General features: G+C 36.7%; 7 protein-coding genes across 7 annotated transcripts; 3 read left to right on the top strand and 4 right to left on the bottom strand.

The window, feature by feature from the left end:
- Positions 1-3,565: 3,565 nt before the first annotated feature.
- On the top strand, positions 3,566-5,507 carry LOC141343904 (zona pellucida sperm-binding protein 4-like). Its single transcript, XM_073848571.1, has 8 exons — positions 3,566-4,075; positions 4,152-4,339; positions 4,406-4,503; positions 4,576-4,733; positions 4,802-4,994; positions 5,067-5,214; positions 5,284-5,356; positions 5,434-5,507. Exons 1-8 carry the CDS (start codon positions 3,718-3,720, stop codon positions 5,505-5,507), a joined length of 1,290 nt encoding a protein of 429 aa, XP_073704672.1. The 5' UTR covers positions 3,566-3,717.
- Positions 5,508-6,974: 1,467 nt separating this feature from the next.
- stk25b (serine/threonine kinase 25b) lies at positions 6,975-17,024 on the bottom strand. The gene is made up of 11 exons (XM_073848686.1): positions 16,656-17,024; positions 16,032-16,262; positions 13,544-13,600; positions 13,312-13,420; positions 13,029-13,186; positions 12,580-12,765; positions 8,143-8,288; positions 7,843-7,951; positions 7,680-7,751; positions 7,340-7,476; positions 6,975-7,263 (listed from the first exon to the last, which is right to left on the bottom strand). The coding sequence occupies exons 1-11, from the start codon at positions 16,683-16,685 to the stop codon at positions 7,224-7,226; spliced, it is 1,275 nt and encodes a 424-aa protein (XP_073704787.1). The 5' UTR covers positions 16,686-17,024; the 3' UTR covers positions 6,975-7,223.
- A 6,032-nt stretch (positions 17,025-23,056) lies between these two features.
- Positions 23,057-30,138, top strand: bokb (BCL2 family apoptosis regulator BOK b). The gene is made up of 4 exons (XM_073849080.1): positions 23,057-23,799; positions 24,537-24,665; positions 27,947-28,110; positions 29,442-30,138. Exons 1-4 carry the CDS (start codon positions 23,544-23,546, stop codon positions 29,559-29,561), a joined length of 669 nt encoding a protein of 222 aa, XP_073705181.1. The 5' UTR covers positions 23,057-23,543; the 3' UTR covers positions 29,562-30,138.
- Positions 30,139-30,952: 814 nt separating this feature from the next.
- Positions 30,953-33,489, bottom strand: thap4 (THAP domain containing 4). Its single transcript, XM_073849081.1, has 5 exons — positions 33,353-33,489; positions 32,982-33,135; positions 32,791-32,900; positions 31,437-31,540; positions 30,953-31,303 (listed from the first exon to the last, which is right to left on the bottom strand). The coding sequence occupies exons 1-5, from the start codon at positions 33,375-33,377 to the stop codon at positions 31,187-31,189; spliced, it is 510 nt and encodes a 169-aa protein (XP_073705182.1). The 5' UTR covers positions 33,378-33,489; the 3' UTR covers positions 30,953-31,186.
- Positions 33,490-34,227: 738 nt separating this feature from the next.
- LOC141344541 (F-box only protein 15) lies at positions 34,228-42,033 on the top strand. The gene is made up of 10 exons (XM_073849421.1): positions 34,228-34,343; positions 34,452-34,562; positions 34,642-34,746; positions 34,807-35,040; positions 37,545-37,742; positions 37,813-37,939; positions 38,607-38,689; positions 38,795-38,928; positions 39,561-39,682; positions 41,511-42,033. The coding sequence occupies exons 1-10, from the start codon at positions 34,228-34,230 to the stop codon at positions 41,775-41,777; spliced, it is 1,497 nt and encodes a 498-aa protein (XP_073705522.1). The 3' UTR covers positions 41,778-42,033.
- Positions 42,034-42,174: 141 nt separating this feature from the next.
- On the bottom strand, positions 42,175-47,246 carry agxtb (alanine--glyoxylate and serine--pyruvate aminotransferase b). Its single transcript, XM_073849050.1, has 11 exons — positions 46,953-47,246; positions 46,277-46,469; positions 46,093-46,157; positions 45,869-45,969; positions 45,664-45,734; positions 45,035-45,119; positions 44,833-44,931; positions 43,905-43,974; positions 42,852-42,947; positions 42,637-42,765; positions 42,175-42,560 (listed from the first exon to the last, which is right to left on the bottom strand). Exons 1-11 carry the CDS (start codon positions 47,205-47,207, stop codon positions 42,453-42,455), a joined length of 1,272 nt encoding a protein of 423 aa, XP_073705151.1. The 5' UTR covers positions 47,208-47,246; the 3' UTR covers positions 42,175-42,452.
- A 6,528-nt stretch (positions 47,247-53,774) lies between these two features.
- On the bottom strand, positions 53,775-55,725 carry LOC141343656 (zona pellucida sperm-binding protein 4-like). The gene is made up of 8 exons (XM_073848236.1): positions 55,216-55,725; positions 54,953-55,140; positions 54,782-54,879; positions 54,554-54,711; positions 54,293-54,485; positions 54,073-54,220; positions 53,924-53,996; positions 53,775-53,848 (listed from the first exon to the last, which is right to left on the bottom strand). The coding sequence occupies exons 1-8, from the start codon at positions 55,571-55,573 to the stop codon at positions 53,775-53,777; spliced, it is 1,290 nt and encodes a 429-aa protein (XP_073704337.1). The 5' UTR covers positions 55,574-55,725.
- Between the last annotated feature and the right edge of the window lie 4,878 nt (positions 55,726-60,603).

Raw genomic sequence — 60,603 nt, forward strand, 5'->3', positions numbered from 1 at the left:
ACACTGCAAAATTAAAAGTGAGATTAATGTTTTAAATACATTTATTGATTTATAAATATATTAATTAGAAATGTTGGGTGTGGAGGCATACTTTTAAACACACTAAACTAGCAGCAGGTAAGTCACTTCATGAGCGAGTTATTTCAACTGATTCGAGCAAAACGCTGAATCATAGCAGAACGTTGCTAGGAGAATACTTCTGCTGCGATCCTTGCTTGGAACTATTTTCGTTGGTGAAACAGAACAAAACAGTAAATATTTTGTCTAATATGTAAGTAACTACTTGACTAACTACTTGTTTATTGAGCTACAATTAATGTAACATTTGTAATTGTGAGAATATTCAGCAAAAAGCTCACTTGTTATATTACTGAACTATATCATGCTATAAATAAACTATACATTTAAAATTTTTACCTCAGTTTGTTTCTTTAGAGTGCTGTTACATTCATTTGTTTTAAAGTATGTCACAAATAGACCAGAAATACACTATCCATTATCAATTTCTGTTTACGTTGAATGTATTAAAATATGAATCTTTCTTGCCTTTCGATGCTTCGCTAGTTGTTTTTGTCACTTCAGTTTTAATCAGGCAGTTTGTTCGGTCGGGCAAGTAAAAAAAAAAAACATTTTAAAAGTATCTCCAAGGCTGGCGGTCAGCTAGCTCGACCTATATTTATTATTATTATTGAGAACATTATATATAGAAAAAGGTATTTTGACCTGTATTCTGCTACTGCGATTCTGTATGAAGACGCAGTAACTTCCGCAGGGGGAGAAAAAAAATCCTAGCCAAGCCCTATATTCAGTTTTTTCAAGCTAAGTATCGCTAAACTTGCACTTCCCCATAGCTAAAAAGTTAAATCCATTTTACTTCTGCGGTACAATCTGAGAGAGACTCGCGCCAATAACAGAAAGCTGATTGGGCTATAGACCTTTCTCACAACTTCCGTATTTTGCACCGGAAATACGCAATTGCTGTGTAAACCTATTTCCGACCCAGTATGCCGGTAACCAGTTAAACAACAAAGATGACGAAAACATCGAGCAAGATTGTTTGTAACATCAAGACCACGACTGTTATATTGCTTTAATAAAGTTGTACATGTCCTCTATACTATCCATACATAACCTTATAACCCTAGTCCTCGGTCTAAGTGGACACACTAGTAATTTGTTAGCCTGATTGCTCTCTAACGTTAGCTACGTTACTTACCTTGAAAGTTATGGATAAACGGGACGTTCTAAAACGCTTAAAGTTTCTGTCAAGCCTTACTTGGAACAAACACTAACTACTATCAAAAGAACGAGCCCTTATTCCACAGATAAAGTGAATAATATCACGTTAAGCGTTTTCTCCCCCAAATAAGCCCATTATAAGGAAACAGTTTAACGTGGTTTACGTATCTCAACAGCGACCAGGGAAAACCAAACTTCTGTTAAATTTTTACTTATAATAAATACTTGCTGCTGTCAAAAGAACGAGCTCTTATTCAGCATATAAATTTGATCGCCCCCCATAGAAGTCCATTATAACAAACCACGTTAAGCTTTTTCCTTAATGGAGTTCTATAGGGAGAAAAGCCCCTCGAAAAGCGTGATATTATTCACTTTATACGCTGAATAAGAGTTCATTCTTTTGACAGCAGGTTTATAAGTAAAATTTTAAGCCACGTTAAGCTTTTTTTGTATAATGGACTTCTATGGGGGGCGATCACTTTATATGCTGAATGAGAGCTCGTTCTTACTCTGAACAACTTAAGGTCCAGGTCCAGTAATGTAAATGAATGTGCTTAATGGTAAAATTACAAACTGCACAAGTGTGTATGGTGTTCACTAGTGTAATTTATTCTGAGTTCGGATTAATAGTCTGTGCTGTAATGGCTTTATTTTATCTTGTCAGACTGATTGTGTTTTAAGACCCAAACTTGCACCACAATATGGCAATACTCCACTTTTCAGAGGTTTAAAAGTGAGGCAAATGGATCATAAAGCACCTGTCAGTCATATTAGAGAAACAGCCAATGCAGGCACACACTGTTGACCCAATTATGCAGCATTGCCCATATGGAGGGCCACTAGAGGGGATGAACACAGAGGGTGGGCCGCAGGGGCGCCGCTCGCAATTTTGGGCCCTATGACAAAATATGAGGTTGGGCCCCCCTACCACACGAAAGCAGATCTCTGGGGGCCCCTAAAAGGCGTGGGCCCTTAGAATTGTCCTAACTTACCCCCCTTTAGCGGCGCCCCTGGTGGGCCGATTCACTGAACTAAGGCCAGTAACTTTGATCCCATTGCTGAAAAGGAAAAGTTCCTCTGTGATTCTTGACACCTGTAGCTTGTTTTAAGGAGTTGGATCATTCGTGCACTATTGTAACTTCATGGCTGTTCAGTGGTGATGAAGTAAAATGCAGTGTGCTCTGGAGCGCGTGCATGTGTGCAGTGGATGGACATAACGATCGCGGGGTGCGGGTGCGTGCGCAGCAGCTCCGGTTCGCTCTCCTCCTGCTCGACATGTTAAATTCAAGTACGTAAAAAAAAAAACACTACTCTTATTTAAAATTCTTTGTTTTATTGAATCCAGTCTTTCTGAACTCCTACATATTCATAGTTAACCCTTAAGAATATTAATGAGCATTTGACAATAATCATGTACATCTGCACCACCCCCCATGAGATGGCTATCTTTTAAAAAAGAAAAAAAAGGCTTATCTTAGTATCTTAGTATTTTTATCTTGTTTCTAGTCAAAATTTCTAAAAATTCTTAAATTAAGGCGAGACACTGCCAGTGAATAGGGTAAAAAAGACAACTAATAGTTATCGCCTTACTGACCCAGTTGATCGATTACATTGATAATATGAAATATGTGTTTATTTGCATACATTTCTAGTCCAGAAATCTAAACACTGGATGAAGTCAGTTTCAAAATTCTTGTTTAATTTTTTGACATAGTGTCAAATGCTTTTACAGAGGGAATTTGGGGTATATCATTTCATCACTCCATAATTCAGGAAAAAACTTTGAACAGACAAAAAACATGTATTTCTTACCATTTTGGGGAGAAAATGTTGTATAAAATCAAGCTAATATGAACAAATCCCTCTGTAAAAACCTTCAGGATATAGACAGAATACAAATGTAAAGTGTGGTGTGTGTAAGTGCTGCTGAAGTGGAGATTTATGGCTCAGTGTAGGAGAAAAAAACTCTTGGCCTTAAAAATATGTATTGTAATTGAAATCTATTGATACAAATAGATAAAGTGCTATAAAAGAAACACTTATCAGTGATGTTTGGCTGTTTTCTGAAAAAACACAAAGGCCTAAATCTCAAACTTCACAGCTGCATGAAAAAAACAGCGTTTTTGCCCATAAAATGTATTTAAGATATTTAATCTTGTTTTTTGCAAAATGCACTTAATTTAGTTTTTTCTCCCTGGAAACAGTTAAAATTATCTGGCAATGGGGTAAGTAAAATATTTTTAAATCAAGATGCATTTTAAATGCATCTTAACTTAGGAATTTGTAGAAATTTTCACTAGAATCAAGACAAAAATACTAAGTAAGATGCAGCCACTGTTGTTCAAGAACATCCAATCAAATGTGAAGTTAAAGTTAATTAGTCAGAGCAGCTGTAATGGTTCTTGATTAAAGGGGGTGTGGTTGATAACGACTATTCATTTGCAGAGTATAAATAGCAGTCCAAGGCCTCCTGAAACTATGCTCAGTTGTTTAGTAATGGCAGGAAAGTGGCATTTATGTTATTTCCAAACACTATGTGTTTTGGCTTGTTCTTTTTGCAGTGCTCTTCCTCAAATGGGTTTTCCAGCTCAGAATCCTCAAGCTCTGATGTTCCAGCCGTCTGACCATCGGTTTAAACAGTCAGCTCAACAACAATCTGCTCAGCAGGTTCCTCAGAAGTTTCAGCTTCAGCAGCCAGTAAAGGCCGAGCCTGCTGACAAATGTGCTGTAGCTGATTATGAGCAGATCCAATGTGGACAACCTGGTATCAGTGGTGCTGAGTGTGAGGCTATCAACTGCTGCTTTAACGGACAACAGTGTTACTATGGGAAAGCAGGTAAGAGTTTCGAATCTGATGAAATTTGGTTTAATGTTTGTTACCCACATTAATCTACTCTTGTATGTCATTCCAGTGACTGTCCAGTGTATTAGAGATGGTCAGTTTGTGGTAGTGGTGGCTAGAGATGTTACGCTGCCTCGACTGAGTCTGGATTCGGTCCGTCTAGTGGGTGGAAGTGAACCACCTTGCGCTCCTGTGGACTCTACACCTTTCTTTGCTATATACCAGTTCCCTGTCACCGCATGTGGCACGAGCATGATGGTGAGGAGATGCTTTATTCTGCATGGCTTATGATGGGCTGGATGCCAACAGTGTTCATATTTGCAGGAGGACAGTGGATATGTGGTGTATGAAAACAGAATGACCTCCTCGTATGAAGTAGGCGTTGGTCCGTTTGGTTCCATCACGAGAGACAGCCATTTTGAGTAGGTGACTCATACCCTTTATCTTAAGCACCATCTCTGACAAACTCTACAAGTTGACCGTTTGTTGTCCAGGCTTCTCTTCCAGTGTAGGTACTCTGGTACTGCTGTGGAAGCTCTGGTTGTGGAGGTCAACAGTGTTCCTGCACCTCCACCAGTAGCTGCTCCTGGACCTCTCAGAGTGGAGCTTAGACTGGCCAATGGCCAATGTGTCACCAAAGGTTGCGCAGAAGGTAAGACTTGTCTTCAGTCTTAAAGTCCAGGTTGCAGTGGACTGTGGTTAAACCCCAGTGTTCCTCAGGGGATGAGGCCTACACGTCCTACTACGGTGCTGCTGATTATCCCGTCACGAAAGTCCTGCGAGAGCCTGTGTATGTTGAGGTGCGCATTCTGGAGAGGACTGACCCCAACCTTGTCCTGATGCTGGGACGTTGTTGGGCGACATCAACCCCCAGTCCACTCAGTCTACCCCAGTGGGATCTTCTGATTGATGGGTGAGTCTACCGACAGTCTTTATCCAGCTAGTCTGCTGTGAGGAACTCTCTAACTGCCTCTTTCCTCTTCAGATGCCCTTACTATGATGACCGTTACCTGACCGCACTGGTTCCAATGACTAGAGCGTCTGGTCTTCAGTTCCCAACCCACTACAAGCGCTTCGTTGTCAAGATGTTCACGTTTGTTGATCCAGCATCACTGGCTCCTCTGCAGGAAACCGTATGCTCTTCCTGAACCCCTAATATTACTCTTTAATGGATTCTATGGCTTAACCCTTTTCTCTTTCAGATCTTCATCCATTGCAGTACAGCGGTGTGCCATCCCTCTTCTGGCTCCTGTGAGCAAAGCTGTGGCAGGAAGAGTAAGTGCACACAGTAACTATTTCCACTTGATTTGTGACTTCGTGGCCTTTCTCACTACTTTTTTTCTCCTTTTTAGGAAGAGATGTTGCTGTGAGGACCTCCACTATTGGACAAACTGTTTCCAGTGGAGAAGTGAGACTGGTTGTATGATTTGAGTTGTCTCTTAATAAACCATGCAGAACCTTACACTGTCTCAGTGTTTCATGCCAAGCTACCTAAAGTTGCTCGTTTATTTGCTATGTTAAGATCAATTGTGACTCAATCTACCTTCAGTCATTTGGTGCATCAACCATTGGGCCAGTTTTGGTTCACAAAATTTGTGTTCTCAAAAGGTCTTCTAGACACCCTTCCCTTAAGATCTCGTTCATATCCTTTATCCAATTTGTTCCTCTTTGTGATGGAGTTTTCCTCCACGACTCTTATCAGGTCGGCAAAAGTTATCTTTGGCAAACCAGTGAGGGAAGTTGTGTAGACTCTCTCCATTTTAAATTACCCGGCTTTCTGCTGTGTTGACATTACACAGGAAGTCTGCATACCCTGGCGATTGCGTGTTTCTGTGAAAAAGGTCTATTGCATGTTGGTCTCATTTGTAGTTTAAATACAGCAAATTATATTTGGAATAGTGAAATAAAGAACTATAACACCACAGAAACAACAAAAAGAGAATTTAAATGAGCTTTAGAGGTAGCGTTACATGGACATCGGAAAAATAACACTTGTGTGAACTTATTTAAGACCTAGAAGAGCGAATTTAAGGCCTAAAATTTTGACTTTTAAATTTTAGACTTAAGACCCCGCGGAAACCCTGTAAGTTATATCCTGCCAGGCAACATCAATGGACCATGAACTGACTTAAGTTTAATATAGTAAAATATACATAATAAAAGATGAGTGGTTCAGTCAGTGGTAGTTGTTCATGAGTCCCTTGTTTGTCCTGAACAGTTAAACTGCCCACTGTGTTTCAGAAAAATCCTTCAGGTCCCATAAACTTTTTTTTTCAGCATTTTTGTGTATTTGAACCCTTTCTAACAATGATTTGAGATCCATCTTTTCATACTGAGGACAACTGAGGGACTCAACAGAATGAAATGTATCTTCATTCGGTTCAAAAGTTTTCACCCCCAGCTCTAAATACATTGTTTCTCCTTGTAGAGCATCAGTTAGCATTTGAATCTTCTAAAAGTTGCATATGAGTCCCTCAGTTGTGAAAAGATAGATCTCAAAATTATAGTCATTGTTGGAAAGGGTTCAAATACACAAATGCTGAAAAACCAAATAATTTGTTGGAGCTGAAGAATTTTTCCTTTAGAACAGCGGACAGTTTTAACTGTTCAGGACAAACAACAGACTCGTGAACAACCATCACTAAACTAAAATAAAAAAAACACAGCTGTGGATCATTCAGGTAACAACACAGTATTAGGAAACAAGTGTATGTAAACTTTTGAGCAGTGTTATAAATTCAAGTATTATTTTCTCTTGTGGACTATTTGTAAATGTTTTTTATGTGAAATATCTTATTCAGGTCAGTTCTAAAAAAAGGGTGCATGTAAACTTCTGACCTCAACTTGATCTAAACATACCACAATTCACAACAATAACCACACAAACGCCACGTTTCCATAAACACTTTATAATAGGATTTTGATCTAACAGGTAAACACAGTTCGCTCAATGACATGGCTTTTTCTCTTAAATACTTTCCATTCTATAAAGAAAACTGTAAAAATATTTAATCATAACTAATTAAAAGATCTCTGGGGGTAAGAGAGGGTGAACGATGGGCAGTCGTAATGTGGTCCTGACGGGGCGATGATGACGATGACGATTTGGGGCGGGAGGAACAGCAGCAGCAGAGGCGGGGCTTCACCGTGATGATGGCGTGGTGTTACCATTCAGAGCAAACCTAAAACAAAAGATTTTTTTCATTCTAATGGCATTTTTACTTCTATAGTGGTATTTTTTTAATAAGATCAGCTTACCTGCACACTCTCTCCATCATGTGTGTGACCAGGAGGTCAGAGATGCCAGGGCAGGACTCTTCTGCCAGGTTGAAGGCATTCTCTAGCTCCTCTATGGCACCCATTCCTCCTCCACAAGCCCTCCTCTTCTCCTTCAGCTGGAGAGCAGACAGACTTACACTTAGCTCTACAACATATCGAGCTTATCACAGTTTATTACACTTTATTTCTTCCTTATCTGCTGCTACCGTGATAAAAGGTGATAGTGTTAAGAGATATTCAGGCCTGACAACTCCAGTCAGTGTGTTTGATTACATATATGAGGTGAGAGTTTAAGATAAAGAGTTTTATGCGTTTTCACCTCTCTGAAGATAGGAGAGACCAGCGCTGACAGACATTGTGACTTGGGCTGCCTCTTTACCGTCTCAGCTGCCTGTTAAACAAATTCAAAGCAAAATTTCACTCTTCATGTAGGGACTTCAGTACATTAAGCTTTATTTTCAGGTTTACTTTTGAAGTCTGACCTCTGAGTCTGTGTTTGTGTAGCCCTTCTGGAGCTTGTTCATGGAGCTGGGTCGGACTGTGGGGAACGTCCACATGGGACACTGGTCTCTGTCATCACTATCTCCATCCCTGATTGAGTAGAAGGAGAAACGGAGAAAATTAATCCGTTCAAGGCTATAAATCTTCGGGATCAATATGGCAGAGATCTAATTAAAAGGACAGAACTCAAGTAATAAGAAATGAATAATATATCATGATGAATTAGAACGAGTTTATTGATTGTACAGTACGTGCATCATAATGATGGATGGATGACATACATATCAGAATCATCAGAGCTAGACTCGTCTCCGTGGCCTTCAGATTTCCAGCGACGGTATCGGTCGATCAGCTCTGTCAGATAGGACGTTTTCTTGGTGTAGCGCGTGATGAATTTGTGCTTCAGTAACTCCTTGGCCGTGGGCCGCTGCACAAAACCAGAACAGTAATCCCATGCTTGGTGTTTTTACTGCCTTGTTTCAAAAAGCTTGAGATGTCTGACTACAGTTGGTGCTTGATGGGATACAAAATAATGCAATTTAAAGAGCAGGTCATATGGGTTTTTCGAAAGATATCTCTTTTGCAGTTTGTAACGTAGCTATCCTTCAATGTAAACAGTATGCAAAGTTGTTAATCAAAAAAGTGCATTATACATAAAGATATTGTCTCTCAAAAGAAAGTTGATTCAGAATTGCCTTTATATATCGATAACAGGCAAAAGATTCGGAAATATTCAGTCAAGCCCGAAATTATTCATACCCCTGGCAAATTCTGACTTGGTTACTTTTATTAAACCAGCAAGTTTTTTTTTTTTTTTTTTTTTACCAGAAATGACACAGGCTTCTTCCAAAAAATATGACATAAAATGACATAAAAATGTCATTATTTTAAGAACGGATTGGTGCACTTTATTATTGTTTTATGTAAAGGTGCTTAGGGTTGCCAGGTTTTCACAACAAAACCTGCCTAACTACTACTTAAAACTAGCCCAATTGCACTATGAGGGCGTTTCAGGGTGTAAAATACACACATTTTCAGGGGTTTCACTGGTAAATTTACATTCCAGGGGCTAAATATGACGTTATTGGGGTCACTTCAACCCGCAACATCAAAAACAAAAGCAGACTTGGCAACACAGATGGTAGCGCTCACTAACTTGCTCAAGAACTGCACTCCATGCCAAATCACAACAGGCTTGGCCAGCTGGCCAATCAGAGCAGAGTTGGCTTATGGAAGGGAGGAGTTTACAGACATTCGGTTCAAAGCTGGTTCAAAGGAACTGTTTCAAAATAATTGACAAATGACTTTATGTATAAATGTATATTCTGAGATGTTTTCTGACTTTAGATTAATTTAAAGGGGTCCTATTATGTTATTTTAAAGTCTTTATTTTGTTTTGGGGGTGCACTAGAACATGCTCTGATGGTTGGTGGTTCGAAAAAATTCATTATTTTACACATAATTTACACGATTACAATAGCTTTCTCCCCAGGCTGACACAAATGGCTCAATTAGTTCCAGGTTTGATGAAAAACCCGCCTTATGGAAAACAAAATCTGTTGTGATTGGTTAGCAGTCCCACTACATTGCAATTGGCGAACAGCTTAAATGGCATTTCAGTCCTGCCACGCCCCTTCCATGTTCCATGTACAACTGTAGATTAAAGTGATTCTTATGTTTTAAATATGGATATTTTTCTTACAAAAACGCATCAGATCGCTAAAGTAGGCTTTTACTAATCCCCCACCTCGTCCCTCCCCACCTGCCAACGGCAGGATACTGCGTTGTGACATTATAGCATCCGGAAAATAAATGCTGTAGTCCAAACAAGATGTTCGTTGAAGTTCTTGAAAAGGAATTTAAAAAAAATTAAAAATAAATATCTCCCTTTGGGCGGACTTTGAGATTTGTAACTTTGTAGATGTTTTTTTATGCCCAAACAAACACACCACACACTGGCTAAAATTCAAAAAGTGAAAAAGCATAATAGGACCCCTTTAAACATGTTGTAGGGGACTCCAACATAATATTAGGACACATCAAAAAAAAAAAACATATGACCTGCTCTTTCAACTTCTGTGTGCTATTATTAAAGGGATAGTTCACACAAAAATGAAAATTTGATATTTATCTGCTTACCCCCAGGGCATCAAAGATGTAGGTGACTTTATTTCTTCAGCAGAACACAAACAAAGATTTTTACGAAAACCGGTGCAGTCTGTCAGCCAAATTACGCCAGAGCGCATACACATGTAACGAGCCGGATGACAAGCTCGTGCTCAGGACAGATGGATGTGGATGTGTATCAAAGGTAGGGCTGGGTGATTCTTTCGATTTTTTCGATTAATTCGAATTTACGTTTTAAGACGATTTAATTTTTTATTAAATCGAGGTATCGCGGTTTTTTAATGAAAATATTAGATACATTGTAATTGCACCAATGGCAGAATAATTAAGAGGCAATATTGTCCGACCACATGATGGCGCGCCTAACTAACCGCTGTATTCAGAACGGAAAACAAATAACGCGTTCTGGTAAAATAACGCGAGTCACTAAGTGGACATGATTAGCTGCTTGCTAGCAAGTTAGCCTGTTATATTACATACAATTTCACTTATCACATAAACAGAGTAGAGAGATGATTGAAGACAATAGCGAATTATTTGCATATCGAGTGCGACCAGCATATTTGTATTTGCGCTGAGTGGAGCTTCAAAGGTTTCTATGTGTTTTGCATGTTGACTAATGTATCTCAAGTGTAGAGAGAGTGTAAATAAGAGACTGAATGGGCAGTAGCTTCGTTTATTATAATAGAGCTTTGTGATATTGCGAACTAAGATGAGTGACAGCTTTTACTCATTTTTAAGGGAGTTTGTAAACAAGATATTGATTTATTATAACAGTTAAATAAACAAGAAGTTATTATTAAGTGACTTACATTGTCTGACTATAACACTATTGCCTGATTTTGCTCTATTTTGTCGTCAAAAGTGGTCTGAAACAAGTCACAGCTGAGCCGCAGCGCATCTCCACTCAAACACAGCGGTGTTTCGTTTATGAATGAACGTGAGTTTTTAAACGAATCTAGTGAAATGATTCAATTTCCCATTCATAAAGAGTCACTTGCTTTATTACTGAATGAACCATCCGTTCAAACGAATCAAATGAATATGATTCAGTAATTAAATCAGTGTCTTGCCGCCACCTGCTGGAAGATCGTTTCAGTTATTTAAATCATTTAATATTTCTGTGTTCAAAATTGTATATTTTTGTATACGATATAAGTACAAGAGAAAAGCATGGAAATATATATTTTCCTCCCATCTCATATTTATTTGTCTTACAAACATTTACTGTGTCTGGTATGATAAGAATGGGGCCTGGTGGAAAGCGATCAGTGATGCAGTTGCAATGTATACTGCAAAATATATGGTGCCCATATATATTGTGGAAAAGCTAGAGTTTCTTTACATGCTAAAAGTAGTAGGGAGGAAAAAAATCGATTTAAATCGTAAATCGGATTTTTTGTGAAAAAAATAGGGGATTTTATTTTTAGGCCATATCGCCCAGCCCTAATCAAAGGTAAAAAAATATATAAATACTGTTCAGTTTTTCGCAAAAACCGATCGTTTCGTGTCTTAAGACATCAATGTATCGTCACGAGTCGCAGGGTGTAATTTGGATTTGTCTGTGCATGTTTTTGTTTACTTGTAAAGGTCTGGTGCCCATCCACTTCCATTATTTGTCTGACAGACTGCACCGGTTTTCGTTAAAAATCTTTGTTTGTATTCTACTGAAGAAACAAAGTCACCTACATCTTGGATAAGCAGTATATATATCTTGGATAATTTATCTGGTAAGCAGATAAATATCAAATTTTCATTTTTGGGTGAACTATCCCTTTAAAGCTACACTACCAGAAAGTCTAGTGTAGAAATAACCAAAAGTTTGGAATAATTAAGATATATTTGATGAAAACAGTGAAAACAGTAATATTGTGAAATATTACTAAAATTCAAATGAACTATAGTCTATTTTAATATATTTAAAAATGTAATTTATTCCTGTGAGGCAAAGATGATTTTTTTTAGCATTATTACCACAGTCTTTAGTGTCAAATGATACTTCAGAAATCATTCTTATATGCAGAATTGTTGCTGAAGAGACGATACTTATTTTTTTTAAATGTTGATAATATTATTATCAAACAGCTGTGCTGCTAAATATTTCTGTGGAAACTGTGATAGACTAACATTCAAAAGTTTGGGATTTTTTAAATGAATACTTTTATTCAACAACAAGTTTCCACAAATATTACCCAACAAAAACAAAAAAGTTTGACATTGATATTAAGAACAATTATTACCAATAAAAAAATAATAAAAACTGAGAACTAAATCAGCCTATTGGAATGATAGAAAACAGTTCTCAAACCATGTCAATAAGCTCTACAATTTTCAAATTGTGCGAAAGACGTGTTTTAGGCAAATGTCGCACATTCATGTCTTTTGCATTGCACGGTGCGAATGTATGTAACGTTGTATGTAATGTACTTATGAAACTAATTAAATTAGCTTCTGGTTTGCACAAACCAACAGAGATAAGAGACTTTCAAAAAACCAAAAAAATCTTAATTATTCCAAACCTTAGACTGTTGTAGACATTAGGGTTAACCTGAAACATTGTCATATAACAAGTTGCAGAGCCAAGTACTCACAAAGCGAGGGTCTTTATTGAGGCAAGCCTCCACAAACTCTTTGAAGGGTTTGCTGTAGGAGCCCTCCAGCGTTGGGGGAGTATTCTTGGGAATGAGAAACAACACTCGCATTGGATGCAGGTCGGAGTTTGGCGGTTCCCCCTTCGCCAGTTCAATAGCTGTAATTCCCAAGGACCAAATGTCTGCCTGCAGCCAAAAAGCAAACCTAAAAATCTCATTTCATATTTCAACTAGATATTATACAAACATTTGTGATAAAATACGTAAACTGTGCTAATGACTATTTTTTTTGCCTGAAAAAAAGCAAAAGACCAAGGGCTTGGAAACAGTTTTACCACCCCAGCCAGAACGTGCTGAAAGTGTTGTCACAGCTCTGCAGCCACATTTGCACATTAAAATTCAGATTGTTCTTTTGCATGCTGAGAAAAGTCCATTCTAGACCTCCGCACCTTAAAATCATACGCGGACTGTTTGATGACCTCTGGAGCCATCCAGAAAGGAGTTCCCACAAAAGTGTTTCTCTTGATCTGGGTGTCTGTGAGCTGTCCCGCCACCCCGAAGTCTGCCAGCTTCACATCTCCTTGCTCAGACAGCAGCACGTTGGCAGCTGCCACAAGATACAAACATGAATCATTAGCACGGGAACTCAAGATTTCACAGAAAGCAGATGATTAAATATGAAGCACTTCCTAGCCGGCCTAATTGAGTAGGCAGACGTGTAGGTTATCACACCTTTGATATCACGGTGAATCTTCCTCTCCGAATGCAAGTATTCCAGTCCCTTCAGAATCTCCCTCAGTATAGTGGCAATGTACGTCTCTTCTAGCGGTCCTGGTTTCAACTGAGACGTGTGGAGGAAAGCAGAAGATTAATTTAATTTCTAAAGCTGAAAGCTCTTAAAGAATTCATGAATACGCACATAAAAATATTCCCATAACTGAAGAGCCACTATTGTTCTACTTACAAGATCTAAAGCAGAGCCACCTCCTAAATACTCCATGATGATCCACAGCTTAGTTCCCTGTAGACAATGGTAAAAATAACTCTTTAAATGAGTAATAATAATTCTTTAAATGGCACTTGACATTTGATGTATTCAGCATTCATGTTTCAATATGACTCCAGTAGATATTTTATGATGTGGCTTAAAATAAATGTTTTTTTGTTCTACTGGAATCTGTGGTTCTATGAGGAACCTATCATCATCCATGCAACCTTTCAAATGCAAAACGTTGTCTATAGTACAAAAACTTTCTTTAAGTTTTGAAAATGTTCTTTAGATTATGAAAAAGGGATAGTTCACCCAAAAATGAAAATTCTGTCAAGATATTTTCGATGAAATCCCAGAGCTTTCTGACTTTGCATAGACAGCAACGCAACTAACACATTCAAGACCCAAAAGGGTAGAAAGAAACAAAAATAATGACTTTATTCAACAAGTTCTGTTCCATGTCAGTGTTTCACAAGAGTACCACCATCTGCTTGCAAACAAAGCAGAACAGTGGCAGAGAAGAAATTGTTTAATAAAGTCCGTATTTTTGTTTTCTTTGTGCACAAAAAGTTCTCGCAGCTTCATAACATTTAGGTTAAACCACTGATGTCACATGGACTATTTTAACAATGTTCTTACTACCTTTCTGGGCCTTGAACATGATTGCTGTGTTGCGTTGCTGTCTATCAGGGTCACAAAGCTTTAAGATTTCATCAAAAATATCTTAATTTGTGTTCTGAAGATGAACAAAGGTCTTACAGGTTTGTAACGACATGAGGGTGACAGAATAATTAGTGACAGAATTGTCATTTTTGGGTGAACTGTCCTTTTAAGAACATTTAAGTAAAAGGTTAACCCAAAATGGTACCCCCAAAAAACTCTTTTGCAATATTTATTTTAAAGAGCAGTAATTTAGTGTCTGGAAGAAATCATAACAGATCTGGTATTTTGCATGGATATTTAACAGGATATTTAATGATTGGAAATGGGTTTGCAATGGGTTGCCTTGTTAACCCCAACTTGCAGATACAGTAACTACACCATTCAGCTCCAAATAACATATTTTCTATTTTACAGCCATTCAAATAAGTTGAAAATATATTGACAAATTTTTCAAGCAACATTGTAACCGAAACATTTCATTATATTCTAGTAGACGTTTGTTTTTGTGACTCCAACAGCAAACCAGCATTGTCATGACATCATTAGTCACACGGCTAAAATTGATTGGCTAAAACAACCTGGCAGCAAAACTCAATATCCATAAGTAAATATGGCAGATTTCAAATCACGTATTTTCAGGAGGTCCAACACAAGTTAATCAAGGTTACTGAGGCTACTGAAATGAATGGGAATGCTAGCAGAGAACTAGAAGTCCCTGCAGATAGTAGAAACTTAAAAAGCGATTTGGCCATCTGTTAATATTATCTAATATGGTGCATGGCTTAGGAGATGAGTGGATGAAGCTGCTTCAGAAGAAGAAAATGGTATGCCATTTTTAATAAAGGGCTAGTTCACCCAAAAATGAAAATTAGCCCATGATTTACTCACCCTCAATGCATCCTAGGTGTGTATGACTTTCTTCTTTCAGACTAATCCAGTCAGAGTTATATTAAAAAATTGTCCTGGCTTATCCAAGCTTTATAATGGCAGTGGGCAGATGTTTCTGTTCAACAGTCCAAAAAAAGTCCATAATAAATAGTGCCTCACACGGCTCTGGGGCGTGAATAAAGGCCTCTTGTAGTGAATCGATGCGTTTTTGTAAGAAAGAGATCTGTTTTTAAAAACATTATAAACTATAAACAGACGCTAACTGCCATGCGCACAAGCCATTCCGGGCAGATGATGTAGGATGTGTGTGTAGCGTTGGAGAGAAGTGACGAGGAGAGAGCAAAACAAAACACTGGTCACTAATTAGAAGTACAATATGAGAATTTGTAATGAAATGTAAGATTTCAATATAAGCCAAGTAGACCGTCCTCTGCCTGGAATGGTCTGCGTGCATGACAGTAAGCAGAAATTAGAGAAAAGTGTTTCTAACATTTTAAACAAGGATATTTTTCCTACAAAAATGCATCGATTCGCCAAAGGAGACCTTTATTTACCCTTTTTATTATGGACAGATGCACTTTATTGGACTTCTTTTGGACTGTTGAACAAAAAACACCTGCCCACTGCTATTATAAAGCTTGGAAAAGTCAAGACATTTTTTAATATAACTCCGATTGGATTCGTCTGAAAGTAGAAAGTCATAAACACCTAGGATGCCTTGAGGGTGAGTAAATCATGAAATAATATTCATTTTTGGGTGAACTATCCCTTTAAAGATGTTTTTTATTTGAAATAATTCATTGACAAATCACTTACTCCGGCATTAAGATAGCAACTTGATGTTGATGTTCAAAACTCTTATTATTGTTTGTCTGTCACGCTTGAGAGCCCAAACAATGGGAGAATGTACCTTCAGATATGAGCCATAGTATTTGGTGACATAGGGGCTGTCACACTGGCTGAGCACCGTGATCTCCTGCTGAATGTCCTCGATCTCATCTTCCGCCTCCTCCAGGTCGATGATCTTGATGGCCACCACCTCTTTAGTGCGATTGTTGATGCCCTTGTAGACCTCACCGAAAGACCCTTTCCCAATGCGCTCCTGCTTCGTGAAATACTCCTCCGGGTCAAGCCGGGAATTCTGTGTGAGAGAGACGGTAGAGATATGATGTGAGATACAATGACAGATGTAGATGAAGATCAATAATCATTTACTATGGACCACATTACATCACATCCATTGGGATGCTCTGCTGTATATGTTTGAGCAGCATATTAACTATTTACATGTATATAAATACTGATATAGGCAATTCAAATTAAATAAAACAGACATAACATGAAATGGAAGAAAAAAACAGACATTCCTTTCCAATTATCTGCATTAAAACTGACACAATATAACATTAGGACAGCACTCAGTTACTCTAAATAGAGAAGTGTCATGACATGCCAGGCTTAATAAACATCAATTTGATTTAACTGATTAATACCCCTGGATGCAGAATGAACATCCGCTGGGCTGCGGATTTACCTGGTTCTGCATGTCGCGGAGGTGCGCCATCCTGACAGCAGGTCGGTGTGGATGAGAGCAGATGTAGCCCTTTCTGCCAAAGGAGGGGTGCTGGAAAACTCTTCAACGGTTTGCTCTTCCTCCTCCGATCCCCTGCTTAGCTAGCTAGCTTTTACATACAAAAACACCTCTGCATGTCCTGTTCGTCTGCCGTGTTTTCGGCCTCCAATCCCCTGATGGCGGACCCCGCAGCCTGGCGAGAATGACAGTTAGGTGTCGTGTGACTCCATGTATGAAAGCATCTGCGTACGAGCTAATCTCTTTCCGCCGCTAATTGTTTTATATTGATCCGCTCACGTTCGGGCGGCTCTTCATTTATTGCTTGCGGGAGAACAAAATAATAGGAGCAACTGCGCATGCGCAGCTTCTGATTCAAGGAATGGGGGATTGTGGGAGTTGTAGTTACACTGTCAGCAGGGAGCGAGATTAAAATCGACATGAAATGGAAGTTCATGCTTTATCTTTTCTAATGCATTATTGCGAACATTCAATCATTTAGTCTGTTTAAACCCTGCCCTTGCAAACTCCTTTGCTCCATATTAACACCTAAACCTTAAAATCCAATCAACAACCAAAACCAGAACCAATGCCGCGTTCCAGGCAACCCGTAACCCGTGTTTTTCCAACTTTTTACCAGTGAAAGTGCACTGGAACGGCAGTCAAAGCCTTGACTTCCCACTCGTGAACTCGTACTAGATCGATGTACTCCCAGTTACGAGTTCTGACGTAACATAGCCCGCGAAACAACAATGTCAGCCCTAATGGGTGCGGTCACGGTGTTTATGCAAGTAGTACACTGTGGAAAAATAGAGCTTAGGACAATATAACGTTGCAATCAAATTAATAATAATATAAAAATAATAATAATTCATAGATGTGCCCAGGCAATTTGACTTGCCTGGAACGCTACAAAGTCGTGAGTCGTGGTTTGAAGTGGTGATTTACCAGTTAAAAAACTTGCCTGCCTGGAACACAGCACAAGTATCACCTTACATTTATAATTTTTTCTATGCACCTTTTTTTCAACGCTTAAGACTCTTCCGATTTATTATCCGCTATAGGGAAATAATGATAAGAAAAACAATGTGCAGTAAATGGTAAAACTGTCTGCACTACAACCCAGTGTGTTCATAATTGTGACCCTGGACCACAAAACCAGTCATAAGGTTAAATTTGACAAAACTGAGATAAATAAGCTTTCTATTGATGTATGGTTTGTTAGGATCGGACAATATTTGACTGAGATACATCTATTTGAAATCAGAAATCTGAGGGTGCAAAAAAATCAAAAAGACTGAGAAAATCACCTTTAAAGTTGTCCAAATTAGGTTCTTAACAATGCATATTACAAATCAAAAATTACATTTTGATATATTTACAGTAGGAATTTTACAAAAAATCTTCATGGAACATGAACTTTACTTAATTTCTCAATGATTTTTGGCATAAAAGAAAAATCTAAAATTTTGACCCATGCAATGTATTTTTGGCTATTGCTACAAACAAACCCCAGCGACTTAAGACTGGTTTTGTGGTCCAGGGTCACAATTAAGATAATACATTAATATGGTAAGACACACCAATTTGCTATATCAAGCAGCAAAACAAGCTGTTTTGTACAGCTAAAAATAGCTGGACATGGATGAGACCAGAAGCCAGGCGCATAAAATTTACAAATGGCCTTATGGGAAGAAAAAGGTAGATAATTTGTATGTCACAGAAGAAAAGATTGGTCACAACTGTTATTACATCGCAAATGTAACCAACCCTGCCACTAAATATGCCTACTTCCCAACTATATAGTACGCAAAAAACACCATTTCACACAAATAAGTGCATCATCAGGCTATTTAAAGTGCACTTTTTCTTACTGGAATTTTCAATGTGAAAATATGGCAGTGTTTTATTGTCATAATATTTTTAGAATAATGTCAACATTTCAAGATTAGAGTTTATCAGTGTGAAAATTTCAACTACTTCAAGATAAATACATAAATAAATAACTTATTTATGAAAATAATAAAACAATGTTGGCAAAGTTATTTTGTTGGCGTTTCTGAGGTAAATGTTAGGCCTATGTTATGACTGTTATGACTATTTACGAGATGTTTTCTTGATGATCTTCGAAACATGATTGATCGATTACATGAGACATTATTTACGAGATGTTTTCTTGATGATCTTCGAAACATAATTGAACGATTACATGAGACATTCTTGAACTGAGGCGAATGCAGTAATCTCACGTCACACGTGGGGCTGATTTGCTATGCCACTGATTTTCATATCATTGAACATAGGCCTATTTCTGATCCACCCCAGTCCAGTCCTTGGAAGATTTGTTTTTGTATTCTGTATACCATTTCAAGTTCATGTAAACATGCACTGAAATCTTTGGATGCTGCATCACATCTTGCTGGATTTGAATCATGCATTTGAAGAGTTTAAATCAAGACAAGACAAGAATCATTCTGTTTCAGCTCTGAGTTTATTGCATTTCATTAATTATAATATATAATTTAATGTATTTTTAACTCTTTGGTCGTTTATTTTCCTCATTACTTTAAATATGTATTTGATTTCTATCTAAAATCATAAATATGGTTTATAGCAGGTGATAACAGTGATTAACAACCATTAATAATGAAGGGCGGGGTCGGGTGGGGTTTGCTATAAACCTTTAAAGCTCATTTGGTTAGAAAGAATAACCACCTCGCCCTCCTGTTGTCAATCTCCGTGTCACACCCCCCACCACACACAACACACTACACCACATCGGTCATTTACAACTCTACCCAGACCCCCCTGCACACCCACAGCATACCACAGGCCGGCAGGGGGGGCAACTATACAGACTTAACGTGCGCGTACATACCGCAGGGGGTCTGCACATGAAGCTGGGTGCAAATTCATGCCGGTCGCCAGATAGAGTACCACAGAGTTAGCTACTAGAGAAACATGCAAGTAATTCTGCGAGGAGAACAGGTAGATCAACCGCTGAACCTCAACTTTGAACTTACCAAAATTCTTTTAGAACGCTTCTTTCCAGATCGCTGTATGACGTCATATTAAGTCGTCTCGGAAGGCCGTTTTTAAAAACAAATACGTAACGTTAACGTCTTCAAGTAAAAAATCACACATACAGTTCGTTTTAATTCTCTTTTATCTAAATACAATCGAAAGTAGCCATTCTTTTCATTGAGAAAACACAAAGCCTTAAATTAAACACCAAGGACATTGTGGATACATTTTCCAAAAGAAAGGCCCAGAGAATTGAATTAGTTACAACTATAAATCTGAGTAGTTTTCTGTCTTTTTTGCATTTTTTAATACTTTGAATATTGAATACTATACTATTGAATACTTTGTTATGCTTATTTTATTTTTTCTCAACCATGGGAAAAACTTGTGGAAGCTGCTAAATCATATAGAGAAGGACTTCATAAGCAGGAAACAGGAAGCAGGGCACACTATTTTGGTATAGGTGGTAAAAATACGTACAAGCAGCATTAATTAAGATATTAGCCTAATATTTCACCTACCTGACTGGAAATGATAAAAAAAACATGAATGTTGTCAAGATTTTTGCCCTTGAAATCCTGGTTCAGTTTGGCCAACCACAAACACCTTTTGCTCTGAGACAGTTTTTACACTCTTCTCCTTGATTTGTTATAACTTTTGGCAATTTATAGTACTCCAAATGTTTTTCCCGGTCTGGCCAATTAGTACAACCTGAAACATGACAATATTTGATCATTTTTAGCAGCAATAATCAGCAAAAGTTCTGCATGTTTTGTTCAGTTCAGTGGCATTGTTCATGTTCAGTGTTGCTGATATGTCCAATTGATGACGTGTCGTAAAAACACTAGTAAATATGGCAGCGTTTTACTGCATAATATTTTTAGAATTAAAGTCAACATTACAAAAATAAACTTAATGTGAAAATTCCACCTACTCCAAACAAAGTAGTTAACTGATTGATTTATGAAAATAATAAACCAACATTAGCAAAATAAGTTTTATGTTATGACTGTTATGGCTATTTAACAATTGTTATCTTAACAATTTTCAAAACAATGATTGATAGATTAGGCTACATGAGATATTCGTTTTATGAAGTTGTTATGATTCTTTTCAACATGTCTTCTGATATTCATTCATGTTTATTTTGTGCTAGTAGAAAAGAGGAAATCATGTTCGATTTACATACTGTGTGAACTGAGGCAAATACAGTGATCTCACATCACATTAAAAAGCTGAAACACATTTGTTTGTGTTTTGTGATAAAATTGACAGAATTTAAAGGATAAGATTTGTGTTATATTCATGCGATTATAAGGTGGCTGGTGCACTACAAATAATGTAGTGCTATAACCATCAGTAAAACAGCTTTTAAATAGTCGCGTTATGTGATTTACCTCAAAAAAGACAACAATAAGAAGCATTGGAGCCATTTCAGATGCAGCTCAAGTCTTAGGGACAAAACACCACTGCTTGACCCAATTAGAGTAGATTTTAATGTGGTAAATGAGGAAAAAATTGACTTTATCCTCAAATGCACTGTAAAATGTCATCTATAGTACAGTGTTTGTGTGAAATGATTGTAAATTAGCCTGAAGCAGGAATTTTATGAGTGATGAAGTCAGCTTCCCTAATGATATAAATATATTGCAGGGGTTGATTTTCTGGATTTTCTGGAATGGATAGGATCATGGTCATTTACTAATTGCTGTGATTTCATGGGAATTACATGATACAGGAGGGGAGGGATTATTGTCCAGCACACATCATCAAAAAAAGAGATGTCGCTGGAGGAGAAGTTAATGATTTTTAAAGTATTTTTCAAATTATAATTTTAATAATATTTTTGTGCTGTGACCTCAGAGGTGGAAACATAACAGCCATGCACACTTAGACCATCTCATTTTAGCATTTAATGCTGAGCAGGACTCTAGACTTAAAGCTTCAGAAGAAAAATTTGAGTTGTGTTATATTGCATGAAAGTCTGGACTAGGAAGGATGCATCCTCACCAGGATATCCAGCCTTATATATGCAGCCTTTCATTTAAGAAGCATCCAATAAGGGCACATGAATATAAAAAAAAGAAAATGATATGCTTTGATCAATCATTTATAATAAAGACCAATGTTAGGGGTAACGCATTACAAGTAACGCAAGTTACGTAATCAGATTACTTTTTTCAAGTAACTAGTAAAGTAACGCATTACTTTTTAATTGACAAGAAAATATTTTGTCAAATAAGTAATGCCAGTTACTTTGTTTTCCCATTTATTGACTGACAAGTCTCCTTGTTACTGTAATTCTAAACTAAATGTGAACATACATTAAATCATCTCACTCGAAAAACAAAACAAAAGGGCTTTCTTAAAATAGAACCTTTTATATTAAAAAACAAGCAAGCCTTGCTTAAATTATTAAAATTAGTTACTTTTCTAAATGGTCAATTCTGTTTTCATGACAACTTTATCTGTAGCTATATAAAGACCTATTACCTTTATTATCTGTCCACTTAAATCTACACTAAATAGATTCATTAGGCTTAACAGCGTAATGCGATTGCATAAAAAAATAAGTGTTTGACAAACAAAGTACTGCATACAGTACTTGGTGCATGAGCATGATACACCAAATCAAGTCTATAAACTGATATTTGCAATAATTTCATATCATATATGATACAAAACATTTAGTTTTGTTAGTACAGTTTTGGTTAGGTTATATTCTTTTAATTATTTTAATGCAATGCATAGACTTACTGTGAATAAAGCATTCCTCTGTTATGGATATAATGAATGAAACTGGAATCTCTGTAAGAATCACAGTATCTCCAGAATTAAGTGTAATGCAAATACCCAATAATAAATATCCAATAATAAATCAATCACACTTTTCTAGGATTACCTGAGAGACCACCATATGAAATATGACCAGGAGAAAAAGACTTGTGTATGTGAGTATGTGTGACTGAGATCTATTCATGAGTCAAACACAGGACTTTAAACGCTTGTGTTGGTTTGTAGTGAGAGGATTAGCTCGCTAAACATAGACAGATAATAACTTACCCGGTCAACCACTAGACTCTAGAGTCTAGACTCTAGAGCAAAGCATGAATGAACTTCCACTGATCCTTGAGGAAGAATCATTATATGAAATGAACATTTTATGGCGCCTTCACACATACAGTAGGTCTGTTAGAAAAAAAAAAAAAACTTATCTTTTAACATCAGTGTGATTTTAAAAATTAAGAAATTAACATTAGGTAATGCTGCACAATATATAGACAATTATATAAATTTGTATGAATAACCTAGAATTAGAAAGAAATTATTCATTCAGCATTCAGTTATGACTACAAGCATGGTACGTTTTGCCAGGATTCCATAGACTGTTTATATTTGGACTAAGCCAAGCCACTTGGTTGATTAGTGGTTACCTAAGAGTTCCAGGTAGCGAGAAAAATCGCTTCCAAGTGTCTGAATCAGGGCACAGGCGAACAGCGACCTCATACAGCACGATGGAAACATGACAGAAACTCCATTTCAACATTGTGTGCTCTCATATGAAACAGAAGGCTAATGGAAGAGACACTGAAGATCTGAAGATGACAAATCATAAAATGTGACAGCGGAAGTTGGTCGATCGATCAGCGTAAATCAATTTGCTTGGAATTTATTGTGGGCTGTTCAAATCCCTAATTGGGTATTTACGTTTCGGCGAACCTGTTTCGGATTTAATTTATCTGGACTTCGTCGTAGAAATGCGCTTTGTAATTTCAGTAGCGTTTGTGGGGTGTTTATGCAGGCTGCTTCAACCAGTGAAGTTGCAGTATGTTTTGCTCGTGTCAAACAAACATGCGGCACATGAACGTGTTTGAGCGCTCCTCCGTGTTCGCCGCGGAGATGATGGAGGTGTTTGACCGGACTCCCACGGAAAAGGAATTCGTCTGTCAGTCTAAGGAACTTTGTAGAGACTTCATTCACTCCAGACTCATAAGGGAAGGACTGAGTTGGTCAAAAGTCGAGTCTGACCTGCCTGAGCCACACGGAGCTCTTGCGGATGTATCTATAGTGCTGCTAAAACTGGGTAAGAAAACTAGAAGTGAGTGTGAATTGATGCTCAAAACAGGTGTGATGCTATTTCAGTATTTCTTATTAAGATAAAGCAGGACTATTTCATAACATCACAACTCAAGTCAGCATTCAGATTTCTTTCTTTTTCTTTATGGAACTTGTTTTCTTTCTTTTGAATTCTTTCAGTGTCATAGCTGTGATTTATAGCAAGCGTGTATTAATGCTGTAACCACATATAATGTATTTGAGGGGACCAAATGTGACCCTAGACCACCAGTCATAAGGGATTTATGAATAAGCTTTCCATTGATGTATGGTTTGTTAGGATAGGACAATATTTGGCTGAGATACAACTATTTGAATATCTGCAAGCTGAAGGTGCAAAAAAATCAAAATATTGAGAAAATCGCCTTAAAGTTGTACAAATGATAACATGTATATTACCGATCAGAAATCAGTTTTGATATATTACCGGTAGGAAATTTACAAAATATCTTAATGGAACATGATCTTTACTCAATATCCTAATGATTTTTGGCATAAAAGAAAAAAATAATAATTTTGACCCAATATGTTGCTGGATAATAGCTACAAACATACCCATGCTACTTAAGACTGGTTTTGTGGTCCAGGGTCACAAATGTTGATTCAGCCATTGAAAACCCATTTTGTTTGACCACTATTCTGAATATTTTAATGTTGGTGGGATATATCCCTACAATGTTTTACAGATGTAGCTTTGTTTTACAGGTGATGAACTGGAGTGTATGCGTCCATATGTGTATCGTAATATCGCAAAGCAGCTGAACATCAGTGTAGCAGTGGAGGCTGTGGTGTCAGATGCATTTCTCTCTGTAGCAACAGAGATCATAGTCATGGGTAAGTGAGCTGGAAGACAATATTACAGGTGTTTTCAAGGGCAGTGTTATTGGGCGTGACCTCACTGCCCCAGTAAATTAAGTATTTTATTATTTTCATTTTCTCTGAGTATTGTTGTTGTTGCTAATTCTGTACATAATTGGCTATTTTGAGGGGAAAAACCCTGCAGCATTGGGGCACTGCTATAAATGGAGTGATTTTGGAGATGTGGGATTTGTTCCAAATGTAAATGAAGCGATGTTAGCCTGAGCAGGGTTTGAGGTTTTAAAAAATAACATTTCAGGACATTAATTTTATTATGTTTTTATTAAATTACAGTAAAGTTGTCTTTACTGGAAGAGCTATTGGCTTTAACCTATTATTGGGTTTCAGTGGTGTGTTTGAGAGGGGCACTTTGATCGTCAGTTTAATGAGAAGTTCTTCAGTGGTCTTTTTTCGGAACATGGAAAAAAACCTAAAAAGGACATACCCACATTCTTTCCTTTGTACATATTTGGTCACATATTTTATCTGGGTTCTGCTTCTATTGATGTACATGCTGGTTGACTGTAATGGAGTCTTAAACAATGGCAACATTGTTTCACTCTGCCTGATGATCTTCTGACAACAATCTATCATCTGTAGTAAGGTGAATTAATTAAATGAATGCTGAAGATGATAGAACGTGAACAATTGGCATAGTCCTTGACTCTTGAAGCATGACAGTGTTTTATGGCAGATTTAATGGTGTTTCGAGATTCATCATCAGTTGAATAGGTTATCAAGGTACACTACCAGTCAAAAGTTTTTGAACAGTAAGATTTTTCAAGTTTTTTTTTTAAAGAAGTCTCTTCTGCTCACCAAGTACAGCAAAAACAGTAAAATGGAAATATTTTTACTATTTAATATAACTGTTGTCTAGTTGAATATATTTTAAAATCTAATTTATTCCTGTGATTTCAATGCTGAATTTTTAGCATCATTACTCCAGTCTTCAGTGTCACATTATCCATTATTCTAATATTCTTTGCTGCTCAAAAAACATTTATTATTATTATGTTGAAAACAGAGTAGATTTTTTTTTTCAGGTTTCTTTGATGAATAGAAATAGAAATCTTTTGTAATGTTTCAAATGTCTTTATCATCACTTTTGATTCATTTAAAGCATCCTTGCTAAATAAAAGTATTCATTTCTATAATTTCTTTCCCAAAACAAAACCAGGCATGTGATTGGCTAAGGACAAAAAAGCAGGAAAATATACTAAGACCCCCCCCCCACCCCACCCCCCGGATAATGATTTGCGGTTGTCGGTTGGGAAAATTAACCGAAATGAGCATCCCTAAAGGACAAAAAAGCAGGAAAATATACTAAGACCCCCCCCCCACCCCACCCCCCGGATAATGATTTGCGGTTGTCGGTTGGGAAAATTAACCGAAATGAGCATCCCTAATAGCTAGCAAATACAAGTAAGTTAATGTTAATGCAGCTTAAACATCCTGCCATAGTAGAAAATCACTCAAAATCGATCATCTAATCCAGAGGTCTTCAACTAAAACGGCTCGAGGTCCAGACAATTAAATATAAAAAACTTATGTTTTTTTTTTTTTTTTTTTCGCGAGACCAGGGTATCTGCAGCATATTTAATCTTAAATTCTACACATTTAAATACTTTTTTAAAGACCTGAACAAAATTTAATTAATAAATAAATAAATTATTAAAATGACTATAAAAAGCATGATTTACAATTGAGATGCAGATTTCCCAAAACAAAAAAGATAATTTAAACAATTATTGTCAATCAAGTATTATATTAATTAACATATATTTTATTTCCTTAATTGTTTACATTTGTATAACACATGATCTTGTCGATCCATCAGATAACATTTACAACTCTACGTGTTTGGTGCTTAAAACCATGGACTGATTTGTTTACATTGGTCTTTTTGACAACAGTAGACGTTCGAGCTGATAAAAAATGTCAGATCATTCTCTTCCAGCAGGAGGCGCTATCAGAATGATACACAAAGCAGCGCCGCAGCTGACTTTGAAACGCGCAGCGCTCATATTTATTCAATGGATAACCTTATAAAGTTCCATCGCAATTCTTGCCTTTTAGTCCCCACTTTTAAGACCACCTGAAATAATTAGTCTTTCTTAACCCCTAATAACACTACAGTCATCAATAAAAATGAAGAGCTTTATTTCAAGAACTGACTTTCAAAAACCCTTAGCCTACACAAAATACGTTTCTTTTTATTTTGCAGAAGAGAAATATTAGGGAAGTAAATTAATATCAGCATATGAAGTATATTCGTCTATCATTGTCTCTTAGAGAATGTGCACATTAGATGCTGAAAGCGCTGTTGTTACTTTCACTTTAATATATGCAGTTTTCACGTTGCTTGTGTGATATCCATTGGCTCACCGTCGTGGTTTAAAATATAAATATGTATAAAAATACAGTATAAAAAGATATATTTACAATATTTTGCGACGTAACCCCAAAATAATGCATTTTCCATCAACGTTCACTCACTGAAAGCTACATCTGTCTGCCGATCTTTTCTCTCCTCACTGCACGGAAGATTGCACCCAAACGCTGACCCTAGTGTGCTTGATATAAATGTATTTATTAGAAATAGCGTTTGGCATTTTTTTTTTATTATTATTATGTCAAAAGCTTTCACGGTCCGCATGGACGCATCTTGCGGTCCGGAATCATACTTCGCCATCCGCCATTTGCGAACGGTCGCAAATACATGACATAGGTCACATTTTCAGGTCGAAAAATCCGGAATTCCGGATTAATCCGGAAAAATCACATCCCTGCAAAACGTTTATAATGTTACCTTTTGATTTCAGATAAATGCTGATCTTTGGATTTTTTTTTTTTTTTTTTTTTTTTTTTTATAAAAAATGTTTCTTGAACAGCATATCAGCATATTAGAATGATTTTTAGAAGGACCATGTGACACTGAAGAATGGAGTAATGATCCTGAAAATGTAGCTTTGATCACAGGAATAAATTGTATTGTTAAATATATTTAAATAGAAAGCAGTTCTTTAGAATAGTTAAAGTATTTCACAAATATACTGTTTTTTTGCTGTATTTTGTGTCAAATACATGCAAGCTTGGCACATTTGCAACCTCACAGAATACTTTTTTTTTTTTTAGTACTTTTTTTAGTAAATTTCATATATAAATCCCTGTATGTTCAATGTGAAAATATTTGCGGTGCTCAAATTGGATGGCTGTAGCTTTCTAATTCTGCTCACAGAATTGTTTATACTTTCAAGGTATCACATGGGGCAAAGTGGTGGCCATCTACGCTGTAGCAGCTGGGCTGGCGGTGGACTGTGTGCGTCAGGGCCATCCAGTCGTGGTGCATGCCATAGTGGACAGTCTGGGAGAGTTTGTGCATAGGAATCTGGTCCCATGGCTCAGAAAGAGAGGAGGATGGGTAAGCGTTCATTCTCTGTATTGCTGCCTTCATGAATCAAGACTGGTCCTGACCTCTAGAGGCCATATGTGGTAATAAAGTATTGTTACTCACCTGTAGCCATGCTGTTTAAAGACATAATTCACCTAAAAATGAAAGTTACCATATGATTTACTCACCCTTAAGCCATCCTAGGTGTATATGACTTTCTTCTTTCAGACAAATACAATTGAGTTATATAAATAAACGTTATTTTACAAACAATTACGTTCTAATTGTTTAGTGATAATTGTTCATGAGTCCCTTGTTTGTCCTGAACAGTTGAACTGCCTGCTAATGTTGAAAAAAATCCTTCAGGTTCCACAGATTCTTTGGGTTTTTAGAATTTTTGTGCATTTGACCCCTTTCCAACAATGACAGTATGATTTTTGAGATCCATCTTTTCACACTGAGGACAACTGAGGAACTCATATGCAGCTATTACAGAAGGTTCAAACCCTAACTGATGAAAAACAATGTATTAAGAGCTGAGGGGTGAAAACCTTTGAACAGAATGAAGATACATTTTTCTCATTTTGCCTAAATATGATCATTATCATTTAGTACTGCCCTCCAGAAGCTACCTGCATGTTTCCCAGAAAATAAATTAAATCTGATCTTCAAATTCAAAAAGTGTCCACCCCCTGGCTCTTAATGCATTGTGTTTCCTTCTGAAGCATCAGTGAGTGAGTGTCATATTTGTTTATGAGTTCCTTGTTTGTTGTAAACAGTTGCTTTCTGTTCTTCAGAAAAATCCTTCAGGTCCCACAAATTCTTTGGTTTTTCAGCATTTTTGTGTATTTGAACCCTTTCCAACAATGACTGTATGATTTTGAGACCCATTTTTTCACACTGAGGACAACTGAAGGACCCATGTGCAACAATTAAAGAAGGTTCAAATGCTCACCGATGCTCCAGAAGGAAACACAATGCTTTAAGAGTCAGGGGTGTAAACTTTTGAACAGAATGGAGATGTGTACATTTTGATTATTTTGTCTAAATATCTTTTTTTTTATTTAGTACTGCCCTTCAGAAGCTTCAGAAGATACTTACATGTTTCCCAGAAGACAAAATAAGTTAAAATTTACCCTGATCTTCAAATTCAGAAGTATCAGTGAGCATTTGAACCTTCTGTAATAGTCGCTCAGTGTGAAAATATGGATCTCAAAATCATACAATCGTTGTATGACTGCATTTTCTGATCGAATAAATTGCAAAAGAGATTTGTTTATAAAAATCTTATTGACCCCAAACTTTTGATGTTAGTGTATGTGATGGCACACCAAATGTTTTCTGTTCATCTGTCTTTCCAGGGGGACATTTTAAAATGCGTGGTGAACATGGACTCTAGAGCTCGTGCCCACTGGTTATCAACAGCTGTGTTCACATGGAGGCAGTTCTTAAAGGCCATGTACATCTACCTAACTAAATAGCCTTTTGCAGGAAATCATCCTGTTGACTGAGAACTGAATCTTTCCTTCTTATAACTGTTTGAATGGTCCATTGTACTGTTTGTGGAGCCCTGGGGAGCAAACGCCCCCTCACAAAGGTCACAGAACGTCACCCAGGTTCAACTGCACCTTAATCTTTTAAATTTATTATTTCTTTAAAATATACTGAAACAAATACTGTGACCTGACATTATGTAGAGGGGATGGGAATATGTGCTATATTCACTGCTTGAGCTACAGTACGTAATATCTGTCTTCCTTAGTTTAAAATGACCCAGAAATACGGTATGCAGGTATTGGAGCTCCTTTTGTGTTGACACATTGCGTGGATTCATTTCACTGAGATTTTATACTGAATGTCTGTGGTGATGAGTGAAACATTTTAATGTTTAATGTGTAATGACAATCTTCAGATTTTTATTTTTACAAACGTCCTTAAGATGATGTTTGGAGTGTCACTTTGCACTTTCAATTTGTACAGTTTGTGTGGTGTGTGAACTGTACCCTGTTGTCACCAGCTGTATACATCATAAAATAAAGATTTTAATGTATGAACTGAGCATGAAGTTAAACATTTTTAAACAGAGAGGGTTCCAGTGGTCATGGAAAACTGGGAGATATTATGGAAATAATATAAAAAAAATTTCCCCCCAAGAAAAAGTCAAAAAGCTAATTTCTATAGTGAATTAACACCATTCAAAAGTTTTGGGTTGGTAAGATTTAAGAAGACAAAAAAGTTTTTATAAAAGTGTCTTATGCTTACCAGAACTGCAATTATTTTATCAAAAATACAATAAAAACAGTAATATTTTGAAATATTACAAATTAAAATAACTTAGCTCCATTTTTCAGTGTCACATGCTCTATTAGAAATCATTATAATATGCTGATTTGGTGCTAAAGAACTGTTTATTATTATCAGTGTTGAAAAAAGTATTAAAAAACAGCATGTATTTGCAATATGTATTTTTTGTAACCATGTAAAAGTCCTTACTATCACTTACCAATTTTGAGCATCATTGCTCATTGTAAATATTAATTTGTCAAAAAACACATTTAATTACCCCAAACTTTAATCCATAATTTTGAGTGGAATCTCTATTAAACATTTTTTTTTAAAAGCAGTGTCTATGATTACTGAAAAAGCCACAGCAATTAATTAATCAAAACTTAAGAGAACTTTGTTTCTGTTAGTGAATTAATGTATCCCCCATGAAATACCATTAAACATATAAACACTAAAGGCTTCTCAAAGTTATGAATGGAGAGAAACTGTATACTCTGGTGACATATTTTAATTAAAAATTGTAAATTTAATCTTTTGGAAACTTATATGTGAAAATGAATAGTGTTTGCCATGACCAAACTTTAAATTTCAAAAGAGAATGTTACACTTTTATTGTAGTTGCTCTACATTATACAAAAGGACCCCTTAACAATTTTTGCAAAGCTTGTTTTGTCGGGAAGACAGGTCAGATCACATCTATTACTTAGAATTACATCCTTACAGATACATTATCATCACCCACAGGTTGCTATATATAAACCATCAATATTTAGTGTCAGATGCTTTTCACAAACACATCTACCTCCCACATGACAGCTAGTTAATCAGTCCGGCGGTAGGTGATGTGCAAGTGCTGTGTCAGAGGCTGTCCTTCCAGTGCCATAGAGACTGCCTGTTCCAGCCTTCCGTCCGGCTTCAACTGGATGTGCCTGGAGATCTGATAAAAAAATATGAATTATTAGTGGAACATTTATTCCAATAATTATACCAGTTCAGCACTACTAAAGAAAATAAGAACTTATTGTTTCATTGATCTGACAAGGCGCAAGTCAAACAGTTTGTTATGAGACCTGTTGAACGTAAGGCTGCTTGGCAAAAGATGTTCTAGCCAGGGCAGTGCTGTGCAGAGTCAGCTGCTGTCCAGTGAGCTCCCCCTCCTCAATCTCCACAAGACCTGGAAAAGATAGAAACAATTGATTTAAAAAAGATACATAATACTATAAACAGATTACTTTCAAATTTGGAGTTTGTTAATGATTACAAATGACACTGACACATTTGTATTTAGTAATGTAATCTTGTAATGTTTTTCTGAACTTTCTATTAATCAAAGAAAAAATTCTACTCAGATGTTTTCAATATAATAATAAATGTTTTTAAGCTGCAAATCAGAATATTAAAATGATCGTGTGACTGGAATAATAATATGTTAAAAAGTCAGCTTTGAAATCACAGGAATAAATTATATTTTAAAATATATTCAAATATTATTATATTATTTCAAATTTGTACTGTTTTTGCTCTACTTTGGATTGAATAAATGCAGGCTTGGTGAGCAGAAGAGACTTAAAAAACATTAAAAATCTTACTTTACAAAAACTTTTGACTGGTAGTGTATATCATAAAAATAAAATTATATATATATATATATATAAATATAGAAAATTACGTAATTAAATATATTTCATTATCATTAACATCAAGGACCCTAAACTGGATGTTGTGAAGGAAAAGTAGGGGGTTCATTATTAATAGGTAATTATTAATATAAATAAATAGATATACTCAAAAAATGTAAAAAAATAAAATAAAATAATAATAATAAATAAAAAATATATTTTTGTCTACATGCATGTCATAAATGTGACCCTGGACCACAAAACCAGCCATATAGGTACATTTTTCTGAATAAATAAGCTTTCCATTGACGTATGGTTTGTTAGGATAGGACAATATTTGGCCGGGATAAAACTATTTGAAAATCTGTTATCTGAATATTGAGAAAATCACCTTTAAAATTGTCAAAATGAAGTTCTGAGCAATGCATATTAATATTCAAAAATGACATTTTGATATACTTATGGTGGGAAATTGACAAAATATCTTCATGGAACATGATCTTTACTTAATATCCTAATGATTTTTGGCATAAAAGAAAAATCTATCTTTTCGACCCATACAGTGTATTTTTGGCTATTGCTACATATACCAGTGCTATCTAAGACTGGTTTTGAGGTCCAGGGTCACATATCATTAAGAGAATCAATTAATTATGAACAGCCACTGCTAGTGTAAATAACATGTAATCATTTAATCAATAAAAGTAACTTTAATCTGAGTGTGAGTATTTTAAAAACTAACAATCCAATTACAACTACTTAATTGTTGTAATCTGATTACATAATCCAAAGAAAAATCAAACACCTGAGTTCTGTGCGATGATGAAGGCCACCCTGTTGGAGCCTGGCTGAAGCCTGATGAATCCACACTCCCTGTGAAGTGGCTTTTTGCTCTCAGCATGAAATGCATTAAACCTGAAACAAGTAAATATATAATATATGAAGTCTGCATGTGGATTAAAACATTGTATGCCTCTGGATTATTTTGTTACTTACATAAAATTGATCACGGGCTGTCCTACATGTGAGAAATGTAGAGTCTCTGTGTAGCGAAAAGGTGTGATGGAGGGGAAGGATCCCTCTCCTGGCTCATCGGACTGCCAGGTTCCCAGGAGCCAGTCCAGCGGCAGCACTGCGGGATTCAGCTCCGCTGTGGAAACACGGACGGAGGTTGAATAAGGTGCCCGTTATATAATATACGTTCACGATCACATTCTCACGCACCTGCTGTTTATTTAATGCTTGTTTCGTTTTAATGGTAATACATTTGACGTTTGACCTACAGACGACAGCTCGGAAATAATAAGCCATTAGAAATAAGACAAATCATGTTTATAAATTTGAATGAAATCATTATGTTGTCCTACCAGAATGATTGAATGGGCATGACATTCCGCTTGAATATTTTTTACAATAACCACGAACTTTAACAATGATAGTCTCACTGAATTTATTTCGCGCTGCGGCTGAACTACTATCTGTTTGCCATCAGTGCGTATCTTCTTCCTGATTAGACACTAGGAATTCTGGGAGATGTAGTTATTAGGCACTTTAACGATACACACGATACCTTTTCTTCACTACACATTTCACTATGGCTCATTATGATATTTATAAAATGTATATTTAGGTCTTATATAAAGTTAGTACAATTTAATACAGGCTCGCCTGCAGATAGCTGAAATGGTAAATAATTAAAAAAGATTTAATGAATAAAAAGGCCAATAAAACCCAAATAAACAGACAGGGCCACTCAGTCATGACGTCAATTTGTAGGCTAACCCGGATGTCTAATGAGCTATTTTTATGGGTTTGGAATTTAAAATAGGCTAGAAGTGGCGATCGACACTCAAAAAATTAAACAAAGAAAATAAGTAAATTAATTAATTAATAAAAGAAAATAAAGCAGTTAAAGTGTTGTTTAATTATAATACACGTCTGTTCATTGTAAAAAAAATATATTGTCATACTGTGCGAATCCAGAGAGACGATTTAAATTCATTAGTTTGATTTCAATTTGACCTCATGTTATATTTACATTTGAACTTAATATAATTTTAATTTGATAGCCTATAACTTCACAAGAGGGCATATAAAAAGATTTTTATTTCTAACGAAAGAATTAAATCTAAATAGAAGTCAGTGCTAACTTTTATCCCTCTAGTGAAGTTATCTAGTGAGGTCATCGGCCAGCCGGGTTATCATCACTAATGAGAGTGAGTTAAAACGCCTTGAACACATCATGGCTGCTGGTCTTGGCGAGTTTCTGCGTAGTTTAAGACAAGGCCTTATGAAAGGTGAACAAAATACACCTACACGTGGACATGCTCAAGTTGGGGAATTTGCTCGTGCGAGAAGGTAGGCAGTCGAGTCGCGTTGGAGGTTTAAACAATGCTTTGGGATAACAATTCGCTAATGACACACTTTATATAGCTAGACTAAATGTGTATTTTTAATTTGTCAAAGGCGAAAGGATCATGAAACCTCCATGCCGACGCCTTTGCAACGTGAACCGTGTAAAACTCGGTTTGTGTCTGATCATTGCACTAAGGGCAGCCATGGGAATTATTTGGAGAGGCAAGTTTTTCCTCATTTAAATATTTAATTTTGTATATTATTGCATGTCAGTCATACATACATTATCTGTTCATCGTAGATTGCCTTCTGAGATCATCTTGAAGATCCTTTCCTTCCTGGATGCCTCCTCTCTGTTCAACATCAGCTTTGTCAACAAGCGGTTTCATGATTTGGCTAACAGCAAGTGAGTTCATGATGTAAAGAATATGAATAAGGAATATTATACATTAACACGGATGTCCAGTGCTTTGTGGTCTGTGTTGTATTCTTCTGAGATTAAAAAGAAAAAGTGGAGACCTCGAGTGATGCTGGTGACAGAAGTTGTGAGCAGCACAGTTGTGGAAGACAAGCCTGCTGGATACTGGAAGAAGCTGCTACTCAAGGAGATGGCCGGCTACAAGGACACCCTGTGGAAAACAGAGCTGAGACACTTGAACCCGCACACGGGCATGCCAGCTCTGACAGAGGATGTTCTCAGGTAGAATATGAGTGCTTGCAGCTTTTCAACAGGGCTGAAAGAAATCTTTTGGGTCCAGTCATGCTTATGTTTGGTTCTGCACAAAAGCATTTTTCATTACATGGAAAATGTGTATTTTGTATTACCCAGAAGTGCAGTAGACTATAGAAGTAATTGAGCCCTTTAGCAATACCTAAAATGTAGGAGTGCTTTTAAAATATCTAAGTGACATTTATTAAAAAAAAAACAAAAAAAAAAACACACATTTAAAGCAAAGCATTTAAGAGCCAATAATTTATATTATTCCAGCTTTTGTAGAAATCAGTACACTTTTTTCGGACTGGTACTCATGGTTTTTATGTTTGTTTGTCAGATAACAAATATAAAGAACCAATTTGCAAGAGTTGCGATGTATTTATTTCAATATTTTTATTACAAAAATAAGTAGCCATTATGTTTATCCCTGAAACATACATTTGAGATCTGCAAAATGGTAATTATTTGACCAAAAGAAGTATATATTTTTATTCAGTATTGACCTGAATAAGATATTTCCCGTAAATACATTTACATGAAGTCCACAAGAGAAAATAATAGTTTATAAAAATGACCTTGTTCAAAAGTTTACATAAACTTGATTCTTAATACTGTGTTGTCACCTGAATGGTCCACAGCTGTTTTTTCTTTTTGTTTAATGATAGTTGTTCATGAGTCCCTTGTTTGTCCTGAACAGTTAAACTGTCCGCTGTTCTTCAGACAAATCCTTCAGGTCCCACAAATTCTTTGTTTTTTCAGCATTTTTGTGTATTTCCATCTTTTCACACTGAGGACAACTGAGGGATTCATATGCAACTATTACAGAAGGTTCAAACACTCACTGATACTTCCGAATAACACAGTCATTGTTGGAAAGCATTCAAATACACTAAAATGCTACCAAAAAAGTCCATTCCCTGTTGCACATTTCTTTCCTGAGGGTGAATATACTTTTGGGTGAACTATTCCTTTAAAGCAGAGGTCTTCAACCCTATTCCTGGGGACCCAGGGTGCTTCTCATTATCCCTCCTCGTTTCCTCGCTCCTCTTTCGTCCATCCAATGATCTGGAAACCGATCGAGCTTAGCCATCTTGTGGGACATCTCAATTCTCTAATTGCACCGCGAGTCTTGTGCGTGGATACACAGGTGTATCCTATGTGGAAGTGTTTTATTGACTTAACGTGATGCACATATAAATTCTCCTCCCCCTTCACATCTGTCATTATAATTTACATTTATATTTTACCTTTGCAGTGTAAATAATGTCATATATTTCACCAGGGCATCTTGCTTTGTTAATATTTATTATGAATGCCTTAAATAACAAACTTTAACAACATATGGGCAGATCCCTTTAAGGCAGCTGATGATGCTTTGAAGTGACGCTTGAGTGGTCAAGAATATTCCAATGTTCATTCTTTGGTTCCTCCATCCTCATTTCCTTTCCTTAAATCTTTCCCTCGTATCCTAAGGGGGTGGAGCTAAGATGCAAGGAAAGGAAACAAGGATGCAAAAGTAAGAAATAAGAAGCACCCCCGTTATCCTGAAGAGTTTAGGCTGCATTCCAGGCAGGTTTTTGAGCTCGTAAATCACGACTTCAAACCATAACTCACGACTTTGTAGCATTCCAGGCAAGTCACGCTAAAAACTGCTTGAGCGCATTTATTGTTTTTATATTGTTATTCATTTGATTGCAACGTTATGTTATCCTAAACTCTATTTTTCACTGTGTGCCACTTGCATAAACCCCACACCCGTAGGGGCTGTCATTGTTGTTTCGCGGGCTATGTTACGTCAGAACTTGGAACTGGGAGTACATCGATCTAGTACGAAGTCATGGGTTTGACTTTCACGGGTAGACAGCACTTTTACGGGTAGAAGGTTGGAAAAACACGGGTTGCCTGGAACGCAGCATTAGGTTTTTGAGCTTGTAAATCACGACTCACGACTTTGTAGCGTTCTACGCAAGTCACCCCAAACTGCCTGAGCACATTTATTATTATTATTACATTATTATTAATTTGTTTGCAATGTTATATTGTCCTAAAGTCTATTTTTTCACTGTGTACCACTTGCATAAACACCGCATCCTTAGGTGCTGACATTGTTGTTTCACGGGCTATGTCACGCCACGAACTCGGAACTGGGAGTACATCCATCTAGTACGAGTTCACGAGTGGGAAGTCATGGGTTCGACTGCCGTTCGGGTGCACTTTCACGGGTAGAAGGTTGGAAAAACACGAGTAACGGGTTGCCTGGAATTAGCTACAACCTTAATCAAACACACCTGAAGCAGCCAATCAAGCTCCTCAACACTGCTTGAAAATTGCAGGCAGGTGTGTTAAAGCAGGTTGGAAATAAACTTTCCAGGAGCAGGGTTGAAAATCTCTGCTTTAAAGCGTCTGGATGCTTTCTGGCTGTCAAATGTAAGTGGGACATATCTGTAGTAAAAGTGAGGAAATACACATGTGTTTGCTGTGTTTTACAGGAGGTTGCACATTCAGTGGGAGATCACACTCACATATAAGAATGGACGGGAAAGTGTCTATAAGCAGACGCACACTTTCTTTGAAGATTCGTCAGTTACAGTGTGCTGGAACCAAGGGTTCTGGCCGTACATGTTCAATCTTAATAGCCTGCAGCTTCATGGAATAATGTGTCCAGCTACACCAGCTCCAGGAGACAAGTAAGAAATGCATCTGAATAATCTGAAGCATAATAAATACACTCATCTTACTATTGCCTCTTGTGTGTAGGCCAAGGTGGCGCTCTCTGATTCGCAAGACAAGTTTGCAAAGAAATGTTCACTGGTCATTCTTTGGTGCTGACAGGCTGGTGAAGATGTTGCTTTTTGATAAAGGGATCATCATCGGACTCTGGAGGGTATATATTTAGCAAAGTTTAAGTAATTAGGGATGCACAATACAGTTTTTTTGGTACTATATTGGTTATCGGTCAATTAGAGTTGTTTTTCTGTATGGGTTGATATTGGATATTTAGTTGTACAGATTTTTTTTTCTGTTTTTCTTTTATATTACTTCACAGGGGGACATTGGATGCAAAATTCACTTTTACATATAACCACCCTACAATAAAAAAAAAACATTTGCTCCTTTTTTTTTTAATCCTCCACAAACCTAAACATTCTCAATTATCAAGCTGTTTTGATTTTCCTAGCAATATGACAACATACTGCTCCATTTCATGAAGACCCTAAGGAATCATACCAACTTGTGGAAAATGGGCATCTAATGTCCCCTTTAAAATCTCACTTAATGTTTATATTTAATTATTCATGCATTCATACCTTTTAAAAGTTATTTTATTTTTCAAATGATTGATTATAGTTTTTAATGTTTTATTTTGATCTATTTAGTCAAAAAAGTGAAGAGATTTTATGTCATTTATTTATTAGCCATAACATGGAGGTAATCTCTATAGCTTAATTGGTGCATCCTTTTTTTTTTTAAATATAAACTTATTAAAAACATTATTTACATCCCACTTATGTTTTACTTATGTTTTTTATATTCATTGGTGGTGTTTGCAGGGCAACTGGAAAATTGCCTTCATCATGATCAACCTGCACTTCCACAAACTGATTGAAAGAAGTCTCCTTGGGTCAAGATTTTGGTACAAAATTCTTAATGGGTAGTATGGTTATTTAAAACATTGGCGAAGTTGATAATATCTGGCACAGTCCCTTAACACATAAAGAATGTTTGTTCAAATCAATAGTCCCTACATGCCCGCAGAGGACAATGCTGTGGACCCTGACTGTAGCCGCCATGGATACACTCTGCACATTGTGCTTCACAATCCAGTTCGGCGAATCATGTCACAGCGTTTTTCCCCACTTTACACCAGAAGAGGTAAATGTATAATATTTTTGTAAACCCATTTTTATTTTTTCCCTAATGTAGTTAATTTTTCAACAAATAATGAGCAACTTTTTGATATTTAAAGGGATAGTTTAGCCAAAAATGAAAATTCTGTCATTAATTACTCGCCCTCAAGTTGCCCTCAATCCATAAGACATTTGTTTTTTAGAAAACTAAATTAAGATATTTTTGATCAAATCCGAGAGCTCTCTGTCCTTGCACAACAACACAACAGAAATGTTGTGATAGTCCAGAAATGATAAAATAGTCCATGTGATCTCAGGGGTTCAACCGTAATTTTACGAGGCTACACAAGAAACTTTTTGTGCACAAAGAAAACAAAACATATGCGGGGTACTTTCTCCACAATAGTGGCGCACCATAGCAGGTGGGATGAGTAGGAGAATAATTGTTGAATAAAGTCTTTTTGAAAGTATTTTTGTTTTCTTGTAGCTTCGTAAAATTACGGTTGAACATGTCACTTGTTTCTGAAGATGAACAAAAGTCTTATGGGGTTTGGAACGAAATGAGGGTGAGTAATTATTGACAGAATTGTAATGTTTTGTGAACTATCCCTTTAAATTATGTAATGTGAATAATATGAATGTTCTTGGGCTTCACAGTGATGTCGCAAGCGGAAATTGTGCAATTGATCGCCATTAATTTCGCAAATGTTTCTGAGCACGTGCCTGTGGCGAAGATCAGTCTTCCGTGGCAAGCAGAGGGATTGCAGGGAGATGTTGAGGTACCCATTAATTCTTCATTCTTCTGCTTATTGGCCACTTTACTTGGACTTTATTTCTCCCTGGAACTGACTAGTCAGTGCTATTCTTAGGATACTGTATAAATAGATTGGAACATAAACAGAACCTGAACAAGGCCAGATACTAAAAGTCTGAATTTAAATGCAATTTGAATGCAGTTTCGTGTTGACAACTGGATTTACAACGTGAGAATGAAAATATGCTTTGTGTCTTGCTAAAAAGTATTCATACCTCTTCATTTTATTTCACATTTTGTTGCTAGAAAAATGTTAACTGCTTTAAATTACTCCCCCCCCCCCCACACACACATAAATCTACACTCCATAAACCATAATAGGAAAGCAATAAAAAATAAAAAACTTAAATGATTCCACTGCATAAGTATTCATACCCTTATCTGGGACAGGTAAAAATTTAGCTCAGGAGCATTCATATTGCTTGCAGATGTTGCTACACTTCAAATGAGGTTAACCTGTGGCATATTAAATTGAATGGGTATGTTTTGGAAAGGCGCACACGTCTTAATATAAGGTCTAACAGCTGAAAATGCATATCAGAGCAAAAAACTCCCTGTAGAGCTCAGAGAAAGGATTGCATAAAGCCACACAGAGTTCAAATAAAATTCTGCATTAAAGGTTCACAGAAGCATGTAGTCTTCGTTACCCTTAATGGAAGAAGGCTCAAACAACCACAACTCTTCTTAGAGCTGGCCTCCTGGCCAAACTGAGCAACTGATGGAGAAGGACCTTGGCCAGAGGGGTGACCAAGAACGTGATGGTCACTCTAATTGAGCTCCATGATCATATATGCAGATAGAAGAAACTGACAGAAGGACAGACATCAGTGCAACATTTCACCAATCTGGGGTGATGTGGCAAGGGTCAATCCTTTCCTCAGTGAAAACGCATGAAAACACACTTATAATTTGCAAAAAAAAAAAAACACCTAAAAGACTTTAGACTGTAAGAAACAAGATTCTCTGGTTTGATGAACCTCAATTTCAAGCATCATGTTTAAAAGGAAACCAGACACTGCACATCACCAGCAGAGTACCATCCCAGAAGTGGTGTGCTGGTAGCAGCCTCATGCAGTGGGGCTTTTTCAGTTTTTCAGTGGCTGGGACTGAGGGACTCGTCAGAGTAGAAGAAAAGCTCAATGCACCAAAATATTGATAGCCTTAATGAAAACCCAGTCCCAGAGCTTTTAGAACCTTAGATTGGGCAGGAGGTTCACCTTCCAACAGGACAATGAATTTAAGCACACAGCAAGAGTGACTTATAGACAGCTCTGTAAATGTCCTTGAGTGGCCCAGCCAGAACCTGGGCTTGAACCCAATGAAACATTACTGGAGAAACCTGAAAATATCTGCCAGACCCTATCCAAGCTGACAGAGTTTGAGAGGTGAAGAGGTGAGGCGAAGAATGGCAGATAATTGGCAAATGTTGATGTGCAAATCCACCCAAAAAGACTTGAGGCTATATTTACTTCAACTAAGTACTTAGTAAGGGTGTTTGAATACTTATGTAATGTACTTATTTCTGGTTTGTTATTTTTAATAAATTTGAAGTTGTAAAAATTCTGTTTTTGAGTTGTCATTATGGTGCATGGAGTGTAGACTGATGTGGGGGAAAAATTAAAACAGTTTAACATAAGGCAGCATTGTAAAATGTGGAAAAAAAACGAAGGGGTATGAATACTTTTGCAAGGCGCTGTATGTTTATTGTATATTTGGTTAGATATGCATTTCCTAAACTTGCTTCCTTTATCAAGGAATGATGGAAACAATGTTTACTTGCTCCACATGTCCAGCGTTGCTGCATGATGACTCTGACGGTGCTGGATGAGGCTCAGCGTCCCTTCTGGTGTGCGAGTACTACTGTAAAGATGTACAGTAGACAAAGAGTGCTGGACTTGGAGTATGAAGGTGAGCAGTTCATCATGCTTTACGAGGATGCTGAGGGGAAGGTCAGAATGACCTTTGTGTGGATGGAGGAATTTCAGCACTACTTCTTGGTGGAATTAGTTGCCATGTTCCCAGCAGCCAAAGTGAAAAGGCACTTTCGGGGCGAGTGTTGAAACTGTTGCAAAATCTAGCTGGTTTATGTTCAGAAAAGTTGGAATGATTTTGCTTTGAGTTGTAAATATTCGAAGATGATTTTGAAATTTCCAAGGTTATTTAATTTCATTCCTTGTTAATGAAAATGAGCTTTTTGGCAGTGTGTTAATATAAATATCTGAAATGTTTTGTATCTGAAAAGTTTCAGAGGCTTTGAGATTTGCTTTTGTTTTGTTAAACTGGAAATACCAATGCCATGTTATTTTGGTACCAATTTAAATTTGGTAAATGTTGTTAATCTTTATTTTTGGTGTCGTGTTTTTCATAGTTCGTCAAATAATTTTCAAAAGGAGAATAAATAACACAGTGGTTTGAGCATCCTGTGTACTGTGTAACTCACATTGTCAACTCAAATGATAAAATTTTATATTAATGATTTATTTCTTGTGATGTTTTTATAAAGGTCATTCAAGTGCTGGAGTGATGCTTGTCGAAACTTTAAAAAGGACATTGAGAGACACATTCAAAACAGCTGGTTTTGGTTCAATGGGAGGCATAATGTACAATTTCGAATCAGCTAAAATTCATTATACCAACCATATCATCACAACTCTTCCTTTACGTTAGTGGGTCATTTTCGCACTACAAGCATCACCATATGAAACTGCAAAAATACACGGGTCAACAGGTAGTCTTCAAGCTTTGGATTTTTGACACTGCTTTAGAGCATCTTCCAGAGCTGCAAGAGCCATTGAGGCATTGCCCTTGTTGCAGTTGTATCCCATGAGCCCGATCCGCAATACCTAGAAATTAGTTTAGTTGATTATTATTCGGCCATTTGGTTGAAATGCGTTGTTTTGTTGACAAGCTTTTACTCACCATGCCAACAGAGGGTCCCAGACCTCCTGTAAACTCCATTTGGTGATGCTTCATGATGTAAGCCAGAAATTCCTTCCAGTTATATCCTTCAGGGATGGCAATGGTGGTAACGGAGGGTAATCTCAGATCCTTTGGGAATAGATATATTTTAACTGCTTTTGCTTTTAGAGGATATAATTGTTCTCAATTAATAAAGTGAAGTCAACAACCGGTACCTTGTCCTTGATAAACAGCTTCAAACCCAGGTCTTCCACGCCCTTCCAAAAGTACTCTGCAACTTCTTTATGATGCCTCCAGGAGTTCTCAAGACCCTTGAGCAGACATTTAAGAATTATTAGATATCAGTCATAAAAAGAAAATTATACTCTCTATACATTTGTAACGGATAGGTTACATCTGTGAGACCTTCGTTCATTTTCGGAACACAAATTAAGATATTTTTGATGAAATCTGAAAGCTTTCTGACCCTGCATAGACAACAACGTAACTACCATGTTTAAGGCCCAGGAAGGTAGGAAAACAGAAATAACGACTTTATTCAACAATTTCTTCACAGTTGAACCACTAATGTCACATGGACTATTTTAATGATGTCTTTACTACCTTTCTGGAACTTGAACATGGTAGTTGTGTTGCTGTCTATTCAGGGTCAGAAAGCTCTTGGATTTTATCAAAAACATCTTAATTTGTGTTCTTACAGGTTTGAAATGACATGAGGATGAGTAATTCAATACAGAATATTTATTTTTGGGTAAACTATTGCTTTAAAAAAAAAAAAGTAAAGATATTTATAATACAAAAAAAAAAATTGATTTCAGATCTTACAAAATAAATGTATCGGCATATTAAAATAATTTCTAAAAGGATCATGTGACACTGAAGACTGGAGCAATGGCTGCTGAAAATTCAGCTTTACCATCACAGGAATATATTTTGAAACTAGAAAGTTATTTTCATTTTTAAAAAATATTGCACAGTATTTTAACCAAATAAATGTGGCCTTGGTGAGCATAAGAAGCAAAGAGTAATATAAATTTACAGACCCAAAACTTTGGAATGATATTTTATGTGACGCAGATTTCTAAATCTAAACCCCTGATCTGTTATATTTCAAAATAAAATAAATAGTTGAGAAAACAAGCAAGTTTGAGAAATATTGCTGATGTTAACTGGCTTGCTTGGGATCAAAAGGTTAACCATCGAAGAGTGGATAATCATAACAAGCAAGGTGTTAAATGTTTACTTTGAGTAATGTATTCCGCCCCTACCGTTTCAGCAAGGATGGCTAGACTTTCCCTCAGGGCAAAGAACCCAGACACAGGTCCTGTGTGATGGTATCTGAAACACAGTTAAGTTTTAACTTTAGACAGTCCTTAAAGGAATAGTTCAACCAAATTGAAAATTGTCATCATTTACTCACCCATATGTCATTCCAAACCAGTATGCGTTTCTTTCTTATACTAAACATAAAAGAAGATTTTTTTTACATTTGTTGGTCCCCATTGACATTCATAGTAGAGAAGTACTTTTGAAGGCAATGGGGACCATCAAGTGTTTGAGTCAACATAAAGAAACTCATACAGAATTGTAATGACATGAGGGAAAGTAAACTGACAAAATTTTTATTTTTAGGTGAACTAACCCTTTCTCAATCCTCTACTACAGAGGGTGCAAACTCAGTTTCTGGAGGGCCACAGCCCTGCTAAATTTAGCTTCTACTTTAATTAAATGCAGGTAATTATGTCCTTCAGGTTTATTTGTGACCCTGGACCACAAGACCAGTCTTAAGTAGCATGGGTATATTTGTAGCAATAGCCAAAAATACATTGTGTGGGTCAAAATGATTGATTTTTCTTTTATGCCAAAAATCATTAGGATATTAAGTGAAGATCATGTTCCATGAAGATATTTTGTACGTTTTCTACCGTTAATATATCTCGTTATTTTTTGATTAGTTATATGCATAGCTAAGAACTTAAATTTTAAGTTTATTTGTGTAAATTTATAGGTGATTTTCTCAATATTTACATTTTTGCACCTTCAGATTTAAGATTTTCAAATAGTTGTATCTCAGCCAAATATTATCTTATCTTAACAAAACGTACATCAATGGAAATCAGATTTAGCTTTCAGATAATATATAAATCTCAATTAAAAAAAAAAAAGGAAGCAACAGTTTGCATTGACAATACTTACATTCTATCTGGCTTGCCATCATTGCCCCAGTAATTGGACAAGTGTGTCATATCAAGTAGGTAGGATACAGGCTTTGTTTTCCTGTTAAACATCTTGTGGCTGTATCACATTTGAAATGTATAACGTTAGTGGATTGCACTAATTGTTTGAATTATTTAATGTGTGCAAGCACACACACACATTTACATACACAAATCCTCACCATGCCCTTTCACTGAATGAAACTGGTGCTGTGCCAGGTGGAGCATTCAATGCTTTTTGGGAACCAGTATACAGAATATCAATTTCTGCAAAGGAAAAAGAGTTTAATTTGATCCACAAGCTTTTACACAGAGAATATGCACTTGGTAAATAACAAGGTGGTTTCATGTTCATAAAACTTCGTATTTCTGTAATTTCATATTTGTGACCCTGGACCACAAAACCAGTCGTAAGAAGCATCAGGTATATTTGTAGCAATAGCCAAAAATACACTATATGGGTCAAAATGATTGATTTTTCTTGTATGCTTAAAATCATTAGGATATTAACTAAAGATCATGTTCCATGAAGATATTTTGTACATTTCCTACCATAAATTTATCAAAACTTAATTTCTGATTATAAATATGCATTGCTAAGAACTTAATATGGACAAATTTTAAGGTGATTTTCTCAATATTTTGACTTTATTGCACCCTCAGATTCCAATTGTATCTCGGCCAAATATTGTCGTATCTTAAACTATACATGAAAGCTTATTTATGCACTCTTTTTTTAAAAATGGACCCTTATGACTGGTTTTGTGGTACAGGGTCACATTTTAATAACTTCATATTTTGATTCACTCACTTTGATGGTCCATTAAAAGTGGTGCAGCTCCCAATGACGCGACTGAATCCACTAAGAGCAAACAATTGTGTCTGTAGAGACAAAACCATGCAAGAGAGGTTAACTTAAAGAGGAGGAGGAGGAACATGTGAAAATTTTTACAAAAAGAGTTCAATATAAGTCGCACAGTAACTTTTGCAACAGTGATAGAGTAGAATATTCTTACTTGTGACAAATCTCACCAATGCCGTCCATTGGGTGCACCAGACCAGCTGATGACTCTCCATGTGTGAGAAAGAAGAGGACCGGCTTATGTTTAGCCACAGCCTGTAGAATGATAAATGCTGGTTATAGAGCAGTTTTGCTTACTAGTCATATAACATACAGTGGCATTGAAATCTGTATATATATATACATCATTAATAGTCCAGTTATCAAGCACAGTTTCACCTCTTCAATTTCTGCATTTGTAAAATGTCCTCCAGGCGTTTTAACCAAGGTGTGAACCTTTGCACCTGGGAAAACAAGAAAGATTAAGCATTAAGAGAAAGCATGCTCTCATACTCTCTCAATAAGTTGGTATATATTTCTGTAGAACAGTGGGCTGGCATATTTATTAGTAGTAGTTTCATACCCATTCGCTCAGCAATTTCTGCGACTCGTTCTCCCCAGATTCCATTGACGGCGACCAGAACACTTTCCCCAGGTTCCACAATGTTGAAGACTGCACACTCCATTGCTGTGTGTCCGGAGCCACTCATGGCCAGTGTCATGTTGTTACTGGTCTGAAAAGCGTACTGGATTCCCTTCTTGATATCATTCATAATCTGTGACAAAATACATGCAGTGACTGTTAGAATCCTCCAAACATCCAAGTTTCCACAAAGGCAGCTCTGATGCCAAAATCACACCAAAAATATATGACACATTTCCAGATCTATTTATTAATCATTTATTCCAATCAATTAGTTATTGAAAAAAAGTAAGTAGAGAAGCATATTGTTGAATATTTAAAACAGCTTTTTCATAGGAAGGCACGATTTGAAAATAAATATTTAAAAATGAAGACGTTTTTGGGAAAAAGACTTAAAGATAACTATGAAAAGATTTACTTGTTTCACTACATGATCTTTAAATGGATTTTATTCATTAAAATATTGTTATTGGCGCTATGTTTAATAAAAACCAGCGTAAATACAAACATTGCATTTTTAACAACAAGGTATGTGTGTTTTAAGCAACTTTTACATTTGCCTTCGAACCATATTTAAGTTATAAAATGCGTTTTTGCGTAAAAATGAAGGATTTACCCCGAACATTTCCGAGTGCATGTGACCTATTATAGGTCTCCCTCCTGCCGCTAAAATGCGAGGCGGAACATTGGATGGTCCTGGTCCAAACAGGTATCGGAATGGAGCCTCCAGTGGCCGGAGCATGCACGCCGGTGGCGGGATGGTCACAGAGGACATCCCGCGGTGGACACCGTGTTTGATGCACCCAACGTTTTCCAAAGGCACCTGCTGCGCCAAGAGCGCGCACCTGGACAGGACAGTCCTCGGCATCATGTTACCTCTTGCTGCACTTCGTTAGAAAGATAAAACTTTGCGTTTTGTCCAACATTTTAAACAAACGGCTCTTTGACCCCTGGAACACAGCAACATGCGTCAAGCTTTTGGCACAAAAAGCCCCCGCCCTTCATCTTCCAAACAAGGTATAACGGTCTAGAGGTGCGTATGAGGGATGAACAGGATAACAAAATAGAAAAGGGTGGTAGCCTAAAGATAGAGAAGGTGTATTGTATTATTATGTAAGACTGTATGTTTTTGTTTTTTTCGTCCTTTCGTTTTGAGTCAATATTTTAACTCATAGTTTCCTGACGCCTCACAAAAATACTTAGAACACACGTGTTTATCTGAACTTTTTCACAGGGTTGAACTTCTTTTTTGCTGAGAGAACACAATATGTTGCAATCGATTAGTCGAGGGATTTAAATGCAGTATTGTACATTTTAAAATGGTATCCATATTTATTCATATTTTTAGATTTGGATACACAGTAAATGATTTTGATACGGTTTAGGTTAGTTGTAAAACTCTAGTAATGTCTGGCCCTCATAAAGTAAAAATTAACATTCAGAAGTACATGAAAACAAAGATCTAATAGACAAAATGAGTTTTTGTTTACATCCTTCTGTGGTGCTCAATTGATTTGTTCATTCTATATTGATTGATTCATTCATTCTCCACTTGTTTACCAGCTGAGAAGAGGAGTGTACCTTTTAACAGAGTTGATTGGCTGATGTGAAGAAACACACAGGCACACACTGATAAGTCCGACTTGCATTTCATTTGTTCCTCACATTGTCATTGCAGCACATGATAGAGCTACAAAGCATGTTAGTGTAGACATGACACTTGCACATATTACTACTTTGAATATTTCTGATATTTCAGTTTGCAAACTTTATCAAGGCCTCTTTTTGGTAATTTATGTGGTTTTGGTGTCTTGCAAAAGTATTTGTGTTGCTGCCTTATTTTAAACGTCTTTAAAATACTTCACTTAAAATTTCTTCTTTAAAAATTTCACATTTATATACACTCCATACATTCACCATGCTGACAGCAAAAACAGATTTATGACAACTTTGTAAATGTATTAAAAATTAAAAGCTCAACTAAGTACATTGCATAAGTATTCATACCCTTAACTCCATACTTAGTTTAAGCACCTTTATAGCCTCAAGTCTTTTTGGGTATGATGGGTACGATAGGACAAGGTTTGCACATCTGCATTTGGAAATTCTCTTCTCTTCACCTTTTCATTTCTCAATCTCTGTCAGGTTGGATGGGGGCCAACAGACATTTTCAGGTTTCTCCAGCAATGTTTGATTAGGTTCATGCTCAGGCTCTGGCTGGGCCATTCAAGGCCATTCACATAAGCTGCTCTTGCATTGTCTTAGCTGTGTGTTTAGGGTCATTATCCTGTTGGAAGGTAAACCTTCTGTTCAGCCTGAGGTTCTGAATGATCTGGACTAGGTTTTCATTACTGCAGTCTCTATTTGGCTGCTTTGAGCTTTCCTTCTGCTTTGACGAGTCCCCCAGTCCTTGCTGCTGAAAAACACCTTCACAGCATGAGGCTGCTACCACCACACTTTATTGTTGGGATGCTATTGTGCAGGTGATGAACAGTGCCTGGTTTCTTCTATACATGACGGCTAGAACTGGTGTTCATTAGATCAGAGAACCTTGTTTGTCAAAGTCCGAGAGTTTTTACTGAGGCGAGAATGACCATCAGCTTCTTAGTCACCAGTCTAACCATGGCCTCTCTAAATCAATTGCTCAGTTTGGACAGGAGGCCAGCTCTAGAGTGATGGTTGCGCCAAACGTCTTCCATTAAGGATATTGAAGGCTGCATGCTTCTGGGAACCACTTTTTCCCCAAATCTGTGTCTTGACACAATCCTGTCTCTATGTTCTTTGTTTAAAGGAATATTGCATCCAAAATTGAAAATATGCCAAAAAATAATTCACCCTCAGGTCATCCAAGATGTTGAAGAATTTGCTTCTTCATCTGAATAGATTTGGAGAAATTTAGTATTACATGACTTGGAAGCGATGGATCCTCTGCAGTTAATGGGTGCCATCAGAATGAGTTCAAACAGCAGATAAAAATGTGATGTTAAATCTTTTCCAATTTGTTCCCCTGAAGAACCAAACTTATCTACATTTTGAATGGCCTGAGGGAGAGTACATTTTCAGCACATGTTCATTTTTGGGTAAACCATTTCTTTAAATATTTTTAATATTTAATCATGTTAATTCATTAGACCATATTTATTTAACTGTGTACGGTCAAAGTCTTGAATGGATTGTGATGTTCCCATGTTAAACAAAAACAAAAATGCTTACTCTGCACAAAAGTACCTGATCAGAACATAGTGATTCTCTAAAAGAACACCCTCATTTGTGTGTCATAGGAAGCAGATGCTGATGTCAGAGCGGGGACTTTGACCAGAGCACTGGTCCCCATCACTTATCCTGCAGTAAATAATTAGTCTGCACAGTAAATAAGTGGAAACGCAATGTTTACCCTTGTGTGCCCTTTGCACTGTGGTGGGGCTCAAACACCCACTTCACAAGCCAGAGTAGCAGACAGAAGCAACTCAACTTTTGCCATGCTTTTGTGAAAGACAGAACATGTACCCTGATGTAACCAGTATTGACCAATAGAGTTGTGGCAGACATATGACCTTGACCTGATGAAACTACAATTCAAAAACGAATTCAAAAAAGTGTGTTTGTCAGGTACCATTTAAATTGACGTCCTTGTGAAATATGGTGAGCAGAATATCAGCTGCCCAGTAGATGGGGCTGCTCAGCTAACACCGTTTTAGGCCATTAAAGCTATACCATTTTTAATTCGACTCTAGTACAACATAAAATAGGAGTTCTCAACTGCCAGTAGCTTTCTAATAATCATGAAGACATTGATTATTTGTTCAAGTGTGTTTGATTAAGATTGGAGCTAAACTCAGCTGGAAAGTGGACCCTTGATAAAAATGTATTTTCAAAAGAAATTAAAGGACATTGTCTTTTTCTTTCTTATTATGGAAGCCTGGTTACACATCAGAGTTAAAAAAAAAAAGATAATTGTGTCTTTAGATCTTACTGTGTGGTTTTATGTAATTTATTCTTCTCAAAATTACCTTTTTATTTACCTTTTTAATTTTTTGCTTTTAAACTTTAATAAGGTTCAGTAAACAATGCAAGAGTGATCCTTTTCAGATTTTTCCCTTTTTATTCTTTTTCTTCCTATTTTAGTACAGTTTTGTCACTTACACCTAATGAATATATATCATAAAGGACATTAGTGGACCCTTGTGATATGACCTGGGACAACTTTCCCATGTTGACCCCGCTTGACACTGTTTCTTGTACAGTCAATATTCCTTTGTAGTGATATCAATGAAATCTACATGGGATGTACAAAAATATTGTTCATGTACCATTCAAAAGTTGAGGGTTCAGGGTTTGTAAGATGTTTAATGATTTTGAAAGAAGTCATTAAAGCTGTTTTTATTTCATCAAATAAAAAATTGTGAAATATTACTATATCATATTTCTATTTTAATATATTTAAAAAAAAAAAATGTTTAATATTCCAGTCTTCTGTTTCAGATGATCCTTCACAAAGCATTCTAATTGCCAATTTTGTGCTCAAGAAACATTTATTATAAAACGGTTAGTTCCATTCCTCAATTCTGATTGGTCAGCAGCTGTGTCGTATTCATGATACAGCACTGCTATGACCGCTTCACTCAACGGTTTTGTGTATCATTGAACCCCCTTAGCAACCACCCTTAGCAACGTAAACACAGCTGCAGCAGTTAGGGACTACTTTTTACAGCGGAAGGCAGTTAATGATTTTACTTTATGAAAACGTACAACTTAATATATATAAATTAATATATATTTTTGATTTTAATATTTTTATTGTGTGGTAACCGTTTTATAAAAGCAATAAGGTACTTGAGGCTGTGCTGTATCGTGAATAAATCACGGCTGAAGGGGTTGCAGGCACTCCGCTTCGCGTCGTGCCTAACAACGCCCTTCAGCCGTGATTTATTCATGATACAGCACGGCCTCTCGTACCTTATTGCTTAATTATTATCAGTGTTGAAAAGTATTATGGGCCATTCAACATAATTAATTCAGAGTCAGAAAATATGGCATGTGTGCGCATTGTGTAATATCCAATGTACACATTTCTAATAACTGTTTTTACAATTACAATTTTAACAATATTTCAAGTGTGTTTTATGAGATTTGTTGTATTTTGAATCTAATTTTTCTTTGTAAAAAGCAAAAAGTTTATTTCAAACTTAAGGATTCATTAGTTTGAATATACATTGAACCAAACATTATCAACATCTTAGTTAATAATTCAATATACTTTATTTTTGACAAAACATCCCATGTTTTGGTCGTGACTACATATTTTCAGTAGTGACAGTAATGTTTTGGTAGCGACTGCATCACATTACAGATTTTGAAACACTATTAAAACATACTAAAATACAAAAAATGTGCATAACTGTATTAAAATTTTGTTTATTTCCCCCAAATAAAGAATTATGTGTTTTGTTTTGTTTTGTCACTAATGAAACAATGATGACATGTTTAGATACTTTTGAACTTAGCTCAAAGATGCTAATCAGCACATGGTTAGCTAGCACAGTTCTGAACACATATGTGACCCTGGACCACAAAACCAGTCTTAAGTCGCTGGGGTACATTTGTAGCAATAGCCAAAAATACATTGTATGGGTCAAAATTATAAATTTTTCTTTTATGTCAAAAATCATTAGGAAATTAAGTAAAGATCGTTACATTAAGATTTTTTGTAAAATTCCTACTGTAAACCTATCAAAATGTAATTTTTGATTAGTAATATGCATTGTTAAGAACTTAATTTGGACAACTTTAAAGGTGATTTTCTCAGTATTTTGTTTTTTTTGCACCCTTAGATTCCTTAGACCCTTATATTCTTTCATATGTATATATCTCAGTTTTGTAAAATTTAACCTTATGACTGTTTTGTGGTCCAGGGTCACATATAAAAACTAAACGTTATGGAATAACTCTCAAAAAAGCCTTTAATTATAGAAAAATGGTGTTCGGTAGTGACATTTTTAAAGTTACACACAGATTTTTTAGACTTTTGAACACATTTAAAAAAAAAAAATGATTGGGCCTATCTACTCACCATGTAGCTATGAGAGTGACATAAATATTTCCTGATCATAAATGTAAAGGTCAGGGTTTCCGCGGGGTCTTAAAAAGTCTAAAATTTAAAAATCAAAATTTTAGGCCTTAAAAAGTCTTAAATTCGCTGTTCTAGGTCTTAAATAATTTCACACAGGTCTTATTTTTCCGATGTCCATGTAACGCTACCTCTAAAGCTCATTTAAATTCTCTTTTTGTTGTTTCCGTGGTGTTGTAGTTCTTTATTTCACTATTCCAAATATAATTTGCTGTATTTAAACTACAAATGAGACCAACATGCAATAGACCTTTTTCACAGAAACACGCAATCGCAGGGTATGCAGACTTCCTGTGTAATGTCAACACAGCAGAAAGCCGGGTAATTTAAAATGGAGAGAGTCTACACAACTTCCCTCACTGGTTTGCCAAAGATAACTTTTGCCGACCTGATAAGAGTCTGAGGAAAACTCCATCACAAAGAGGAACAAATTGGATAAATAGGGTGACCAGACATCCCGAAAAATTCGGGACAGTCCCGAAATCTAAGCTGCTGTCCCGAAAATTAAACTGGTCCGCAGCGAAATCAAAGTAAAAATGAATTTAATGACTTGTGCAGAGTTCCATAAATACATCCTGGGAAAGACAGGAGTGCTGGCAGCAGTGAAAAGCTCTGCAAAATATGCTGATGTCGAGCCTCCACAACCTCGGTAGGCTATATAGCTCAAGTGTGAATTTAAAGTTATATTGTTTCTATTAATTTATCTAATTCATCTAGGCTATATGCACAAAGACAACACGACCTTTGTCCCCTTTTTGCTTTATAGAGTAGATGAAGAGAGCGCAAGTTGCAGCAGCCGTTAGGACAGTTGAAAGTGCAAGTAGAAGTCGCGTGAAGAAGTCAGACCGGTCGAGGGCGAGGCACCGTGTTCAAAATAATACTTCTATAGCCTACGTATTAGGCTATATCAATTTATATGCATATGTAAAGGTTAATAATATGATTTGTTCATTAACTTCAGTTTGAATTTATAAAAATGCCTAACGTTACTTCTATATTATATGTAGGCTACATAATAAAAACATGAAATTCATCTTTATTCTTCATCATCACACCCCCCATCCCAAATTTCAACCAATCTCATCTGGTCACCCTAACTGAACCAGATCTTAAGGGAAGGGTGTCTAGAAGACCTTTTGAGAACAAATTTTGGGAACCAAAACATGTCCAATGGTTGACGCACCAAACGACAGAAGGTAGATGGAGTCACAATTGATCTTAACATAGCAATAAACGAGCAACTTTAGGTAGCTTGGCATGAAACACTGAGCCAGTGTAAGGTTCTACATGGTTTATTAAAAGACAAGTCAATCATACAACCAATCTCACTTCTCCACTCGAAACAGTTTGTCCAATAGTGGAGGTCCTCACAGCAACATCTCTCCCTAAAAAGGAGAAAAAGTAGTGAGAAAGGCCACGAAGTCACAAATCAAGTGGAAATAGTTACTGCGTGCACTTACTCTTCCTGCCACAGCTTTGCTCACAGGAGCCAGAAGAGGGATGGCACACCGCTGTACTGCAATGGATGAAGATCTGAAAGAGAAAAGGGTTAAGCCATAGAATCCATTAAAGAGTAATATTAGGGGTTCAGGAAGAGCTGAGAGCATACGGTTTCCTGCAGAGGAGCCAGTGATGCTGGATCAACAAACGTGAACATCTTGACAACGAAGCGCTTGTAGTGGGTTGGGAACTGAAGACCAGACGCTCTAGTCAGTGGAACCAGTGCGGTCAGGTAACGGTCATCATAGTAAGGGCATCTGAAGAGGAAAGAGGCAGTTAGAGAGTTCCTCACAGCAGACTAGCTGGATAAAGACTGTCGGTAGACTCACCCATCAATCAGAAGATCCCACTGGGGTAGACTGAGTGGACTGGGGGTTGATGTCGCCCAACAACGTCCCAGCATCAGGACAAGGTTGGGGTCAGTCCTCTCCAGAATGCGCACCTCAACATACACAGGCTCTCGCAGGACTTTCGTGACGGGATAATCAGCAGCACCGTAGTAGGACGTGTAGGCCTCATCCCCTGAAGAACACTGGGGTTTAACCACAGTCCACTGCAACCTGGACTTTAAGACTGAAGACAAGTCTTACCTTCTGCGCAACCTTTGGTGACACATTGGCCATTGGCCAGTCTAAGCTCCACTCTGAGAGGTCCAGGAGCAGCTACTGGTGGAGGTGCAGGAACACTGTTGACCTCCACAACCAGAGCTTCCACAGCAGTACCAGAGTACCTACACTGGAAGAGAAGCCTGGACAACAAACGGTCAACTTGTAGAGTTTGTCAGATGGTGCTTAAGATAAAGGGTATGAGTCACCTACTCAAAATGGCTGTCTCTCGTGATGGAACCAAACGGACCAACGCCTACTTCATACGAGGAGGTCATTCTGTTTTCATACACCACATATCCACTGTCCTCCTGCAAATATGAACACTGTTGGCATCCAGCCCATCATAAGCCATGCAGAATAAAGCCAGAAGCATCTCCTCACCATCATGCTCGTGCCACATGCGGTGACAGGGAACTGGTATATAGCAAAGAAAGGTGTAGAGTCCACAGGAGCGCAAGGTGGTTCACTTCCACCCACTAGACGGACCGAATCCAGACTCAGTCGAGGCAGCGTAACATCTCTAGCCACCACTACCACAAACTGACCATCTCTAATACACTGGACAGTCACTGGAATGACATACAAGAGTAGATTAATGTGGGTAACAAACATTAACCAAATTTCATCAGATTCGAAACTCTTACCTGCTTTCCCATAGTAACACTGTTGTCCGTTAAAGCAGCAGTTGATAGCCTCACACTCAGCACCACTGATACCAGGTTGTCCACATTGGATCTGCTCATAATCAGCTACAGCACATTTGTCAACAGGCTCGGCCTTCACTGGCTGCTGAAGCTGAAACTTCTGAGGAACCTGCTGAGCAGATTGTTGTTGAGCTGACTGTTTAAACCGATGGTCAGACGGCTGGAACATCAGAGCTTGAGGATTCTGAGCTGGAAAACCCATTTGAGGAAGAGCACTGCAAAAAGAACAAGCCAAAACACATAGTGTTTGGAAATAACATAAATGCCACTTTCCTGCCATTACTAAACAACTGAGCATAGTTTCAGGAGGCCTTGGACTGCTATTTATACTCTGCAAATGAATAGTCGTTATCAACCACACCCCCTTTAATCAAGAACCATTACAGCTGCTCTGACTAATTAACTTTAACTTCACATTTGATTGGATGTTCTTGAACAACAGTGGCTGCATCTTACTTAGTATTTTTGTCTTGATTCTAGTGAAAATTTCTACAAATTCCTAAGTTAAGATGCATTTAAAATGCATCTTGATTTAAAAATATTTTACTTACCCCATTGCCAGATAATTTTAACTGTTTCCAGGGAGAAAAAACTAAATTAAGTGCATTTTGCAAAAAACAAGATTAAATATCTTAAATACATTTTACGGGCAAAAACGCAGTTTTTTCATGCAGCTGTGAAGTTTGAGATTTAGGCCTTTGTGTTTTTTCAGAAAACAGCCAAACATCACTGATAAGTGTTTCTTTTATAGCACTTTATCTATTTGTATCAATAGATTTCAATTACAATACATATTTTTAAGGCCAAGAGTTTTTTTCTCCTACACTGAGCCATAAATCTCCACTTCAGCAGCACTTACACACACCACACTTTACATTTGTATTCTGTCTATATCCTGAAGGTTTTTACAGAGGGATTTGTTCATATTAGCTATATTTTATACAACATTTTCTCCCCAAAATGGTAAGAAATACATGTTTTTTGTCTGTTCAAAGTTTTTTCCTGAATTATGGAGTGATGAAATGATATACCCCAAATTCCCTCTGTAAAAGCATTTGACACTATGTCAAAAAATTAAACAAGAATTTTGAAACTGACTTCAGTGTTTAGATTTCTGGACTAGAAATGTATGCAAATAAACACATATTTCATATTATCAATGTAATCGATCAACTGGGTCAGTAAGGCGATAACTATTAGTTGTCTTTTTTACCCTATTCACTGGCAGTGTCTCGCCTTAATTTAAGAATTTTTAGAAATTTTGACTAGAAACAAGATAAAATTACTAAGATAAGCCTTTTTTTCTTTTTTAAAAGATAGCCATCTCATGGGGGGTGGTGCAGATGTACATGATTATTGTCAAATGCTCATTAATATTCTTAAGGGATAACTATGAATATGTAGGAGTTCAGAAAGACTGGATTCAATAAAACAAAGAATTTTAAATAAGAGTACTGTTTTTTTTTTTTTTTTTACGTACTTGAATTTAACATGTCGAGCCGGAGGAGAGTGACCCGGAGCCGCTGCGCACGCACCCGCACCCCGCGATCGTTATGTCCATCCACTGCACACATGCACGCGCTCCAGAGCACACTGCATTTTACTTCATCACCACTGAACAGCCATGAAGTTACAATAGCGCACGAATGATCCAACTCCTTAAAACAAGCTACAGGTGTCAAGAATCACAGAGGAACTTTTCCTTTTCAGCAATGGGATCAAAGTTACTGGCCTTAGTTCAGTGAATCGGCCCACCCTCTGTGTTCATCCCCTCTAGTGGCCCTCCATATGGGCAATGCTGCATAATTGGGTCAACAGTGTGTGCCTGCATTGGCTGTTTCTCTAATCTGACAGGTGCTTTATGATCCATTTGCCTCACTTTTAAACCTCTGAAAAGTGGAGTATTGCCATATTGTGGTGCAAGTTTGGCTCTTAAAACACAATCAGTCTGACAAGATAAAATAAAGCCATTACAGCACAGACTATTAATCCGAACTCAGAATAAATTACACTAGTGAACATCATACACACTTGTGCAGTTTGTAATTTTACCATTAAGCACATTCATTTACATTACTGGACCTGGACCTTAAGTTGTTCAGAGTAATTGTTAGTCTTGAGAATTTGTGGAAGTACTGAACATATAAATTTTTCCACTAAGAGTTTATCCGGGACGTTCTAAAACGCTTAACGTGGCTTAATGTACGTAAAAAACTACCAGGAAACCCCAAATTTCTGTCAAACCTTACTTGGAACAAACACTAACTACTATCAAAAAAACGAGTCCTTATTCCACAGATAAAGTGAATAATATCACGTTAAGCGTTTTCTCCCCCATAGAAGCCCGTTGTAAGGAAACTGCTTAACGTGGTTTAACTTACCTTAACAGCGACCAGGGAAGACCAAACTTCTGTTAAATTTCACTTATAATAAACACTTTCTGCTCTCAAAAGAACGAGCTCTCATTCAGCATATAAAGTGATCGCCCCCCATAGAAGTCCATTATACAAAAAAAAAAAGCTTAACGTGGCTTAAAATTTTACTTATAATAAACACTTTCTGCTGTCAAAAGAATGAGCTCTTATTCAGCGTATAAAGTGAATAATATCACGCTTTTCTCCCTATAGAACTCCATTAAGGAAAAAGCTTAACATGGTTTGTTATAATGGACTTCTATGGGGGGCGATCAAATTTATATGCTGAATAAGAGCTCGTTCTTTTGACAGCAGCAAGTATTTATTATAAGTAAAAATTTAACAGAAGTTTGGTTTTCCCTGGTCGCTGTTGAGATACGTAAACCACGTTAAACTGTTTCCTTATAATGGGCTTATTTGGGGGAGAAAACGCTTAACGTGATATTATTCACTTTATCTGTGGAATAAGGGCTCGTTCTTTTGATAGTAGTTAGTGTTTGTTCCAAGTAAGGTTTGACAGAAACTTTAAGCGTTTTAGAACGTCCCGTGTTCCATAACTTTCAAGGTAAGTAACGTAGCTAACGTTAGAGAGCAATCAGGCTAACAAATTACTAGTGTAGGGTGACCAATGACCATATTCTGAGAATCCAAAAAGAGAACCCCCCCCCCCAAAAAAAAAAAAAATTATTTGCCTTTATTGGCAACAGACACATACTGCCCTTCAATGGCAAAGTGCAGTAACTACGCATTTGGTCAAAATTGAGTTGAGTGTCAACATGTTTGACTAGCTGGCCTAAAAACTTTAAAGCCATTTTTCTCTGTTTCAGTGTTGGTGTAGTTACTGCACTTTGCCTTTGGAGGGCAGCATAGGTGCCGGCTTTGCAGATGGTGCACAATGCTTCCCATTTATCTAAGTAGGGCTCGCACATCGGGTATTTTTTTGCAATTCGTCTGTGAAACTACATTTGCGTTTCGGCATGTTAGTGACAGCGCAGCTCCTCGTTTGTTTTGTTTTGACAATTGGGTCTTTCACGTCATCAGACAGGTACCTCAGAATAATGCCGGTGGGCAGTGGCTGCATTTAAAGTGTTGAATTAATGACGGTCAGTGAAATGAGGTAAAAAAAAAAAAAACTGACATTTTATGATATTTTACAAAATCCCCCCGGACATAATTTTATAGCCAAAAAGGAGGACATGTCCAGGTAAAAGAGGACGTATGGTCACCCTATACTAGTGTGTCCACTTAGACCGAGGACTAGGGTTATAAGGTTATGTATGGATAGTATAGAGGACATGTGCAACTTTATTAAAGCAATATAACAGTCGTGGTCTTGATGTTACAAACAATCTTGCTCGATGTTTTCGCCATCTTTGTTGTTTAACTGGTTACCGGCATACTGGGGTGGAAATAGGTTTACACAGCAATTGCGTATTTCCGGTGCAAAATTAGGGTGACCAGATGAGATTGGTTGAAATTCGGGAAGGGGGGGGGGGGGGGGTAATGAATAATAAAGATAATGAATTTCAAACGAAAGTGACTGAACCAATCATGTTTTCATTAATATAAGTAGCCTACATATATAATGGTCTCAATAATAATAATAAATATAGGTCGAGCTAGCTGACCGCCAGCCTTGGAGATACTTTTAAAATGTTTTTTTTTTTACTTGCCCGACCGAACAAACTGCCTGATTAAAACTGAAGTGACAAAAACAACTAGCGAAGCATCGAAAGGCAAGAAAGATTAATATTTTAATACATTCAACGTAAACAGAAATTGATAATGGATAGTGTATTTCTGGTCTATTTGTGACATACTTTAAAACAAATGAATGTAACAGCACTCTAAAGAAACAAACTGAGGTAAAATTTTAAAATGTATAGTTTATTTATAGCATGATATAGTTCAGTAATATAACAAGTGAGCTTTTTGCTGAATATTCGCACAATTACAAATGTTACATTAATTGTAGCTCAATAAACAAGTAGTTAGTCAAGTAGTTACTTACATATTAGACAAAATATTTACTGTTTTGTTCTGTTTCACCAACGAAAATAGTTCCAAGCAAGGATCGCAGCAGAAGTATTCTCCTAGCAACGTTCTGCTATGATTCAGCGTTTTGCTCGAATCAGTTGAAATAACTCGCTCATGAAGTGACTTACCTGCTGCTAGTTTAATGTGTTTAAAAGTATGCCTCCACACCCAACATTTCTAATTAATATATTTATAAATCAATAAATGTATTTAAAACATTAATCTCACTTTTAATTTTGCAGTGTAAATTGTGTAATCTCACTGCTAACAGCCATTTAGAATTTATTGATAAATTCATAAAATAAATTTCAAAGTTAATGCATACATTTCAAAAGTAAAAAAAAGGCCTTTATAAAGGTAAATCAAATATGCAGATTTAAGATGTAAAAGCTAATAGTGCACTGATGAAAATATTGCTTCAGAATTTTTTTTTTACATCAGATATTTCTAGTGGTACTTTTATGGGGATATTTTGTGTGGAATAGTATCTGCTGATATGAAAAGTTCACTGTATATCGTAGTAATAAATTTAATTTATGACAGCCATGAAATTGTGTTTACTTTTTACATTAAACACATTAAATATTACATATATGCATGTAATATAATATCTATTTCCATTACAGGTTTCGGTCTTAAATTTCATATAAGGTGGTATTAAAAAGGTCTTAAAAAGTCTTAAATTTCACTTGTTCATATCTGCAGAAACCCTGAAAGGTGTAGTTAAAATCAGTCTCAGCCAATGAACTAAAACATACACTGTTTTGATAGTGACATGAAAATGCATAAAGTTTCACAAAATAATATATATAGGGTTGGAGCCCTATATATATATATACATATATATATATATATATATATATATATATATATATAT

The sequence above is a fragment of the Garra rufa genome, chromosome 10 (genome assembly GCF_049309525.1).
Source record: "Garra rufa chromosome 10, GarRuf1.0, whole genome shotgun sequence".
NCBI classification, from domain to species: domain Eukaryota; kingdom Metazoa; phylum Chordata; class Actinopteri; order Cypriniformes; family Cyprinidae; genus Garra; species Garra rufa.

Bases quoted from the DNA above. Each gene is read 5' to 3' on its own strand.
- LOC141343904 (XM_073848571.1), top strand. From the start codon at position 3,718: ATGCTCAGTTGTTTAGTAATGGCAGGAAAGTGGCATTTATGTTATTTC. The intron at 4,734-4,801 runs GTAAGACTTGTC...AGTGTTCCTCAG, and splicing joins CACCAAAGGTTGCGCAGAAG to GGGATGAGGCCTACACGTCC. The intron at 5,357-5,433 runs GTAAGTGCACAC...TCTCCTTTTTAG, and splicing joins GCAAAGCTGTGGCAGGAAGA to GAAGAGATGTTGCTGTGAGG.
- stk25b (XM_073848686.1), bottom strand. From the start codon at position 16,685: ATGGCGCACCTCCGCGACATGCAGAACCAG. The intron at 8,289-12,579 runs GTGAGTACTTGG...GGTTTTGTGCAG, and splicing joins TCAATAAAGACCCTCGCTTT to CGGCCCACGGCCAAGGAGTT. The intron at 7,952-8,142 runs GTATGTCATCCA...CTACTCAATCAG, and splicing joins AGCTCTGATGATTCTGATAT to GGATGGAGATAGTGATGACA.
- bokb (XM_073849080.1), top strand. From the start codon at position 23,544: ATGTTTTGCTCGTGTCAAACAAACATGCGGCACATGAACGTGTTTGAG. The intron at 23,800-24,536 runs GTAAGAAAACTA...TTTGTTTTACAG, and splicing joins TATAGTGCTGCTAAAACTGG to GTGATGAACTGGAGTGTATG. The intron at 24,666-27,946 runs GTAAGTGAGCTG...TATACTTTCAAG, and splicing joins AACAGAGATCATAGTCATGG to GTATCACATGGGGCAAAGTG.
- thap4 (XM_073849081.1), bottom strand. From the start codon at position 33,377: ATGTCATGCCCATTCAATCATTCTG. The intron at 31,541-32,790 runs GTGTTTGATTTT...TATCTTTTCCAG, and splicing joins CATCATCGCACAGAACTCAG to GTCTTGTGGAGATTGAGGAG. The intron at 31,304-31,436 runs GTCTCATAACAA...TTTTTTTATCAG, and splicing joins AGCAGCCTTACGTTCAACAG to ATCTCCAGGCACATCCAGTT.
- LOC141344541 (XM_073849421.1), top strand. From the start codon at position 34,228: ATGGCTGCTGGTCTTGGCGAGTTTCTGCGTAGTTTAAGACAAGGCCTT. The intron at 37,743-37,812 runs GTAAGAAATGCA...TCTTGTGTGTAG, and splicing joins ACACCAGCTCCAGGAGACAA to GCCAAGGTGGCGCTCTCTGA. The intron at 38,690-38,794 runs GTACAAAATTCT...TCAAATCAATAG, and splicing joins CTCCTTGGGTCAAGATTTTG to TCCCTACATGCCCGCAGAGG.
- agxtb (XM_073849050.1), bottom strand. From the start codon at position 47,207: ATGATGCCGAGGACTGTCCTGTCCAGGTGCGCGCTCTTGGCGCAGCAG. The intron at 45,735-45,868 runs GTAAGAATATTC...TTGTCTCTACAG, and splicing joins ATTGGTGAGATTTGTCACAA to ACACAATTGTTTGCTCTTAG. The intron at 42,561-42,636 runs GTGAGTAAAAGC...ACTAATTTCTAG, and splicing joins TGGGACCCTCTGTTGGCATG to GTATTGCGGATCGGGCTCAT.
- LOC141343656 (XM_073848236.1), bottom strand. From the start codon at position 55,573: ATGCTCAGTTGTTTAGTAATGGCAGGAAAGTGGCATTTATGTTATTTC. The intron at 54,712-54,781 runs GTAGGTGACTCA...TTTGTTGTCCAG, and splicing joins ACGAGAGACAGCCATTTTGA to GCTTCTCTTCCAGTGTAGGT. The intron at 53,997-54,072 runs GTATGCTCTCAG...TTTCTCTTTCAG, and splicing joins TGGCTCCTCTGCAGGAAACC to ATCTTCATCCATTGCAGTAC.